General features: G+C 46.9%; 4 protein-coding genes and 1 pseudogene across 4 annotated transcripts in view; 2 read left to right on the plus strand and 3 right to left on the minus strand.

The window, feature by feature from the left end:
• The first annotated feature begins 32,881 nt into the window (after window positions 1-32,881).
• On the plus strand, window positions 32,882-33,124 carry LOC124706319 (EC protein I/II). The gene has a single exon (XM_047237978.1). The coding sequence runs from the start codon at window positions 32,882-32,884 to the stop codon at window positions 33,122-33,124; it is 243 nt and encodes an 80-aa protein (XP_047093934.1).
• Window positions 33,125-40,915: 7,791 nt separating this feature from the next.
• On the minus strand, window positions 40,916-45,595 carry LOC124706136 (ubiquitin domain-containing protein DSK2a-like). Its single transcript, XM_047237795.1, has 8 exons — window positions 45,272-45,595; window positions 42,910-43,635; window positions 42,518-42,807; window positions 42,324-42,437; window positions 42,193-42,251; window positions 42,046-42,074; window positions 41,385-41,477; window positions 40,916-41,297 (listed from the first exon to the last, which is right to left on the minus strand). Exons 1-8 carry the CDS (start codon window positions 45,516-45,518, stop codon window positions 41,149-41,151), a joined length of 1,707 nt encoding a protein of 568 aa, XP_047093751.1. The 5' UTR covers window positions 45,519-45,595; the 3' UTR covers window positions 40,916-41,148.
• Window positions 45,596-50,182: 4,587 nt separating this feature from the next.
• LOC124647693 lies at window positions 50,183-52,470 on the plus strand (annotated as a pseudogene).
• A 14,058-nt stretch (window positions 52,471-66,528) lies between these two features.
• Window positions 66,529-71,840, minus strand: part of LOC124647694 (expansin-like A2) — a 21,397-nt gene continuing 16,085 nt past the window's right edge. The window contains exon 6 of the mRNA XM_047187593.1: window positions 66,529-66,613. The gene's annotated coding sequence lies outside the window, so the exon portion shown is untranslated. The remainder of the gene's footprint in view (window positions 66,614-71,840) is intronic.
• Window positions 66,658-67,748, minus strand: LOC124708708 (expansin-like A2). The gene is made up of 2 exons (XM_047240379.1): window positions 67,448-67,748; window positions 66,658-67,346 (listed from the first exon to the last, which is right to left on the minus strand). The coding sequence occupies exons 1-2, from the start codon at window positions 67,587-67,589 to the stop codon at window positions 66,658-66,660; spliced, it is 831 nt and encodes a 276-aa protein (XP_047096335.1). The 5' UTR covers window positions 67,590-67,748.

Genomic DNA, 71,840 nt, shown 5'->3' on the forward strand with positions numbered 1-71,840 from the left:
TGTTGGAATTTGAGAGAGAAGGACTTGAGCATCTTTGTGGTGTTCTTGCCGTTGCATTTGGTGCATCAGTTTGAGTTCTCCACGGTGATTCGTGGTGGTGAAAGCAAGAAGGTTGTTACTCTTGGGTTCTTGGAACCCTAGACGGATTCTAGGCCTTTGTGGCGATTTGTTAGGAGCCTCCAATTAAGTTGTGGAAGTGTGCCCCAACCTTTGTGTAAGGCCCGGTTTCCGCCTCGAAGGAAATCCCTTAGTGGAACCGTGACCTAGGCCTTTGTGGCAAGGGTCACCGGAGATTTAGGTGAGGCGCCTTCGTGGCGTTCGGTGTGTGGTGTGAGTACCGCATCTTGGGGTGAGGCCTTTGAAGGAGATATGCCCTAGAGGCAATAATAAAGTGATTATTATTTATATCTTTATGTTTATGATAAATGTTTATATATCATGCTATAATTGTATTAACCGAAACATTAGTACATGTGTGATATATAGACAACAAAGAAGTCCCTAGTATGCCTCTTAAACTAGCTTGTTGATTAATGGATGATTAGTTTCATAATCATGAACATTGGATGTTATTAATAACAAGGTTATATCATTATATGAATGATGTAATGGACACACCCAATTAAGCGTAGCATAAGATCTCGTCATTAAGTTATTTGCTATAAGCTTTCGATACATAGTTTCCTAGTCCTTATGACCATGAGATCATGTAAATCACTTATACCGGAAAGGTACTTTGATTACATCAAACGCCACTCGCGTAAATGGGTGGTTATAAAGGTGGGATTAAGTATCCGGAAAGTATGAGTTGAGGCATATGGATCAACAGTGGGATTTGTCCATCCCGATGACGGATAGATATACTCCGGGCCCTCTCGGTGGAATGTCGTCTAATGTCTTGCAAGCATATGAATAAGTTCATAAGAGACCACATACCACGGTACGAGTAAAGAGTACTTGTCGGAGACGAGGTTGAACAAGGTATAGAGTGATACCGAAGATCAAACCTCGGACAAGTAAAATATCGCGTGACAAAGGGAATTGGTATCGTATGTGAATGGTTCATTCGATCACTAAAGTCATCGTTGAATATGTGGGAGCCATTATGGATCTCCAGATCCCGCTATTGGTTATTGGTCGGAGTGAGTACTCAACCATGTCCGCATAGTTCACGGACCGTAGGGTGACACACTTAAAGTTGGATGTTGAAATGGTAGAACTTGAATGTGGAATGGAGTTCGAATATTTGTTCGGAGTCCCGGATAAGATCCCGGACATCACGAGGAGTTCCGGAATGGTCCGGAGAATAAGATTCATATATAGGATGTCATTTTATGTGAATTAAAATGATCCGGAAGGTTCTACGGAAGGTTCTAGAAGGTTCTAGAAAAGTCCGGAAGAAATAAGGATGGAAGGTGGAGTCCCAGAGGGACTCCACCCACCTTGGCCGGCCAACCTAAGGGAGGAGGAGTCCCAAGTGGACTCCCCACCATGGTGGCCGGCCACCCCACCAAGGAAAGGGGGGAGTCCCACTCCCCCTAGGTTTGGACACTTGGAAGGTTTTGTTGGGGTCTTATTCGGACTCTTTTGACCTAAACCTTGGGGCCTCCACCTATATAAAGAGGGGGAGAGAGGGGCTGGCCGGCCACTCAAGTCACCACCATGGCCGCACCCCTCAAGGGTGCCCTAGCCGGCGCCCCTCTCCCCAAACCCTAGCGGTCTCTCTCCTCCACCACATCCCGCACGCTTAAGCGAAGCTTCGCCGGATTTCTCCACCACCACCGACACCACGCCGTCGTGCTGTCGGATTCAAGAGGAGCTACTACTTCCGCTGCCCGCTGGAACGGGGAGGTGGACGTCGTCTTCATCAACAACCGAACGTGTGACCGAGTACGGAGGTGCTGCCCGTTCGTGGCGCCGGAACCGATCGTGATCAAGATCTTCTACGCGCTTTTGCAAGCGGCAAGTGAACGTCTACCGCAGCAACAAGAGCCTCATCTTGTAGGCTTTGGAATCTCTTCAAGGGTGAGACTCGATACCCCCTCGTTGCTACCGTCTTCTAGATTGCATCTTGGCTTGGATTGCGTGTTCGCGGTAGGAAATTTTTTAGTTTTCTATGCAACGTTATCCTACAGCCTTTGTGGCGTTGGTGTGCATCGAGAAACCACACCTCAAGGTGAGCCTCTTGTGGGGTTCGGGAGCACTAAGCCACCGCACCTCTCCACCGGAGATTAGCACTCGCAAGAGTGTGAACTTCGGGATAAATCATCGTCTCCCGCGTGCCTCGGTTATCTCTATACTCGAGCTATTTACTTATGCACTTTACCTTGTGATAGCCATCGTGCTTGAAGTTATTTATATCTTGCTATCACATACTTGCTTGCATTGCTTAGAATAAGTTGTTGGTGCACATAGGTGAACCATAGTATATAGGCTTTGGGCTTGACAAAGTAAACGCTAGTTTTATTCCGCATTTGTTAAGCACATCTCATAAAAAATTTAAATCACCTATTCACCCCCCCCCCTCTAGGCGACATCCGTGTCCTTTCACCAATACACAAGGTGTACATTTATCTTCATGGCATCCATACTTGAATCCAACACATGGAATACAAGTAGTACCTATGGAATATTCCTTCATATAAACTCAATGAAAACATTAGTCCATATGGGTTGTCATTAGTTACCAAAACCACACATAGGGGCAATATACCCTTACACTATCCATGGACTCTTCGGTCTTGCCGTAGTACACGACCTTGCCTTCAACAAGCTCCTTCTTCTTATGAGCCGCCTGTCAAACTTGGATATGAGGAATCTCCTGCCCTCCATTAGCGGCCACTTGAAGTGCAGAAAACGCATGTTATGTAGAAAAAAAGGAACATGAAGACAAATAGAAGGAGGGTTGTTCCATATATAAGCCATGTCCTTCTCGTAGAGAGGGAAGAGTTTGTTGCCTTGATTGTGTGTTCCCCCACTACGATGATTGCCCTTGTTTTGTATGATCCTAGTCTTAAACTCCTCATCATTAGTCCAATAGCGTACCAGCGCACACCAACCATCCTTCTTATTCACGCACCATGGTGGACAAATCTAATAAATGAAGACATATCAATTCAATAAAGATAATGCAATATGTGATGAACATAGGACAACAAGGAGAATTTACTTACACTCTGCCAACCAGCGTCGTCCTCGATAGTAAGATTCTCTGCAATCGCTCTATCCTTGTTTTTCCTCTTCCCTTGTTTTTCCTCTTCCCTTTTCCTCGATAATAAGCATGGTGGCAATAAATAAGCATGTTAGGAAACAATAAGGATGGTACCAAATAATAAGCATGGTAGGAAATAATAAGCATGGTGGCAATAAATAAGCATGGTGTTAATATACTAGAAAGACATAAAGACCCTCACCACGAATCATCACTCCTATTCATTATCACTATCAGTATCATGTGAGTAGCATTTTGATATAAAATACATTGCCATCGGAGACACGGTTCCAAACTACACGGTTTGTAATTTAATAAAACTACACAGATCAGATTTGAAATAGGATTCATTTTGTCAATTTACTTGTTCCAAAATCATGCGCATCAACCATTGCCGGAATGGGCAAGCATCAACTAATCTAAAAACAATGTGTTCTATATGATTTGGAACTTGAAATGAAAACTACCAGATCACCATATGAAGCGCATCAACTAGTGGTGAATCTTGAACGAAAATGAATGGTAGGCGGAAACCATACAGTACAGCCACTAGCATCAACCATGGCCGGGACGGCCAAGAAGCAGCCATGGCAGGGAGCCTTACCGGCGGGCAAGCAGCAGCCATGGCGGAGGCATGGATGGGCGGCCGAGGTGGGGATGGGCGCCGAGGCGGCGACGGGTGCCGAGGAGGGGATGGAGGGCCGAGGCAGGGACAGGCGCCGGCGACCTCTCCTCGTCTGCAGGATTCGGAGGCGACGCGGCGCGGCAAACCCTAGCTAGCGGCGGCAGTGCGTTAGGGAGACGAAGGGGCGCGGGGAGCAGGTGGCGGCGCGGGAGCATGGGTGGCGACGCGGGAGCAGGGGTGGAGGCGCGGGCGTGGGCGTGGGAGTTCGGTCTGGTGCGCGAGAAGAGGCTTGGGTGCAGCCGGTCCGGTCCGGGCCGGTTTGACCCAACAATTCCAAGGTATGCCGGCGGTTAAACCGTCGGCATAGCTCTATTTTTTCTTTTTTTTTTATTATATAGTGTAGCATATTTTTAAGGTAATTTTAAGTGTAATATACAAAAATATATTATTATAGATACACATAAATATTTTTTTATGAAACCCTAATTTTGTTGACCTGTGGTCTACCACTTTGACCAGCCTCCACCGGTCGGTAGACTTTTCTCGAGCGTGCGAAACCAAAAAAAAGCAGCACATAAAATAACGGGTGGCACACATGAAATATCTCCACGCGATGCCACAATTTTTTTTGACTTCATTCAGATACTCATCTGGCCAAAATGGGTCCACCGGTTCGTCAACGCAGCAAACCCTAATACAGGAGCGCTTCAGTTGAAACCCTTTGACCGGCCTCCAATGAGAGTTGACCCATGGACTTTACTATTCCTTTGTGTTGTGTTAGGTAATCGGAATATTTAGTACCAATAATTAGCCTATCCTACCCCAGTATTCCCTCCGATAGATGAAACCCTAATTCGGGAGCCCTGTAGATCTACCCCTTTGACCGGCCTCCAATGATAGTTGACCCATGGACTTTTATATTCCTTTGTGTTGTGTTAGGTCACAGCATGGTGGGGTGTTGTCCAATGTTGTACCCCCCGGCTACGTCCGGCTACAAGCACATGCGTTGATGGCACTTAGGCATGTTCCGGATGTATAGGGTGGAACTCCCCGATGGGGTGAACCGGAGAGAATCTTGAGATAGTATGGATCCATCCTTGCAACCACATGTCCCCATGACCTAACCAATCTCAAACTAAGGCACAATGCCACCGCGGAACCGCCACTGGAGTGTAGTCAATACTTTAGACCACGCGGTCAACGGATTAGGGTTTCCTTAGAAAGCGAGCCTCGGAGGGTGGGAATGACCCAAAAAAATTGTGTGAACACATGGTGTGTAGAATATCATGGTGGGGTGTTGATTGGTCCAATTTTGTACCCACGGGTGCGCCCGGCTACAAGCAGATGCGCTGACAGCACTTAGGCATGTTCTGGACGTATAGGGTGGAATTCCCCGGTGGGGTGAACCGGGGGGAATCTTGAGATAGTATGGATCCATCCTTGCCACCACGTGTACCCATAAACTAACCAAGCTCAAACGAAGGCACAATGCCACCGCAGCACCGCCGCTGGGGTGTAGTCAATGCTGTAGACCGCACTGTCAACGGATTAGGGTTTCCTTGTAAATTGAGCCTCGGAGGGTGGGAATGACCCAAAAAAATTGTGTTTGAACACATGGTGTGCACACTAAAATGGTGGGGAGTTGTTTGGTCCAATGTTATACCCCCGGGTGCGTCTGGCTACAAGCACATGCGCTGAAGGCACTTAGGCATGTTCCGGACGTATAGGGTGGAACTCCCCGGTGGGTTGAACCAGAGGAAATATTGAGATAGTATGGATCCATCCTTGCCACCTCAAGTCCCCATGACCTAACCAATCTCAAACGAAGGCACAATGTCACTGCGGCACCGCCGCTGGGGTGTAGTCAATGATGTAGACCGCGCGGTCAATGGATTAGGGTTTCCCTGGAAATCGAGCCTCGGAGGGTGGGAATGACCCAAAAAATTGTGTGTGAACACATGGTGTGTACAGTAGCATGGTGGAGTGTTTTTTGGTCCAATGTTGTACCCCCAGGTGCGTCCGGCTACAAGCACATGCGCTGGCAACACTTAGGAATGTTCCGAACCTATAGGGTGGAACTCCCCGATGGGGTGAACCGGAGGGAATATTGAGATAGTATGGATCCATACTTGCCACCACATGAACCCATGACCTAACCAAGCTCAAACGAAGGCACAATGCCACCGCGACACCGCCGCTGGGGTGTAGTCAATGTTGTAGACCGCGCGGTCAACAGATTAGGGTTTCCTTAGAAATCGAGCTTTGGAGGGTCGGAATGACCCAAAAAAATTGTGTGTACACTAGCATGGTGGGGTGTTGTTTTGTGCAATGTTGTACCCACGGGTGCGTCCGGCTACATGCACATGCGCTGACGGCACTTAGGAATGTTCCGGACATATAGGGTGGAACTCCCCGATGGGGTGAACCAGAGGGAATGTTGAGATAGTATGGATCCATCCTTGCCACCACATGTCCCCATGACCTATCCAAGCTCAAACAAAGGCAATGCCACCGCAGCACCGCCGCTGGGGTGTAGTCAATGTTGTAGATCGCGCGGTCAACGGATTAGGGTTTCCTTAGAAATCGAGCCTCGGAGGGTGGGAATGACCTAAAAAATTGTGTTTGAACACATGGTGTGTACACTAGCATGGTGGGCTGTTGTTTGGTCCAATGTTGTACCCCCGGATACGTCTGCCTACAAGCACATGCGCTGACGGCACTTACGCATGTTCCGGACGTATAGGGTGGATCTCCCCGGTCGGGTGAATCGGAGGGAATATTGAGATAGTATGGATCCATCCTTGCCACCTCAAGACCACATGACCTAACCAAGCTCAAACGAAGGAACAATGCCACTGTGGCACCGCCGCTGGGGTGTAGTCATTGATGTAGACCGCACGGTAAACGGATTAGGGTTTCCCTAGAAATCGAGCCTCTGAGGGTGGGAATGACCCAAAAAATATTGTATGTGAACACATGGTGTGTACACTAGCATGGTGGGGTGTTGTTTGGTCCAATGTTGTACCCTCGGGTGCGTCCGGCTACAAGCACATGCGCTGACAACACTTAGGAATGTTCCGGACGTATAGGGTGGAACTCCCCGATGGGGTGAACCGGAGGGAATCTTGAGATAGTATAGATCCATCCTTGCCACCACATTCCCCATGACCTAACCAAGCTCAAACGAAGGCACAATGCAACTGCGGCACCGCCGCTGGGGTGTAGTCAATGCTGTAGACCGCGCGGTTAACGGATTAGGGTTTCCTTAGAAATCGAGCCTCGGAGGGAGGGAATGACCCAAAAAATTGTGTGTGAACACATGGTGTGTACACTAGCATGGTGGGGTGTTGTTTTGTCCAATTTTGTACCCACGGGAGCGACCGGCTACAAGCACATGCGCTGACGGCACTTAGGCATGTACTGGACGTATAGGGTGGAACTCCCTGGTGGGTTGAACCGGAGGGAATCTTGAGATAGTATGGATCCATCCTTGCCACCACATGTCCCCATGACCTAACCAAGCTCAAACGAAGGCACAATGCCACCGCGGCACCACCGCTGGGGTGTAGTCAATGTTGTAGACCGCGCGGTCAACGGATTAGGGTTTCCCTAGAAATCGAGCCACGGAGGGTGGGAATGACCCAAAAAATTGGTCAATGGTATGTACTCTAGCATGGTGGGGTGTTATTTGGTCCAATGTTGTACCCCCGGGTGCGTCCGGCTGCAAGCACATGCGCTGACGACACTTAGGAATGTTTCGGACGTATAGGGTGGAACTCCCCGATGGGGTGAAACGGAGGGAATCTGGAGATAGTATGGATCCATACTTTCCACCACATGTCCCCATGACCTAACGAAGCTCAAACAAAGGCAAAATGCCACCGTGGCACCGCCGCTGGGGTGTAGTCAATGTTGTAGACCGCGCGGTCAACGAATTAGGGTTTCCCTGGAAATCAAGCCTCGGGGGTGGGAATGACCCAAAAAATTGTGTGTGAACGCATGGTGTGTACACTAGCATGGTGGGGTTTTGTTTGGTCCAATGTTGTACCCTCGGGTGCGTCCGGCTACAAGTACACCCGTTGACGGCACTTAGGCATGTTCTGTACGTATAGGGTGGAACTCCCTGATTGGGTGACCCGGAGGGAATCTTGAGATAGTATGGATCTATCCTTGCCACCACAGGTCCCATGAACGAACCAAGCTCAAAATAAGGCACAATGCCACCACGGCACCGCCGCTCAGGTGTAGTCAATGTTGTAGACCGCGCGGTCAACGGATTAGGGTTTCCTTAGAAATCGAGCCTCGGAGGGTGGGAATGACCCAAAAAATTTGTGTGAACACATGGTGTGTACACTAGCATGGTGGGGTGTTGTTTGGTCCAATGTTGTACCCACGTGTGCGTCCTGCTACAAGCACATGCGCTGACGGCACTTAGGCATGGTCTGGACGTATAGGGTGGAACTCCCCGGTGGGGTGAACCGGAGGGAATATTGAGATAGTATGGATCCATACTTGCCACCACATGTACCCATGACCTAACCAAACTAAAACAAAGTCACAATGCCACCGCATCACCGCCGCTGGGGTGTAGTCAATGTTGTAGACCGCGCGGTCAACAGATTACGGTTTCCTTAGAAATCGAGCCTCGGAGGGAAGGAATGACCCAAAAAATTGTGTGTGAACACATGGTGTATACACTAGCATGTTGCGGTGTTTTTTGGTCCAATGTTTTACCCCCGGGTGTGTCCGGGTACAAGCACATGCGCTGACGGCACTTAAGAATGTTCCGGACGTATAGGGTGGAAATCACCGATGGGGTGAACCGGAGGGAATCTCGAGATAGTATGGATACATACTTGCCACCACATGTCCCCTGACCTATCCAAGCTCAAAAGAAGGCACAATGCCACCGTGGCACCACCGCTGGGGTGTAGTCAATGTTGTAGAATGCATGGTCAGCGGATTAGGGTTTCCCTGGAAATCGAGCCTCGGTGGGTCGAAATGACCCAAAAAATTGTGTGTGAACACATGGTGTGTACACTAGCATGGTGGGGTGTTGTTTTTTCCAATGTTGTACCCCCGGGTGCGTCCGGCGATAAGCACATGCGTTGACCGCACTTAGGAATGTTCTGAACGTATAGGGTGGAACTCCCCGATGGGGTGAACCGGAGGGAATCTTGAGATAGTCTGGATCCATACTTTCCACCTCAAGTCCACATGACCTAACCAAGCTCAAACGAAGGCACAATGCCACCGCGGCACCGCCGGGGGGTGTAGTCAATGTTGTAGACCGCGCGGTCAACGGATTAGGGTTTCCTCAGAAATCGAGCCTTGGAGGGTGGGAATGACCCAAAAAATTGTGTGTGAACACATGGTGTGTACACTAGCATGCATGTTGGGGTGTTGTTTGGTCCAATTTTGTACCCACGGGTGCGTCCGGCTACAAGCACATGCGCTGACGGCACTTTGTTCTGGATGTATAGGGTGGAACTCCTCGGTGGGGTGAACCGGAGGTAATCTTGAGATAGTATGGATCCATACTTGCCACCACATGTACCCATGACATAACGAAACTAAAACAAAGGCACAATGCACCACCGCATCACCGCCGCTGGGGTGTAGTCAATGTTGTAGACCGCGCGGTCAACGGATTAGGGTTTCCTTAGAAATCGAGCCTCGGAGGGTGGGAATGACCCAAAAAATTGTGTGTGAACACATGGTGTATACACTAGCATGGTGCGGTGTTTTTTGGTCCAATGTTGTACCCCCGGATGTGTCTGGCTACAAGCCCATGCGCTGACGGCACTTAGGAATGTTCCGGACGTATAGGGTGGAACTCCTTGATGGGGTGAACCGGAGAGAATCTTGAGATACTATGGATCCATCCTTGCCACCACATGTCCCCATGACCTATCCAAGCTCAAACGAAGGCACAATTCCACCGTGGCACCGCCGCTGGGGTGTAGTCAATGTTGTAGAATGCGCGGTCAACGGATTATGGTTTCTTTGGAAATCGGGCCTCGGAGGGTGGGAATGACCCAAAAAATTGTGTGTGAACACATGGTGTGTACACTAGAATGGTGGGGTGTTGTTTGGTCCAATGTTGTACCCCCGGGTGCGTCCAGCGACAAGCACATGCGTTGACGGCACATAGGAATGTTCTAGAAGTATGGGGTGGAACTCCCCGATGGGGTGAACCGGAGGGAATCTTGAGATAGTCTGGATCCATCCTTGCCACCTCAAGTACACATTACCTAACCAAGCTCAAACGAAGGCACAATGCCACCGTGGCACCGCCGCTGGGTGTAGTCAATGTTGTAGACTGCGCGGTCAATGGATTAGGGTTTCCTTAGAAATCGAGCCTCAGAGGGTGGGAATGACCCAAAAAATTGTGTGTGAACACATGGTGTGTACACTAGCATGCATGGTGGGGTGTTGTTTGGTCCAATTTTGTACCCACGGGTGCGTCCGGCTAGAAGCACATGCGCTGACGGCAATTAGGCATGTTCTGGACGTATAGGGTGGAACTCCTCGGTGGGGTGAACCGGATGGAATCTTGAGATATTATGGATCCATACTAGCCACCACATGTCCCCATGACCTAACCAAGCTCAAATGAAGGCACAATGCCACCGCGGCACCGCCGCTGGGGTGTAGTCAATGATGTAGACCGCGCGGTCAACGGATTAGGATTTCCCTGTAAATCGAGCCTCGGAGGGTGGGAATGACCCAAAAAAAAACTGTGTGTGAACACATGGTGTGTACACTAGCATGGTGGGGTGTTGTTTGGTCCAATGTTGTACCCTCGGGTGCGTCCGGCTACAAGCACATGCGCTAACGACACATAGGAATGTTCCGGATGTATAGGGTGGAACTCCCCGATGGGGTGAACCGGAGGGAATCCTAGATAGTATGGATCCATACTTGCCACCACATGTCCCAATGACCTAACCAATCTCAAAAGAATGCACAATGCCACCGCGGCACCGCCGCTGGAGTGTAGTCAATGTTGTAGACCGCGCGGTCAACGGATTAGGGTTTCCCTGGAAATCGAGCCTCGGACGGTGGCAATGACCCAAAAAATTGTGTGTGAACACATGGTGTGTAGACTAGCATGGTGGGGTGTTGTTTGGTCCAATGTTGTACGTCCGGGTGCGTCCGGCTAGAACCACATGCGCTGACGGCACTTAGGCAAGTTCCGGACGTATAGGGTGGAACTCCCCAATGGGGTGAACCGGAGGGAATCTTGAGATAGTATGGATACATCCTTGCCACCACATGTCCCCTTGACCTAACCAATATCAAACGAAGGCACAATGCCACCGCGGCACCGCCGCTGGGTGTAGTCAATGCTATAGACCGCGTGGTCAACGGATTAGGGTTTCCTTAGAAATCGAGCCTCAGACGGTGGGAATGACCCAAAAAAATTGTGTGTTAACACATGGTGTGTACACTAGCATGGTGGGGTGTTGTTTGGTCCAATGTTGTACCCACGGGTGCGTCCGGCTACAAGCACATGCGCTGACGGCACTTAGGCATGTTCTCGACGTATAGGGTGGAACTCCCCGGTGGGGTGAACCAGAGGGAATATTGAGATAGTATGGATTCATCCTTGCCACCTCAAGTCCCCATGACCTAAAAAACACAAAGGAACATGTAGTACCAATAATTAGCCCATCATACCTCAATATTCCCTCCGGTAGACGAAACCCTAATCCAGGAGCCCTGCTGATCTACCCCTTTGACCGGCCTCCAATGATAGTTGACCCATGGACTTTTCTATTCCTTTGTGTTGTGTTAGGTCATAGGAACATGTAGTACAAATAATTAGCCCATCCTACCACAATATTCCCTCCGGTAGACGAAACCCTAATCCAGGAGCCCTGTAGATCTACCCCTTTGACCGAACTCCAATGATAGTTGACCCATGGACTTTTATATTCCTTTGTGTTGTGTTAGGTCATAGGAACATATAGTAGCAATAATTAGCCCATCCTACCTCTATATTTCCCCGGTAGACGAAACCCTAATGCAGGAGCTCTGCAGATCAACCCCTTTGACCGGCCTCCAATGATATATAGTTGACCAAATGGCCTTTTGTAGGTACTAGGTCACATAAAATGACGTGTACTAGTTAAACCATATCTCTAGATTAACTCTAGTGTTCAGGGTAAAACAGCATATAAAATAATCATGCCTGCAAACATTACTAAGTACATAGAAAATAAAACCAAGCAAAAAGTTCCATTAAGTATCATGCATACAAACATTACTAAGAAAAAACCAAACCCTTGAACTATCCAAAACTATGCAAAAAAAAACTGAGCCTACGCCGACCGTTATACCGTCGACATATCCTTGACGTGGCAGAAGTGGCCCTAACAGCAGTAGCTATGCCAACGGTTATACCATCGGCGTAGCTCTGGGACCAAACGGCGAGCCGACCGCAGACGCGCGTCGAAGCTCGACGGCGGAAGCTGTGGTTGAAAATTATTTTCTTGCTCGTTGGCATAATCATGTTGAATGGATGTTGATTCCGGTGCTAATATCGAGTGCACAGGAAGGCGAGACACCTAGGCCTGGATACGTGTACGCGAGGGGCACTAGTTCCGCGTCCGTATTTCTACTCCTAGGATCAATAGCTTGGTGCTCCGACACGGATACGTATTCACGAGGGGTACTAGTGTCGTGATGTGTATCTAACTTCGGGGGCCGACAGTGACGGTCAGCGTACCTGTAGCTATGCCGACGGTTATACCGTCGGCGTAGCTTTTGGACCAAACGGTGAGCCGACCGCAGACGTAGACGCGCGTCGAAGCCCGACGGCGGAAGTTGTGGCGACGGTGACCGTCAGCGTACATGTAGCTATGCCGACGGTTAAGTGGTGCCGACGGTGACCCTCGGCATATGTGGAGCTATGCCGACAGTGAAGTTGTGTCGACGGTGTTCCTACAGCCATCAGCGTCCGTGGACTACGCCGATGGCCCCGACCTTTGGCCGTCGGCATAGCTCCACATCGTCGGCACAGTGTCGTTTTCCTGTAGTGCAACTCACTAGCGCGTCGTGCATCCCCTCCCCATCCTTCCTCTCTGTTGCAACTTCCAACTTCGTGGCTTGGACGGCAGTGACCGGAGCAGTCTCGAGGGGTCACACCAGAAGCTTCACGAGGTCGACTGAGACGGAGTGGCGGACGAGACCGAGAGGTGGCAGCCCATGGCCGGAGGTGGAGAAGATGAAGATGATTCACTCGGCCGGAGCATCCCGGCTCGATTCCACGGCCCAACCCACCACCGGTGTCCCTTCCCGGACTCACGACGTTGGGATAAGCTTCTCCCCGTCCACCGACATATGGGATCTACGCCGCCGCCTAGACTGGGAGCACCGCGGCCGCTGTTCCTCCTCGTCCCCAGACTAGGATGCTGCTCCGCAAAGCGCCCGGCTCCAAGCGCCTTGGCCTCGTCGCAGGGTGGCATTGGTCGCCGGTGACCAACTCCAGAGCGACTGCGCAAGGACGTACCTTATCTCTTTGCTCGATTTTGCTAGCTGTGTCTATGGATATTGTTACACTACAGATGCAGGATAACAAGCTCAGCAGATACATTAGCTAGCTAAAGATGACCACAATAAGTATTCAACTAAGCCTAGTTTGTTTATGCCCTAGTTAGTTACTCTGTCCAATGCATAATCTTGTCGTAAATTTAGTCCAAAATATACCTAAAATTAAGAAAAAAAATGTTGAAAGTGAAACATATTTTCCTTAATGTTTCCTCGACCAGTTTTTAAATATCGTAGGGTGGCCATAGTGGATAGTATCATATAGTAGTATTATGCACATAATATTTATGTATGATACTACCTCCATAGTGGGTAGTATCTTGAATTAGTATCATAATCTTCTTACATTTCTCAATTTGTAAAATCTTAATGCAAAATTATGTACAAAATTTATTTAGCATTAACTTTTTTCGTAACATGCGTTGATACGGTATCTGTTATCACCAGAATTTGACCGGATCAGAGGTGGGCCGCGATTGAAGATGGGCTTGAAGAATATACATGGAAGAAATACATGAATCGGCCTTATATGCAAAGTTTGGGCTAGTTTGCCCGTGTATCTGTAATATAGTAGGATACGTGTCGATTAGACAGAGTTTGGGCTCGTGCCCGGTTGGGATTATTCCCACGTTAGAGAGTCTACGGACTATAAATATGTATCTAGGGTTTATGGAATAAACAACAATCACGTTCACCACAAACCAATCTAGGCGCATCGCCAACTCCCTTGTCTCGAGGGTTTCTTCCGGGTAAGCATCATGCTGCCTAGATCGCATCTTGCGATCTAGGCAGTACACGTTTATTCGCTGTTCATGCGTTGCTCGTGCTGAAGCCTTGTTGATGGCGAGCAACGTAGTTATCATAGATGTGTTAGGGTTAGCATTGTTCATCGTATCATATGCTGTCGTCGTGCAACCCTTAGACATCTAGCCGCCCTTACACCTATCTTGGGTGTAAGGGCGGCACCCCGCTTGATCATTATTTAGTAGATCCGATCCGTCATGATTAATCCTTGTTCTTCAAGGATTAGTTTAATATCTGCATAGTTAGGCCTTACAAACGGGTTGAAGGATCCAGTGGCGCGTAGGGTGTAGTTTGCTAGCCCTAGACAGGATGTTCCGAGGATCAACTTCGTGTTGGTTTTTAGGCCTTGTCTAGGGTCGGTTTACGATCACCATGCGTGGCCGCTGATACGTCCAATTTGCATCACTATTTTATATCATAATTTGTTGTTATTCATTGATATATTTCATATTGGGACACAATACTTATGTTATTTCATCTATTTTGCATGTTTCATGATTATTTGGAGATCGAGCACCGGAGCCAGGATTCTGCTGGAAAAAGCGCCGTCAGGATGCAATATTTCGGAAGATCAACTGTGGAAGGAAGTTTTACAGAAAATCCTATTTTTCCAGATGACGGAGGAAGCCAGAAGGGGGAGCCAGCTGGACCCAGGGTGGGCCCACACCATAGGGTGGCGCGGCCCATGGCTCGGCCGCGCCACCATGTGGTGTGGAGCCCCCTCGGCCTCTTTCGCCTCCTTTTCTTCGCGAAACCCTTCGTCCCGAAGACCTAAGCCACAGAGGAATCCTCACGAAGGGTTACGGCCCGCCTCGCGGGGCGGAGAACACCAGAGAGAAAAGAGCTCTCCGGCGGGCAGGAATCCGCCGGGGAAATTCCCTCCCGGAGGGGGAAATCGACGCCATCGTCACCGCCATCGAGCTGGACATCATCTCCATCACCATCATCATCATCTCCACCATCATCACCGCCATCTCCACCGCTGGACATCATCACCGCTGTAGCAATTTGGGTTTGATCTTGATTGTTTGATAGGGGAAACTCTATCGATACTGATTTCTACTTGTTGTTTATGCTATTGAGTGAAACCATTGAACCAAGGTCTATGTTCAGATTGTTATTCATCATCATATCACCTCTGATCATGTTCCATATGATGTCTCGTGAGTAGTTCGTTTAGTTCTTGAGGACATGGGTGAAGTCTAAATGCTAGTAGTGAATTATGGTTGAGTAATATTCAATGTTATGATATTTAAGTTGTGGTGTTATTCTTCTAGTGGTGTCGTGTGAACATCGAGTACACGACACTTCACCATTTATGGGCCTAGGGGAATGCATCTTGTACTCGTTTGCTAATTGCGGGGTTGCCGGAGTGACAGAAACCTAAACCCCCGTTGGTATATCGATGCAGGAGGGATAGCAGGATCTCAGAGTTTAAGGCTGTGGTTAGATTTATCTTAATTACTTTCTTGTAGTTGCGGATGCTTGCAAGGGGTATAATCACAAGTATGTATTAGCCCTAGGAAGGGCGGTACATTAGCATAGGTTCACCCACACAACACTTATCAAAACAATGAAGATTAATCAGCTGTATGTAGCGAAAGCACTAGACTAAAATCCCGTGTGTCCTCGAGAACGTTTGGTCATTATAAGTAAACAAACCGGCTTGTCCTTTGTGCTAAAAAGGATTGGGCCACTCGCTGCAATTATTTCTCTCGCATTTTACTTACTTGTACTTTATTCATCTGCTACATCAAAACCCCCTGAATAGTTGTCTGTGAGCATTTACAGTGAATCCTTCATCGAAACTGCTTGTCAACACCTTCTGCTCCTCGTTGGGTTCGACACTCTTATTTATCGAAAGTACTACGATACACCCCCTATACTTGTGGGTCATCAAGACTATTTTCCGGCGCCGTTGCCGGGGAGTGAAGCGCTATTGGTAAGCGGAATTGGTAAGGAAAACCTTTACTTGTTTGTGCTGATTTTATTTACTGCTCGCTGCTATAAGTCATTATGGAGAGATCTTCTCTTCAATTTCTATTTGGGAAATCTACTACTACTGCAACGGTAGTGGATGAGGCGCCAGGTGAGGAAGTAATACCATATAAAATACCTACGAAAATTATTGAACATGTTATGGATAACCGCTATGAAGGGGATGGAACTGTCCATCCTGGTGATCATTTACTATTTTTGCATGAATTATGCGGGTTATTCAAATGTGCAGGTATTGCTATGAATGAAGTTAGGAAGAAGCTATTCTCTATATCGTTGTCTGGTAAAGCGGCGCATTGGTATAAATTGCTGAAGAATGGTGATTCTCTTGATTGGGAGGACATTGTGCCTTTATTTTATTCCAAATTTTATCCTCCAAGTGAAATTCACAAAGATCGGAACCGCATATATAATTTCTGGCCTCATGATGGAGAGAGTATTGCCCAAGCTTGGGGAGACTGAATTCTTTAATGCTCAAATGCCCCATTCATGAGCTTCCTGGTAATGTTATTATTGATAATTTCTATGCAAGACTTTCTTTTCAAGACAAGACCTTGCTGGATACTTCTTGTTCCGGATCATTTACGCGCAATAAAGAAGAGTTTAAAAGGGACCTTCTTGATCGGATCCAAGAAAATACTGAAGGTTGGGAGAACGACAAAGATAGAGAATCGGGTATAATTTATGATTATAAATGCATTGAAGCTTTTATGGATACTCGATACATTTCGTAATATGAGTGCTACATATGGTCTTGATTCTCAAGTTGCTCGCAAACCTTTATAAAGCTTTTGCCTCTCATTATGAATTTCCTAAGAAGAATTTTGATAAGTATCATGAACCGTATAAAGATAAAATTGATTCATCTATTAATAAATGTGTTGTAGTTGAAACTGCTGATCGTGTTATTCCTGAAGCTTATATTGAAAAAACTCCTTTTCCTGCTAAAATGAAAGAGTACTCTGTTATAAATAGTGTGGTTCATAAAAGTGAAAAGAAACCTAGAGAACCTGAAGAACAAATAAAAGTTGAACCTGTTGTTGCCATAGTTAAAGATCTTGTGACTGAAAATGTAGAGGATGGTCATATTATTTTCTGTGAAGATGCTTCTAATATTGTTTCACATCCTAATAAACCCAAACAAGCTAGCGTTCCTATGCTATCTGTTAGAATTTGTGATCATTGCTATTATGGTTTATGTGATATTGGTGCAAGTGTTAGTGTTATTCCTTATGAGCTTTACACGGAGATTATGCACGAAATTGATTCTTGTGAACTTGAAGATATTGATGTGGTTATTCAGCTGGCTAATAGAGAAACTATTTCACCAATTGGTATTGTTCGAGATGTGGAAGTTCTATGTGGTAAGATTAAATATCCTGCTGACTTTTTGGTACTTGGTTCTGCTGCTAGTGATTATTGTCCTATCATTTTTGGTAGACCTTTTCTAAATACTTGTGGAGCTATTATAGATTGCAAGAAAGAGAAAATTTTGACTAAATTTGCTGGTGAATCTTATGAGTTTAACTTCTCTAAATTTACCAAAACTCCTTATAAAGCTAATTTGCCTAGTAATGATTTTAAAATGGAGCAGTGTGCATCTATTGTTCTTGTTCCTAATAATCCTTTGCAGCAACATTTGGAGGATAGCGAGAGCGAAGTTTTTAGGAAAGAAAGAGATGAGCTTGAGGAGATTTTTCTTCGCCAACCTATTCTCAAGCATGATTTACCGGTGGAAGACTTGGGTACAACACCGCCACCAAAAGTTTGAAGAAGAAAGATTATTGCAAATATTGAAGAAACACCGAGGTGCTATTGGCTATACTCTTGATGACTTGAAGGGGATTTCTCCCTCTATTTGCCAACATGCCATTAATATGGAAGATGATGCGAAGCCGGTTGTTGAACCTCGGCGTCGTCTAATTCCCAAGATGAAGGATGTGGTAAGAAATGAGGTATTACGACTTCTTGAAGCTGGTATTATATATCCTATTGCTGATAGTAGATGGGTTAGTCCTGTGCATTGTGTTCCTAAGAAAGGAGGAATGACTGTTGTGCCTAATGATAATGATGAGCTCATACCTCAAAGAGTAGTTGTAGGGTATAGAATGTGCATTGATTATCGAAAAGTTAATAAAGTTACTAAAAAAGATCATTACCCTTTACCATTTATTGATCAAATGCTAGAGAGATTGTCTAAAAATACTCATTTTTGCTTTCTTGATGGTTATTCTGGGTTTTCACAAATTGCTGTTAAAGCTAAAGATCAAGAGAAAACCACTTTTACTTGTCCCTATGGAACTTATGCTTATAGGCGTATGCCTTTTGGTTTATGTAATGCTCCTGCTACTTTTCAAAGATGCATGTCTGCTATTTTTCATGGCTTTTGTGAGAGTATTGTGGAAGTATTCATGGATGATTTTTCTGTCTATGGGAATTCTTTTGATAGTTGCTTGCGAAACCTTGATAAAGTTTTGCGAGAGATGTGAAGAAACTAACCTTGTTCTTAATTGGGAGAAATGCCACTTTATGGTTAATGAAGGAATTGTATTGGGACATAAAATTTCCGAGAGAGGTATCGAAGTTGATAGAGCTAAAGTTGAAGCTATTGAGAAGATGCCCTATCCAAGGGATGTTAAAGGTATTCGTAGTGTTCTTGGTCATGTTGGGTTTTATAGGAGATTTATTAAAGATTTCTCCAAGATTTCAAAGCCTCTTACTAATCTTCTTCAAAAAGATGTACCTTTTGTTTTTGATGACGATTGTAAGGAAGCTTTTGAAACTCTAAAGAAAGCCTTAACAACTGCTCCTATAGTTGAACCTCCTGATTGGAATTTACCTTTTGAAATTATGTGCGATGCTAGTGATTTTGCTGTAGGCGCTGTTCTTGGACAGCGAGTAGATAAAAAATTAAATGTTATTCATTATGCTAGCAAGACTCTTGACGCTGCTCAAAGAAATTATGCTACTACTGAAAAAGAATTGTTAGCTGTAGTCTTTGCTTGTGATAAATTTAGATCTTATATTGTTGATTCAAAAGTTACAATTCATACTGATCATGCTGCAATTAGATACCTTATGACAAAGAAAGATGCTAAGCCGAGGCTTATTAGATGGGTACTTCTTTTGCAAGAATTTGATTTACATATTGTAGATAGGAAAGGTGCTGATAATCCTGTTGCTGATAATTTGTCTAGATTGGAAAATATTGCTTATGATCCTGTTCCTGTTAATGATAGTTTTCCAAATGAACAATTGGCTGTAATAAAGGTGAGCTCGCGAGACGAGTCCTTGGTATGCTGATTATGCTAACTTTATTGTTTCCAAGTACTTGCCTCCAACCTTTTCAGCTCAGGAGAGGAGGAAATTCTTTTATGACTTGAGGCATTATTTCTGGGATGACCCACACTTATATAAAGAAGGAGTGGATGGTATTCTGTGAAGGTGTGTTCCCGAATATGAACAACAAGAGATATTGAGTAAATGTCATGGCAGTGCTTATGGAGGACATCACGCCGGAGATAGAACCGCGCAAAAGGTTCTACAATCAGGTTTTTATTGGCCAACTCTCTTCAAAGATGCAAGGAAGTTTATTTTATCTTGTGATAAATGTCAAAGGGTTGGTAATATCTCCAGACGCAATGAAATGCCTATGAATTATACCCTTGTTATTGAACCGTTTGATTGTTGGGGATTTGACTTCATGGGACCTTTTCCCTCTTCAAAAGGTAACACTCATATACTTGTTGCTGTTGATTATGTTACTAAATGGGTGGAAGCCATACCTACAAAAAGTGCTGATGGTGAGACCTCTTTAAAAATGCTTTTAGATATTATTTTTCCTAGATTTGGAGTACCTAGATATATTATGACTGATGGAGGTTCTCATTTCATTCATGGAGGTTTTAGAAAAACTCTTGCTAAGTATGGTATTAATCATAGAATTGCTTCCGCTTATCACCCTCAAAGTAGTGGTCAAGTAGAACTTTCAAATAGAGAAATTAAATCTATCTTGCAGAAAACCGTTAATAAATCTAGAAAGAATTGGGCTAGTAAACTGAAAGACGCACTATGGGCTTATAGAACTGCTTATAAAAACCCCATGGGAATGTCACCTTATAAAATGGTTTACGGAAAAGCTTGTCATTTACCTTTAGAACTAGAACACAAAGCTTATCGGGCTGTTAGAGAATTAAATAAAGATCCTAAACTTGCCGGTGATAAGAGGTTGTTACAATTAAGTTCTCTAAATGAATGGAGAAGTGAAGCTTATGAAAATGCTAAACTCTTTAAAGAAAAAGTTAAAAATGGCATGATAGAAGGATCATCAAAAGAGAGTTTAATATTGGGGATAAAGTCCTATTGTATCGGTCTCGTCTCAGATTCTTTGCAGGGAAATTACTCTCGAAATGGGAAGGACCATATGTTGTTGAGGAGGTGTATCGTTCGGGAGCAATTAAAATTAGCTCTCTCCAAGGCAATGCTACGCAAGTGGTGAATGGACAAAGACTCAAGCATTATATCTCGAGTGATTCTTATAATGTTGATGTTGATATTATTCGAGTGGAAACACCGGAGGCTTTCATCAAAGGACAAATTGACAGTCCGCCAGAACTCAACTTTGAATAGGTAACAGTACTGGTAATGAAAAGTTCGCGATTTACTTTCCGAACATTATTTATATTGTTTTTGGAAAATATGAAAAATTACGAGTTTGAAACGGAGTGGAAAGGACACACGAGGGCGTGCCACCATAGGCCGGCGCGGCCTGACCTGGGCCCGCGCCGACCTATGGTCTGGCCGCCTCGTTGCCCCTTTCCGACTCTGGTTCGACCTGGTACTTTCCGTTTGTTCTGAAAATTTTTATTATAAAATCCCCCGGACCCCTGGAGGTCCGTATATCGTTCTCTCGACGTGTTTTGTTTCGAGCTGTTTCTGCCAGGATCTGTTTTCAATCTAGGAGCACCATGGCCTCCGACAACAAGGGCAAAGGGCCTTCGAAGGAAGAAGTGAAAAGGGTGTCGTCAAAGCAAGAGCAACAAGGCTGTGGGGAGTAAGCAAGTCTTGGTGGGATCCGTTGATACTCGTCGTTCTTTCTCTCATAACTTGCGGGGACCCTTACCCCCTGCTCTCGGCCTCGACTCTTTCCCTGCGCTGGAAGAAGCTCGCGGACTACCGATGAGTTTTGCGGTCAATACCGGGCTCTAAGAAGAGAAGTGGAGATACTCAGGGAGGAGAATTACCGACTCCGTAGAATGCTGGGATATTACTTGATGCCCGTCACGGGTTCGCCATCGCCGACTTCAGATAACAATGAATCTCTTCGAGACTTAGTGCAGATTTGCCAAGCTGAGAAGCCGAAGCTGAAGGAGATCTGTAAGAAGCGCATGAGGGATTCATCACCACCATCACCAAAGGAGTAATCCATCATCGGTATTGGCATCCCCTTGGTTTGTTCCAAGCTTGGGGGAGTGCTGCGGTATCACATTATCATTACCTTTTACTTTTTACTATCAAGTAGTGTCATATCATGAGTAGGGAAGTTATCGTATGAGATGGGTTGCAGTGTGGAAGTATCTCTCCTTTAGTTTGTCTATGTATCCCTTGGTGTTAGTTATCGTTATGGAATATTAATGAGAAGTCTTATCATTTACATATTGCACACCTTATTTTAGTTTGCAATTTCTACTATATGATTGATCTTGATTTTAGTATTGGTACCACTTTGGGAGCATTGAGTTAATCTATTTGGTTTTGGCAAACTTAGCAATGGTCAATAGCAACAACACTTTGAGTTTTAGAAGAATAGAGGAAACAAATGTAGAAGATGTTATTATCTTTCTTATCAGTTCTTAGCTTAGTATTCTAAAGTTAAAACCGTTTGTGCTTACAAGTAAGATGCATGATTGTGTCTATCACATGTATATTTGTTTGTTTCCCTCAACTCTTATGCTTGCTAATTAACCTTGCTAGCCAAAGACCTGTACTGAGAGGGAATACTTCTCGTGCATCCAAACTTGAACCCAAACCTATGCCATTTGTGTCCACCATATCTACCTACTGCATGGTATTGTATGCCATTCCAAGTAAATACTTCATGTGCTACCTTTAAACAATTCAAAACTTATTACTTCTTATTTGTGTCAATGTTTTATAGCTCATGAGGAAGTATGTGGTGTTTTATCTTTCAGTCTTGTTAGGCAGCCTCCACTAAAGGACTAGTGGCTTCATCCACTTATCCTATAATTTTGCAATAAGAGCTGGCAACGGGGTTCCTAGCCCCAATTAATCAACTTTCATTAATAATTCTCTTCACATGTTTTGCCCTGATTCATCAGTAAGCAACTTAATTTTGCAATAGACACTCCTCCATGGTATGAGATTGTTGGGAGGCACCCGAGGATTCGGTTAGCCATGGCTTGTGTAAGCAAAGGTTGGGGGGAGTGTCATCCTTAAATAAACTAAAATACATGTGTAAACAAAAGAGAAGGGGGATGATCTACCTTGCTGGTAGAGATAACGTCCTTCATGGGAGCCGCTCTTTGGAGGTTTGTTTGGCAAGGGGGTTAGAGTACCCGCTACCAGTCGTTGACAACAACAAACACCTCTCAAAACTTTACTTTTATTCTCTTCATATAATTTCAAAACTGAAAAAGCTCTAGCACATGATTTAATCTCTGCTTCCCTCTGCGAAGGGCCTGTCTTTTACTTTATGTTGAATCAGTAAACCTATTTCCCTCCATCTCAAGCAAGCATTTGAGTTGTTGTGATTAAACTATTATATTGTGATTTGCTTCATCATGTCTTTACTCTTTCTTGTTTAGTACAAGTTTTACCTTGAATGAATATAGCTTTGGAAGTCATCAATGATTAATATGATTGAGTATGCAAGTTTACCATAAGCCTTAATATGAGAGCGTTGCTCAATAGATGAATATAGTCTGTTAAATGTTCTCTGACCAAGAACAAAGTTTGCCATCACCAATTATGATTCCTTATGCACCTTTATTTGTGATTACCTTATACTTGTTTCAAGTTGAGTTATATGAGGAAGTTGTTTACTATAATGTCTTGTGTGAATGAATATGATGCTTCTTGTCCGTATTTTATTTATCGACTCTTCACTCCATAAACATGTGGTCCTGTTTACCGAGTTCAGTTTCGCTTGGGGACAAGCGAGGTATATATCATAATTTGCTGTTATTCATTGATATATTTCATATTGGGACACAATACTTATGTTATTTCATCTATTTTGCATGTTTCATGATTATTTGGAGATCGAGCACCGGAGCCAGGATTCTGCTGGAAAAAGCGCCGTCAGGATGCAATATTTCGGAAGATCAAGCTGTGGAAGGACGTTTTACGAGAAAATCCTATTTTTCCGGATGACGGAGGAAGCCGGAAGGGGAGCCAGCTGGACCCGGGGTGGGCCCACACCATAGGGTGGCGCGGCCCATGGCCTGGCCGCGCCACCATGTGGTGTGGAGCCCCCTCGGCCTCTTTTGCCTCCTTTTCTTCGTGAAACCCTTCGTCCCAAAGACCTAAGCCACAGAGGAATCCTCACGAAGGGTTACAGCCGCCTCTGCGGGGCGGAGAACACCAGAGAGAAAAGAGCTCTCCGGCGGGCAGGGATCCGCCAGGGAAATTCCCTCCCGGAGGGGGAAATCGACGCCATCGTCACCGCCATCGAGCTGGACATCATCTCCATCACCATCATCATCATCTCCACCATCATCACTGCCATCTCCACCGCTGGACATCGTCACCGCTGTAGCAATTTGGGTTTGATCTTGATTGTTTGATAGGGGAAACTCTCCCGATACTGATTTCTACTTGTTGTTTATGCTATTGAGTGAAACCATTGAACCAAGGTCTATGTTCAGATTGTTATTCATCATCATATCACCTCTGATCATGTTCCATATGATGTCTCGTGAGTAGTTCGTTTAGTTCTTGAGGACATGGGTGAAGTCTAAATGCTAGTAGTGAATTATGGTTGAGTAATATTCAATGTTATGATATTTAAGTTGTGGTGTTATTCTTCTAGTGGTGTCGTGTGAACGTCGACTACACGACACTTCACCATTTATGGGCCTAGGGGAATGCATCTTGTACTCGTTTGCTAATTGCGGGGTTGCCGGAGTGACGAAACCTAAACCCCCGTTGGTATATCGATGCGAGGAGGGATCGCAGGATCTCGAGTTTAAGGTTGTGGTTAGATTTATCTTAATTACTTTCTTGTAGTTGCGGATGCTTGCAAGGGGTATAATCACAAGTATGTATTAGCCCTAGGAAGGGCGGTACATTAGCATAGGTTCACCCACACAACACTTATCAAAACAATGAAGATTAATCAGCTGTATGTAGCGAAAGCACTAGACTAAAATCCCGTGTGTCCTCGAGAACGTTTGGTCATTATAAGTAAACAAACCGGCTTGTCCTTTGTGCTAAAAAGGATTGGGCCACTCGCTGCAATTATTTCTCTCGCATTTTACTTACTTGTACTTTATTCATCTGCTACATCAAAACCCCCTGAATACTTGTCTGTGAGCATTTACAGTGAATCCTTCATCGAAACTGCTTGTCAACACCTTCTGCTCCTCGTTGGGTTCGACACTCTTATTTATCGAAAGTACTACGATACACCCCCTATACTTGTGGGTCATCAGCCGCCAGGCTCAATCACGAGTAGGATGTTCCGATTATGCAGTGAAAACCCTAAATCGTAGTAGGTCGTTTTAGCTTTATTTTGATCAAGCAGGACCACCATCTGATCGTACACCTCGTACGGATCATGGGTGGATCGGCTCCTTGAGCCGATTCACAGGACAACCTGAGAGCCGATCGAGGCTCGTATTTAATGTTTACGTGTATGCCATGCAGGAAACTAAGCGAGGCATATCCAACACCTTGCTGACCAGGTATAGGTTGGGTGGCACGCCCTTGCACCAGCATCGGACGTGCGTGCCGAGTCTTTGCGGGCCGTCGCTCGGAGGGACCAGGGCCAGCCGCAGTCCTGGGAGCCTCCCGGCTTTACAGTGTTGCCCGTCGCTGCTCGCCGGTGGGTTTCTGACCGCAACACATTCTGGCACGCCCGGTGGGACAATCTTCGACATCAACTGCATCGCCATCTACATCTGAGATGGCGGAAGGCACTCCAGTCACGTACGAGGATCTGACCGAGGAGCTCAAGAATAAGCATGACGAGGTCAAAGCGATCCTCGAAGCCGACCTCATCGGCTCTTTTCCCAGAACCCGCTCACATGGCATCAGGTGGAAAGGGTTCTCACCTGAAGGCGCGCTCGATGGAGTGGACTTGTCCGCCCCGTCAGAAGAACGCACCAGGTCTCTGCGTCAGGAGATTAACTTCATGGTAGCTCATTCGCTGCACCGCCATTCTGAGAGCCTGGTGAACACTGTGGAGCGTGTCGCTCTTCGCGTGATCCAGGAAATCATGAGGCATCAGTACTCTCCGTCAGGACCAGCTCTGGGGACTCACCAAGGAGAGATGCCACTCCAGTCCCGTCCACCGCTGCCATTCGCGTTGGCAGCACCAGAAGTGCCGAATTCACCGGCATACGCCGTTGACATGGTGGAGTGCACGTACCCGGGGAGGTGCCAGCCAAGATTCTCGGTCAATGTCAACATGGTAGGACTCGGGCACCACCCTGGTAAGGACACAGACGAGGGCAGCTGCTCTCACAGCGAAGACAAGGAGGAAGCCGTTCCACGCAATCGGCCCCGACACTTCCAAAAAGTCCTGGTTACAATCAAGATGAAGGCCGATTCCAGCGGTCGGCCCGTATTATCCTTACCACACGTTCTCCCCGTATTTTGCGTCGACCTCACAGGTGACGGAAAGCTAGGGTATGGGTTTACCTCGGCTGATGAGCTAGAAGAAGTCGACATCGGTCCTGGGGATAAGCCGCGACCAACTTTTATCAGCAAGAAGTTAGATCCACATCTTAGGGATCAGATGATAGCTCTGTTAAAAGAATACCCAGATTGCTTTGCATGGGATTACACAGAGATGCTCGGGTTAGACAGGAGCATCATTGAACATTGGCTCCCCTTAAGAAGGGATTTCGGCTGTTCCAACAACGAGCACGTCGGATGAAGGCCGAAATTCTGGAAGAGGTCAAGAAAGAGATCGAGAAGATGTTGGCCGCCGGGTTCATCGAGGCCATGCGGGTATGCTGAATGGATCTCCGGTATCGTTCTGTAGAGAAGAAGGATGGCCGATGGCGTGTGGCCATCGATTTCCGAGATCTCAACAGAGCCACTCCAAAAGATGAGTATCCGATGCCTGTGGCAGAAACGTTGATCAATGCAGCCGCTGGCCACAAGGTGTTGAGCTTCATGGATGGCAACGCCGGTTATAACCAGATCTTCATGGCTCCAGAAGATATACACAAGACCGCATTCAGAGTACCAGGGGCAGTAGGCTTGTTTGAATATGTAGTCATGACCTTTGGGTTGAAGAACGTTGGTGCAACGTACCAAAGAGCCATGAATTATATATTTCACGATCTGATCGGCAAGTTGGTGGAAATCTACATCGATGACGTGGTAGTCAAGTCTGTCTCCATGGAGGGACACTTGGATGATTTGCGACGCATCCTAGACCGAACTCGGAAGTTCGTACTGAGAATGAATCCAAAGAAGTGTGCTTTTGGTGTGACGGCCGGTCGGTTCCTAGGTTTTCCGGTTCATGAACGGGGAATTGAGATCGGCCCGAAAAGTCGGGAGGCGAGTGCGTACCATGCAGCCGCCCACCACGAAGAAGGAGCTCCAACGTCTTATCGGCAAGATCAACTTCGTCCGACGATTCATCTCTAACCTGTCAGGATGAATCGAGCCGTTCATGGCGCTGGTGAAGATTAAATCCGATGACGAGTTTCACTGGGGGCAGAACAGCAGCAGGCGTTTGACGAGATTAAGCGGTATCTGACAACGCCGCCTGTGCTAGTTCCACCCCAACACGACAGGCCGTTCTATATCTACTTATCAGTAGCTGACACGTCCATCGCTTCGGTGGTGGTGCAACTCTATGGGGGTGTTGAAAAGGTCGTTTTCTACCTCAGCAGAAGGATGTTGGACGCGGAGACAAGGTATCCTGAGGTCGAGAAGCTTTGCCTTTGCCTGTTCTTCACCTGCACCAAGCTTCATCACATCCTTTTGACGGCAGAGATCATCGTCATATGCAATTCAGACGGTGTCAAGCACATGCTGTCGGCCCCTGTTTTGAAAGGCCGGCTTGGTAAGTGGATGTTTGCGTTGACGGAGTTCGATCTTCGGTATCAGCCTGCGAAAGCAGTCAAGGGACAAGCGTTGGCCGATCTTATAGCTGAACGGATTAATACTAATATAGCAGCACTATCGGTACGTGCATGGGCTATGTTCTTCGATGGATCGGCTTGTGACGATGGTTGTGGCATCGGCATTCTGCTCGTGTCGCCTCGGGGGGCAACATATTCTTTCGCCATCAGGCTATCTACCCCTTGCACCAACAATGTTGCTGAGTATGAAGCAGTGCGCAAGGGAATGGAGTTGCTTTTGGAAGCCGGGGCAGAGCAGTGGAGTTTTTTGGAGACTCGAAGTTGGTGATCTCTCAACTCACGGACGAATACAAATGCGAGAGTGAGTCACTTTTTCAATATTGGGTGGAGTGTCGTGAGCTGATGACACATTTTCGGTACATCAATTTCAATTGGGTTCCAAGGTCTCAGAATACCGACGCCAATGATCTCGCACAGATGGCGTCAGGATATAAGGACATGCCAGACGGGTCAGAAGTTCAGGTACAATTCCTGGAACAGGATGATTGGAGAGCCGATATCTTCAATTATTTGAAGGATTCGGCTCGGGGGGCACCTAAAAGGATAAGATACAAGGCTATGAAATATGTCCTTATAGGAGATGACATGTTCTACAGGACGTTGGAAGGGTTACTACTCAAATGCCCGGGACCAATCGAGTCTAATCGGCTCTTACATGAGGTGCATGAAGGCGCTCGTGGAACTCACCAATCGGCTCATAAGATGAAGTGGTTAATTAGGCGATCAGGATTTTATTGGCCTACCGTGCTTGAGGACTGCTTCAAGTACTACAAGGGATGCCAAGCGTGTCAGATGTTCGGAAAAATTCAGATGGTACCCGCATCAGCGATGAACCCCACCATCAAACCTTGGCCATTTCGAGGTTGGGGCATGGATATGATCGGCAAAATCCATCCTCCGTCGAGCAAGAACTACGAGTGGATTCTGGCCATTACAGATTATTTCACCAAATGGGTGGAGGCCGTTCCCATGAAGAAGGTAAAATCGGAAGATGTTATCCAATTTGTCAAAGAACATGTCATTCATAGGTTCGGGATTCCCCAAACCATCACGACCGATGGAGGTTCGGTTTTTGTCTCTAAAGAATTCAGAAAGTTCTGCGATGACATGGGGATTAAGTTGATCCGATCATCTCCATACTATGCTCAAGCCAACGGGCAAGCCGAAGCATCCAATCAAAGCCTGATCAAGCTGATTAAGAGGAATATTGAGGAGAACCCCAGGGTGTGGCATGAGACGTTGTCAGAGGCTTTGTGGGCCTATCGCATGTCATGCCATGGAGCTATAAAGACTTCGCCGTACCAGCTTGTCTATGGGCAGGAGGCCGTATTACCTTGGGAAATTACGGCTGCATCGAGACGTGTCACGTTTCAGAATGACCTGACGCCTGAGGAATATGCAACCCTGATGAGTGACACTATTGAGGATGCAACGGAACTTAGACTTTGGTCATTGGAGAAGATTAAAGAGAACAAAGCCAGGGTAGCTCGGGCATACAATAAGAAGGTGAGACCAAAGGAGTTTCAAGTTGGTGATCTAGTATGGGAAGCCGTGTTGCCACTAGGAACCAGGGATAAAGCATACGGCAAATGGTCTCCTAATTGGCACGGTCCTTACAAAGTCATCCAGGTTCTGAAGGGCAATGCCTACATGCTTGAACAGTTGGATGGTGTGAAGTTTCCAGTGGCCGTCAATGGCCAACATCTCAAGAAGTATTTCCCAAGCATGTGGGAGGATGGGCAGTGAGATATGGAGGCCGATTCTAAATCGGCCAGTAAAAAAAATCACAGCCGATGCGCAGACATCGACTTGAGAAAACATGTGGAGACAACAGTATGCGTACAGCCGATGCACGGGCATCGACTTCAGAATAATAAAAGTCGATGCATTGCCATCGACTCTAGAGGTACAAGCTCAATTAAGCAGGTTAACAGATCGGTTCAAACCAGAAATCATGATATTTGGGATGAGTCTCCTAGTGGTTGCTGAGGAGTTCAATCTGCACGTTTAAGATTGTAGGATGGTTTGGACGTGAGCTAGACCTGTTGGACCGTGTGGATAGGCAACGGCTTGGCCTCAAATCGCGTTTATAGTACAAGCCGATGCCCTGCCATCGGCTCTCGTACGACGACTTCGTTCGACGATCGGCAAAGTTGACAAGAAAGCAAGATTAATTGGGGAATATTTTCTTCATTAATAGTGGGATTTCTTACAAAGAAAGAGCCGATTGCTCGGGGAAGAAAGAACAAAAGCTGACTACTACTACTACTAGTCCCTAATCTAAGGGCCGTTGCTGCCCTCGTCGTCGTCGTCGCTGCCGCCGGCGCAGCTGCTGATAGGCTCCTCATCGCTGCTCCCGTAGCCTTCTACGGGAGCCTCGTCTTCCTCATCGTCGTCATCGCTGTCGTCGTCCCACCAGGCGCGGAGGCGCTTCGCCGGTGGGTATCCTTCGAGGGAGTCGTCGTCGTCCTCTTCCGCCTCTTCCTCGGAGGAGGTGAAGTCGTCCCAGGAGAAGCGGTCGTCCTCGCTCTCCGCCTCCTCCTCCCCGTCGACGAGGAATTGAAGGTCGTCCTCTCCGTCGGTCAAGGATTTGTCATCCTCGGACCAGATGGAGGAATCGTGTTCCTCCTTGTCCCACGTCGTTGGGGCGAGGATGTCGTGCGCCGCCAACGAGCCCCACTCTGGCGTCGGCTCACGGAAGGGAGATGATACGTAGGAGAGGTTTGAGGAGGCAGAAGAGGAGGAGGAGGAAGAAGACATGGCTACGGAGGAATGGGGGTTTTTGCCGATGGCTAGTACGGAGCAGGAGGGTGAAGGGGCGAACTTCTCGACGCGGTTAAATAATGGGATATTGGGGAGAGTTAATGTTACAGCAGTTTCCGAGGAAGTGGTGCCAAAGAATTATCGAATCGCGCATAGAAGTCAAGAAGGCAAGGCATCATGATGAAGGATACTGCAGCGGTTCTGCTCTGCCACGACATGACCCAACGAAGAAAAAGCGGAGTGATTTTGGAATTGTCATTCCCAAAACCAGGGGGGCATGTGTTATCACCAGAATTTGACCGGATCAGAGGAGGGCCGCGATTGAAGATGTGCTTGAAGAATATACATGGAAGAAATACATGAATCGGCCTTATATGCAAAGTTTGGGCTAGTTTGCCCGTGTATCTGTAATATAGTAGGATACGTGTCGATTAGATAGAGTTTGGGCTCGTGCCCGGTTGGGATTATTCCCACGTTAGAGAGTCTACGGACTATAAATATGTATCTAGGGTTTATGGAATAAACAACAATCACGTTCACCACAAACCAATCTAGGCGCATCGCCAACTCCCTTGCCTCGAGGGTTTCTTCCGGGTAAGCATCATGCTGCCTAGATCGCATCTTGCGATCTAGGCGATACACGTTTATTCGCTGTTCATGCGTTGCTCGTGCTTGAAGCCTTGTTGATGGCGAGCAACGTAGTTATCATAGATGTGTTAGGGTTAGCATTGTTCATCGTATCATATGCTGTCGTCGTGCAACCCTTAGACATCTAGCCGCCCTTACACCTATCTTGGGTGTAAGGGCGGCACCCCGCTTGATCATTATTTAGTAGATCCGATCCGTCATGATTGCTCCTTGTTCTTCAAGGATTAGTTTAATATTTGCATAGTTAGGCCTTACAAACGGGTTGAAGGATCCAGTGGCGCGTAGGGTGTAGTTTGCTAGCCCTAGACAGGATGTTCCGAGGATCAACTTCGTGTTGGTTTTTAGGCCTTGTCTAGGATCGGTTTACGATCACCGTGCGTGGCCGTCAGGCTCAATCACGAGTAGGATGTTCCGATCATGCGGTGAAAACCCTAAATCGTAGTAGGTCGTTTTAGCTTTATTTTGATCAAGCAGGACCACCATCTGATCGTACACCTCGTACGGATCATGGGTGGATCGGCTCCTTGAGCCGATTCACGGGACAACCTCGAGAGCCGATCGAGGCTCGTATTTAATGTTTACGTGTATGCCATGCAGGAAACTAAGCGAGGCACATCCAACACCTTCCCGACCAGGTATAGGTCGGGTGGCACGCCCTTGCACCAGCATCGGACGTGCGTGCCGAGTCTTTGCGGGCCGTCGCTCGGAGGGACCAGGGCCAGCCGCAGTCCTGGGAGCCTCCCGGCTCTACAGTGTTGCCCGTCGCTGCTCGCCGGTGGGTTTCTGACCGCAACAGTATCCATCTATGATACTCTAATCTTCTCTCTTCCTTTAATTAGCTACCACATCACATTTTTTTGGAATTAAATGTGCATGATACTAGCTAAAATAGTAGCATTATGGCTAGCCTTATGCTAAAAAGAGATCCTTTGATCTAGGTCTTATGTTAGCCAGCTTAGAGATTTTTTTTCCTAAGGATATCTCCAATGGCACGACGGTCCTGATGCATTGTTCCCTTTTTGGAGACGTTGCTTTTGGAGATTTGTTGTCTTGGTGATAGATGTATTGCTTGCTAGGTCTGAAATGCTGTAGCGGAATTTTTGTTTCTTAGTTTTCTTTTCTCTTTTTAACTATGTGCATTTCATCCGTACTGCCATTAGGGTGTTACGTTGTTGTAGAGTGTGAATATAATTGGTATTTTTGGTATTAATTAATATATTGCCTTTATCGAAAAAAAGTTCTCGAGCATGGTAGCAGCTTATGGATCATCCCCACTACGATATGGTACATGTTACACACTTCCAGTTGGGGTTAGAGCATCTCTAGTGGCTCCTTTATATGATCCTTTGAATGTATATAGATGACCATGAGCTAAAAAAACACTTTCAGTGGCTCATCTAAACGGCCATCTAAATATAGAGGACCATCTACTACCTCTACTCATCCTCCAAATCTAGTGGATGGAGCGAGGATCATCCAAAGTAAAATTCTTCCCCGCGCACGTATCCCCACACACATCTGAGATCAAGAGATCCACTTGATAGTGATTAAATCAAAAATATAATTAAACGGTCACTAAAAAACTTAAAACATCTAAAAGTAAATCTTTACAGATGGTCATCTCTATAAAAATATAGAGATCCTTATTTAGAGGAACCACTAGAGATGCTCTCCGCTGTATCACGTACCAGATGTCCATGCCCTGGCTCCGTTGACGTGCCACATACACACTGAGCCCTCCTGCCCTGCACCACGCGTCCTTCTCCCACCGCCACCTGCCGATCATTCGCACGTCGGAAAGACGTGCCGCCGCTTAATCTCGGTCTTCATATAGGCGCACACCTTGCACGCTGCAGCTTATCCAGCGCCTGTGAACCGAGAACAGGAGAACACAACAGTCTACGTAGGAGTCGGGCACAACGCGCCAGAGGGATTATGGGCTGCGACGAAAAGTGCGGGTGCACCGTCCCGTGCCCCGGCGGCCGGGACTGCAGGTGCACGTCGGCGAGGAGCGGCGCCGCCTCGGCGGAGCACACCACGTGCACGTGCGGCGAGCACTGCGGCTGCAACCCGTGCGCGTGCGGGCGCGAGGGCACGCCGTCCGGGCGGCAGAACCGGAGGGCCACCTGCTCCTGCGGCGCCGCCTGTGACTGCACCTCCTGTGGCTCCACCGCCTGATCGATCCGTCGGCGGGCTCTCCGAGCCATGGACAGATGCACAGTACCAGTCGGAGCTCAGCTACCTATACTTCTGAGTTAGCAATAAATAAGTGCTTAGATCTGTCGGATGTGTGCGCGTGAACTCGTGTTTACTTGCTACTCGCATCGGTATGTAATTAAGAACGAATAAGAAGTCGATTATATGTAGTACGTACATAAGTTTGGTGTTCATCCATGCTACATGCATGCTTTCTTGCTCGATGAAGTAGTCTATGCTACATGCATGCCGTCTTACTCGATGAAGTTAATTAAGCAACGCAGGATACAATTGTTGGTTCGATCGTGGAACCAGGTCTCAAACTAAACTGAACGTTTCTCTGAATGATCAAAGAGCACACACTGACATCGCAAATTTTGATCTGATTGCTCCGAACACGCATGAAGAATCACAATATATAATGAGCAGTGAGCCGAGGCAAAGTATCACTTTCAGTAATGAAACTGCGGAGCGAGTAAAGGCGCAATTGATTCATTTTTTGGTAGATTGGAATTCCGGGTTGCTTTTTACTATGCAAGGGGAATAATCACTTGGTATAGCAAGAAGATAACTTGCATAGATGATAGATCGATGTATAGTTAGCATCTGGCATAGGGTCCTAGATAACCTTGACACGGATGATTTGAAGAACTAGATTATCTTTCTATTCTTGCTTTCGCAGTTACTATTGCTTCAGAAAACATGCAGCAAAGGTGCCTCTTATTTTTTTTCAAAATAACATGATAATATGATTATTTTTCAGTTATTACTGGAAAAAAAACTTGAGTGATTTTTCGGTATACACATGCGAAATGTAGACCGACAACCGTCAACTTGCTTCCATGTTTCGAGCGATTGCTGCATTGGCGTAAAGAAGTCCCATACGTAGAGGGTGAAGTCATTTTACAAAAATATTTAGCAGACTGGCTACGGTAGCACTTCAAATTATGCTTGCAAAACATTTCTAGCTCACAATTATGCAACACATAGTTCTTGGAAATTTTTTATTGCATGTATGGTAAAAACATTCTTCAAAAAAGCTTGTTTACAGAGCAGTTTTTCACGTTTTTGCAAGTGTTGTGTTCCAGTACAAGATTTCTCTAAGATAGTTTCAATAAGAGCATCTCCATCAACGGTCCCGATAGCGATTTGGGGGCCGAGAGCGAAAATGGACTCACACCGGCGCGTCCCAAACGGCACCGGTGATTTTTCGAGCCCAATAGAAGCGCCGGCAACCCCATACCGGCCCCTTGGCCAAGGGCGCGAATCGGGTGCGCCGGCGCCTCGCAGAACGACGGTTTTCGCGGGTGGGGGCGCCTTGTCAGCAAGAGTGATAAACAACGTCCATATTAGATAGATTGATTAGGATGTGTTGTATTGTAGTCCGGCTGTTATGCCTTGACGTACAGGTCTTGTACATCTACTATTCAATATATATATACGTGAAGGACGCCACCGTTTGAGGTTGAGCGATCCATACCCCTACTCATCGATAGCTTGCAACTTTTCATGGTATCAGAGCTAAAACTCTGCCTAGATCCCATCTAAAAAAACCCTAGCCGCCATGTTTACCTCGCCGGCTGCAAGCGTGGCTTCATCAGGTTCGAAGAGCAGTTCGAGGCTCTCCAACCCCACGCTCAACTTCACCTCTTCTTCCAGCTCGTCGTCTTCCTCATCGGCTGGCCCGTTCAATTTTGAGCCGCTCATCACCGTTCGTCTCGGGACGGAAAACTACCTCTACTGCGCGCGCAGGTGGTTCAAGTACTTCGGAGCCATCTTCTTCTTGGATTCGTTGATGGCGGCTTTCCCTGTCCGCCCGAAGAGATCGACAATCCCAAAGCGGCCGAGGACGCAGCGGCTCCTCGTCACATCTACAACCCGGCCTTCATCGCATGGAACCAACAGGATGCTGCAATCCTTTCCGCCATCATGTCTACCTCTACTGAGGCGGTGCAAGGGATGATCCTCTTTGCCTCCACCTCGCAAGAAGCATGGACTTCACTTGCCGCTAGCTTCTCCTCGCAATCTACCGCGAGGTTCATGCAAATCCGCCGTCAGATGCAGGATCTTGAGAAGCTGGATTCGCCGATGTCAGTATATTTCAATAAACTGCAGTCTATGTCAGATACTTTGACCTCCATCGGATATCCACTCCGTCCAGAGGAGTTTGTTTCATATGTGCTGGACGGCCTTGGCGAGGAGTACGAGCCGCTGGTGCAGGTGATCTCAAACCGCACTACACTCATCCCTGTACGTGACCTGTATGCCCAGCTACTTGGTACGGAGCAGCGTCTCGCGCGGAAAACTGAACAACGCTCTCCTGGCCAGGGTGTGTTCCAGAGTGCCAATGTAATCTACCGTGGAGGACAAGGAAAGCCTAGCTACCGTCTTGACTACCGAGTCCCAGACCCGCGCAACAGCAGCAACACTCGACCCAACAACAACTACTCTCCTAGGCCGGCTGGTTCTGGCTCATATAATGGTGGCGGAAGTGGCTCACGTCAGGGTGATTATCGTGGAGGCAGTGACAACCGCAACGGTGGTGACTACCGTGGCGGTGGTAGCAATGGAGGAGCTCGTTCTGGAGGTGGCGGCGGTGGTCGCCCTATCTGTCAGATTTGTGACAAGCCGGGCCATAAAGCCTCTAGTTGCTTCAAGAGGTTCAAGCAGGATTTTCTCGGCAGCGACAACGACGGGCGTTACATGGATCGCCAAGTTACTGCTGCTACTACACATGGCCAGACAAGCTCCTACAATGTCGACTCTGGCTGGTACATGGACACCGGCGCAACCGACCATCTCACGAACCACCTCGACAAACTCACGGTGAAGGAGAACTACAATGGTACTGATCAAGTGCATGCGGCAAATGGTACTGGTATGCAAATTCATCACATTGGCCACTCTAAACTTCCTAATCCATTTAAATCTTTGCATCTTAGGGGTGTCTTACATGTACCTTCGATTACTCGTAGTCTTCTATCTGTTCGTAGGTTCACTATCGATAACAGAGTTTTTATTGAATTTCACCCCAATTTTTTCCTTGTTAAGGACCGGTACACGAGGGCAATTCTTCTTAGTGGTCGGTGTCATGGTGGTCTCTACCGGCTAGATGAGTCTCCATCCAAACAAGTCTTCAGTGGAATAAAGGTGTCACGGGACAAGTGGCACTGTCGCCTAGGACATCCAGCTACACAGATAGTCCAGCATATTTTACACCATCGTCAGCTTCCTTCGTCAAATTTTAGTCATAATGTAATTTGTGATGCTTGCCAACAAGGCAAGAGTCATCAGTTGCCATTTTCCCTTTCGAGTCATTTAGTTTCAGCACCACTTGAAATAATCTACTCTGATGTATGGGGTCCTGCCCAAACCTCTGTTAGTGGACACACATATTATGTCAGTTTTATTGATGGCTACAGTCGCTTTACATGGTTATATCTTCTTAAGCGCAAAAATGATGTATTTGATATTTTCTTGCAATTCCAAAGTCATGTTGAGCGTCTTCTTAGCAAGAAAATTATTCATGTACAAACAGATTGGGGAGGCGAGTATATCAAACTCAACCAGTTCTTTAGCAAGATCGGTATTTCTCATCGAGTCTCATGCCCTCATACACACCAACAAAATGGTACCGCTGAACGCAAGCATCGTCATATTGTAGAAACTGGATTGACTCTCCTCGCACATGCCTCAGTTCCTTTTCGCTTTTGGAGTGATGCTTTTTCCACGGCATGCTTTCTTATCAATAGACTCCCTAGCCGTGTCATCAATATGAAATCTCCTTTAGAGCGCCTTCTTGGTGAGGCACCCGATTATACATTTTTTCGCGTGTTCGGCTATGCATGTTGGCCTCACCTTCGCCCTTACAACACTAGGAAGTTAGAGTTTAGATCCAAGAAATGTGTCTTTTTAGGATATAGTTCCTTGCACAAAGGCTACAAGTGTTTACATGTTCCCACTAATAGAGTCTATATCTCACGTGATGTTGTTTTTGATGAGGGAAATTTTCCTTTTGCTCAGTTGCCCACTCAACCACAAGAATCTACAAATCATTATATTCCCTCGTTTGTCCAATTTGATGATACTGCAAACAGTCCTTTGCTTTTACCTAACCACGGTGCAGGTATAGGTCGAGGCGCTCGACTGGAATTACTCTCCACAGAACATGACAGTGATCATGCCAATCCAGTGCATGCCTCGTCCAGGGAGCCGTCCCATGCTGGGTCGGGCGTGGTCTTGGACCCAGTTGTTCGAGAGCCCACTACACCAAGTGTGGCATCGCCCACTCGCGCATCCGGGCAGATGGAGCCACGCCGCCTTGATATTCCGTCGCCGCCCGCGCAGGATGCGCCACCTTCATCGACCGAGTCACCGGCTCATTCCGTGTCGCCTGCACCTCCAGCACCCAGCCGGATTATGACTCGTCTTCAGCGAGGAATCAAGCAGCCAAAACAGCGCCTAGATGGTACAGTCGCATGGAATACAACATGCATGGCACATGCTGCCGAGCGTGAGTCGTGTGAGCCACGTGATCTTAGAGATGCACTCAGTACTGATCACTGGAAGGCAGCGATGGATGCTGAGTTTGGTGTTTTGATAAAAAATAATACTTGGCAGCTAGTACCTTTCCATCCAGGTATCAATGTTATTGATTCAAAGTGGATTTTTAAAGTTAAGAAAAATGCTGATGGATCTATTGAGCGCTATAAAGCAAGGTTAGTGGCGAAGGGATTTCGGCAACGATATGGACAAGATTACGAGGATACATTTAGTCCAGTTGTCAAACCGACTACTATTCGTCTTCTGTTGTCACTTGCAGTGTCACATGGTTGGCATTTGCGTCAGTTAGACATCCAAAATGCTTTTCTGAACGGAGTTCTTGAGGAGGAAGTTTTTATGCGACAACCCCCAGGTTTTGAGGATAGTCATAATCCACAACATCTCTGCCGTCTTCGTAAGGCCATCTATGGGCTTAAGCAGGCTCCTCGTGCATGGCATGCTCGTCTTAGCTCTGTTCTTGGTTCTATTGGATTTCGGGCTTATACTGCGGATACATCATTATTTATTCTCCGCAGACCTAGCATCATCATGTTTCTCCTGGTTTATGTGGATGATATTATTGTGGTTAGTTCCTCTTCTGTCGCCATTGATAAGTTGATTCTTGAGATGAATTCTGAGTTCGCTGTGAAGGACCTTGGTTCCCTACATTTTTTCCTCGGTATTGAGGTACATCGACAGCCTACAGGAGGTCTTTTACTTACACAGAAGAAGTATGCTATTGAACTTCTTCAACGAGCTGGCATGCTGAAGTGTACCCCCAGCATCTACCCCCATGACAGTACTTGACAAGCTTTCTATACACGAGGGTACACCTCTTTCCGTTGATGATGCCACTCGTTACCGCAGTGTTGTGGGAGGATTACAGTACCTTACGCTTACACGACCTGATCTCTCGTTTGCTGTGAACAAAGTTTGTCAATATCTACATGCTCCTACGGATTGTCATTGGACAGATGTTAAAAGGATTCTTCGTTTTGTCAAGCTCACTGTTTGTCATGGCTTGTCACTTCTACATGTTCCTCAGATACTCTTTTTTCAGCCTTTTCTGATGCGGATTGGGCTGGAAACATTGATGATAGGCGATCCACGGGGGGTTATGCCATCTTCTATGGTGGTAATTTGATCGCCTGGAATGCGCGCAAGCAGGCTACTGTGTCACGCTCCAGCACCGAGTCAGAATATAAGGCTGTTGCTAATGCCACAGCTGAGATCATTTGGGTGCAGTCTCTCCTTAAGGAACTGGGTGTTTCCGAGGACCGATTACCAATTTTGTGGTGTGATAATATTGGAGCTACATATTTATCTTCCAATCCGGTGTTTCATGCTCGTACCAAGCATATTGAGGTTGATTTTCACTTTGTAAGAGAAAGAGTCGCTCGGAAACAACTTCAAATCAAGTTCATCTCTTCAAAGGATCAAGTGGCGGATATATTTACGAAGCCTCTTTCTTTACCAGCATTTGAAGCATGTAGGCGCAATCTCAACATATTAGAAAGGGTTGAGATTGAGGGAGGATGATAAACAACGTGACTACCACGTTGTAACATATCTAGACTAACCATATTAGATAGATTGATTAGGATGTGTTGTATTGTAGCCCGGCTGTTATGCCTTGACGTACAGGTCTTGTACATCTACTATTCAATATATATATACGTGAAGGACGCCACCGTTTGAGGTTGAGCGATCCATACCCCTACTCATCGATAGCTTGCAACTTTTCAAAGAGGACGCGGCGGTTCGTATCGAAAATGACGCTGGAGGTTGGTCTCCAGCGCGGAAACCCGAGGGCGGCGACTGGCCACGCAGCGTCCACCTACCTTACCCACGCGCCTTCAGTGCACGTCTGCCGCCTCCCTTAAAAACCCCAGCAGCGCGCACTTCTCTCTGTTCCCCGCCGTCCAACCCTAGCCGCCGCCATCCAACCACCGCGCAAACCTCCCACGTACCCCGCCGACGATGGCGCACAACGACCAGGCCGGCGGCTGCGGCGGCGGCGTGCTGCACTCGTTGCAGCTTAGTCTCGGTGCCAGTATAGTATAAGTTGCCGCACGGCTGGCACGTCTCCAACGGCGGCTTCGCCGTGCAGCCGCCGCCACCGCCAGGAGCACAGGCGCGGGCCCTCGCTAGGGAACGACAGAGCGTGATGACGCCGGAGGAGAGGAGCTTGCCAGACAACGCTCTTGACAGCCCATCCTCGGCACAGCGTTTCGAACATGACCGCGCCGTCGAGCTCGCGCGGACGGCCAACCGCTCGAGCGGCCGCTTCAACACCATCGGTCGTTGTGCCTGGTGGTTTGGCCGCGACGTCGACAAGACGTTCCGCCAGCGCGTCCACGGCGACAGGCAACGAGACTCGGTGTACTTCCCGCAGGCAGTGTGCATGGCGCTGGCGCCAACACTGCAAGGGCGCCAGAAAGGACCACGGCGTCCGGAAGCTCGCGCACCGGATCGTCGTCTGTCGTCGCGCGCACACTCTCGGCCGCGCCTGCGCCTCCTTCTGAAGGCGTCGTCATCCGCGACGAGGCGAGACGCACGTCCTCTGCTTCCGGCCCGTCAGATGACGGGGTCGGGCTGCCGCCCTGCGTCAAGGAGGAGGACGCTCGCCGGCGAAGAAGACATGGTGGGAGAAGGAGGCCGAGGCGCAGGCGGCCCTCTGTGACGGCGGTGACGACGAGTAGTTCCCCGCCCTACAGTTCATGGTCGGCCGCTCCATCGACAAAGACTACCGGCACATTACGCTGGACCCACGGCAGGTGGCGGTGTGGTCCACCAGGGACCACGGCGCCAACTATGTCAACCTCGCCGGACCATCGGAGCTGCCGGCGTCAAAGGAAGAGAAGGCCGACAAGGACGATAGCTGGTCCTACGAGCCATCCAGCGATGACCTGTACTTCAGATCCTTCGACTCCCAACGTCGCTAGATGTTTTTTTTAGTTTTTTAGTTTGAACTCGTGTTAAATTTTTACAAATTTCGTTCAAAATTCGTATGCATTTTCAAAATTTGAATTTAACTTTCTAAATCTATGGGAACCACCGGTGTTGCAGCATCCTTAAATAGAGAATACTCTGCCGGGCGGGGCGCCTATTTAGGGGCCCCCGGTGGAGATGCTCTAACAAATTGTGTGTGCATATGACGCTGTTGGCGGTGGTCGCGTCCTTGTTATCTGACAAAAGAGTGGTTTGCGCCTGTGGGGGATTGACAGTCAATTAGACATAACTTTTGCGGTAACACCTGATGATCTGATATGTATTTACATCAATCCAAATTGTCAATACAATACTGTAAAAAACAAAGGCATGACAACCATGTACGGGGAAAAAGAGTCAATGGCTGATGAACTTCTGGTATTATTCCGTCCTTTTTACTGTAGACAGACACTGCCTGAGAATATGGGGCTACAGAAACAGTGAGATTACGGGCAGCGTCTGGCTCATTTTATCTACTGGCCAAAATTCCCAAGAAGGCGCTCCACAGCAGCATGTACATTCCCAGAAGTGGCCATCAGCGCTCGGATGTTCTCCGCAGTGTCAAAGAAACCCATTTCCTGGAGCTGACCAAGTTGTGTTGCATAGCGCTCCTCTGGTGGCACTGAATTTCACAAACCAGAACTGTCATCAGCCAACGGAAAGCAATAAGAGCAGCTAAATTCTCAAAGTGGTGGTAGTGTATACAAACCATTGGAGGTATTTGGTACACCTAAGCCACCTCCAGCACCAAGCCCACTGAGCATGCCCATAAGGCTGTCCAGGCCAGCATTTCCCTGCGTGCCTGCATTTGACCAGAAACTACTCAATAAAAGGCATAATAAAATGTAATTATCTAGACAGAGCTTAAGATTCAGTGCACATAGAAAGCAGCACAGCAAAGCATCTAGGCAGTAAATCAGAGACATGACATATTGACCTAAATAGCTGCAGAGATGTCGTCTAACAAAGGCCTAGGGAACTACCATCTGTTGTTCAATTATCAAATCCAAATGAGTGGAACAGTATTCAGTCATAGGCAAAAACCCATTTTCAATTGGATGTACCAAAAAAGGAGCAGACACATATCACATGATACAGAATCATTGACTTTTGGCCAAATAATTCTAAGAACATCAACTTACAATGTTAAGCAGTTCACCGGGTTTTTTTTTTGCAAAAAAACACCGCAGTGGTTTAACGTTACAAATAAACAAATGGTAATAAGAGAACAGAAAAGCAACTCTTGCCACGGCAGATCAACTACAAGCAACATAATGTAACTCTGGAACCATTCACATCAAATCTGGCATATTAACCCATATTAAGGAAGAAAAGATGGTGCTAAGAACATCATAATCAAGGAGAATTACCTGTGCCATTGCCTCCTAGGTTACCATCCCTAAATTAAGAAGAGAAGAAAACATAAGATTCAACAAACACAGAACTTCACAACATAATCTCCATTTCATTAAATTTCACAAAAAGGGTAATGACAATATTGAACTAGTGTTGCTCACCGGCTAGGTTGTTGTTGGCCAAGCTGTGATGACAGTGTCTGCTGGAATGAGAGTAATTGCTACAGAGAACAAATAATTAGTCATCGAAGAATATGGGAACGGCTGTAAACATGAACCGCAGCAGACTATACCTGCAGAGCCTCTGGGGATGTCATCTGGCGAAGAAATTCTGGATTTTGGAACATATCCCTTAACTGAGTATTTGATTCCATCAAGTTACGTGCGTTTGGGTTCATGTTAAGCAACTGTGGACAAGGAAACATTACAGAACGAAAAACCAAGGTCACCTCAAAATCATAAGAGTTAGTCTTGAGAAATATTGTACCTGGTTCATTGACTGTGGGTCAGACATAATGTTCTGCATCATCTGCATCATAGCAGGGTTTTGCAGCATTTGACTCAAATGAGAAGCATCAGGTGGACCACCGAGCAGACTGCTCAAATCTGCTGATCCCAGCCCTCCTAGACCACCAGCAGCACCGGTTCTTGCATTCCCACCAAGACCACTGAGCAGACTGTTCAAATCTAGTGAACCCAGGCCTCCTAGGCCACCTGTTGCACCAGTCCTGGTATTGGCAGCAGGACCTGACCGCGTTGTTCCTTGCGCACCACCAGCTGGATAAACAAAAGTATTATAACGAGTAATTATCAACAGCTGTGTAAATAGAAATACTACCAACAAAACGAGCAAACAAAATATAAATGTCTAGAACTTACCATTGGTGTTCCAGGGGTTTGGAAGTGGATTAGTATTTGGAACAGGGGTTCCTGTTGTGGACTCTTGGCCAGTAGTTGGAGCATTTGTAGCAGGATTGCTGGGTTGGTTAGACCCCTGATTTCCAAGAAGAGCTGCAAACGGGTTAGAGGCTGGGGTGCCTTCCCCACCACCTCCCATTGTGGTTGCATTAAGGAAAGGCTCCTGAACAGTTTCATACATACGCCGGAGCATATTGAAGCCTTCAGGGGATGATTCGATGTTGCTCATAGCTCTGTCTGTGTTCCGCATCATCTCCCTCATGATTTCAGGGTTTCTGGCAGCTTCAAGGGTCTGGCGGAGAACACTTGGGTCATTGAGGACATGGGCAAGATCTGGATTCCGATCGATAATATCACGCATTTGTGGATTATTCATAATCATATTGCGTATTAGATCAGGGTTATTCATGAGATTCTGCATCATTGGCATATTCATTATCTCCCTCATTAGGTTGGGATTCTGGCTCAACTGCTGCTGCATTTGATCTAATTCCGGAAGTCCAGCCCCAAATAAACCTGCTGGTCTGCCACTGGCAGCTCCAGTGGCACCAAGGCCTGGAAATAAGCCACCTGCAGGACCACTGGCAGGAGTAGTTGAAGCTTGGGGGCTAGCTGCAGCAGGTGCTCCTGAAGCAGCCGGTTGGGCAACGCCTCGCACCAAGTGAATGGTGTGATCTGTCTCAACTCCTGGAAAATACAAGTAGCATATTAAATTAAGATGCTTAATAGCACAAAGATCTAAATGGCAGGTCAACATTACCAAAGAAAGAATGCAATTGCACCAACGAATGTGACAAAATCATATACAGAAGTGAGTGATCAGGATGCTGAACATCGCCTTTTGATTTGTTCCCTCGAAAAACAAGTCGCCACGTCTATAAAAATAAATATTTCTTCTAATTGAAAAGCAGTATTCGTACCAGTTTCTCTAGAAAAAAAAAATCACCGCGAAACCCACAACAGTGGGATAGAAGACAACGGAAGCAGCCACAACAAAAAAGCATCAAGAGGTGCGAAACTAGACAGGGAAAGTAAACGCCGCCAACTGCTAGCGTATCAAAGCCACTCTCTGAAAGAGTACTAGTTTCTCTAGAAAATAACGCATACACTCCTTCAGTGTGCAATAAGACATTGCAATTTGTGACTACCACAAATCATCATTCATCTCATAGTTAATTCGTAATACAATTGCTAATAACCAAGCCAATAATTTCATCTACAAACAAAATAAGCCAACTGTCACATGCCTCATACAAGAACTTATCGGTTCTCTCCAAAATAAATAAATAAATCCCGACACGGCACATAATGCTTTTAGTGAATAACATTAGTGATGCAGCAAATTCCTTTGACAGAAATTGCACCATGCAAGGGTATGTAGCATCTGCGCCAAACCGTATACGTTATCGCTAACACACAAGAACATAAACTGAGTAGCATGTGCCTTGTGGTTGTGTGATTCTGTAATATAGTAGTCAGTAAACATGTCAACGTGTCATATAACTAGTGATTCCGGTTGCGACCCAATTTTGTAAAATAAGGAATCTTCCATTTAGGGAACAAAAACACGGTGCGTTTTCATTAGGATTTAACTCTAAACTAAACAGAGGGCTTGTACAGTTACCAAAATACTCTTCAGAGTCAAACAAAACTTATATTGATCGATAAAAATCTAGTCGCATATACGCTCTACAAACTACATTCAACGCACAACGCCAAAATTCACACACAGAAAAATACAGGAAGTTCCTTATAATAATTTGTAAGCTATAAGATATTAATTCTCACTCCACCCACCAGCAAATTCCAGAGACGGCGTAAGATTTGACGTGTACCTACGCAAACATACATGTAGAAGTAACGGAAGCTAAAATTCGCAACGCTTGTAACTATATTCGAGTCGCGACAAGCGAAGCTGCCTTCAGCTCATCTTCTTCCAGGCTCTATATATATGTACAAGTAACGTAAGCTAAGATTCGCAACGCTTGGAACTATATTCGTGTCGCGACAAGCGAAGCTGCCTTCAGCTCAGCTCATCTTATTCTATGCTGCATAAAAAAGCACCCGCGTCAACGGCATCCGTTATCGCTAACACGCTACACTGTATACAACAGCTGCTGATAGCCCCCAACTACCCAGGTATCAGCAGCTGTGAGCAATAACAGGCTGCTGCTGCATCCGGTCCACAACAGCAGGCGGGCGCCCAGCAGCCAACAAACGGGCACGGCGAATCTGCATTCGCGCAGCCAATTCCGCCCCGCCATCCCAAAAATCGCGACCCTATTTTTCCGTAATCAATGTGTGTGTGGGGTAGGGCACGCACCGTAGCTTTCTAGGGTTTGCTCGTCCTTGAGGATCCGGCCCTTGTAGATCAGGCGCTGCTGGGGCGCGGGCACGTCGGAGATCCCGGCGACGACGTCCTTGAAGGCGCCGACCGTGGCGCCCAGGTCCGCGCGCACCGTGAACTTGGTGCCGTTCGCGCACCGGATGTTGAGCGCCGCCAGCGCCCCCGAGGGCGGGGACTCGCCGCCGCCGTCCCCGCTCCCGCCGCCCTCGCCTGCTCCGCCCATGCGCTCGGCCGTGGCCCGATCCGGTGCGGTCGGGGGAAGTCGGCTCCGATTGGGTTCTGCCGTGCGCGCGTGAGCTGCGAGTTTTTTTTTTTTGTTGTTCTGTTGTCTTGCTGGGGGAGAGAAGGAAGAAAGAGATGGGAAGAAGAAGAAGAAAATCGGTGGTGGACGCGATGGATTTATTGACGGCGGAGAGCGGCGGTGGTACGGTTGGCGGACGGAGTGGATTCGTTGCGTACCGTGTGATAGCGCGTGGTGGACCGGGCTGCTAGAGTCGGTGCCTGGAAGGTTCTAGACGTGCGCTACAGGGAGGATTGTGCGAACGGGTCCCTGGAATTTTCAGGCGGATTGTGCGAATCCACAATTCTACGCGACTCTACCTCTCTCGGTTTGAGAAAGCGATATTTTTAAAATAATATTTTTTTCTTTATTTCCATAAATAATACTACTCGCTTTCAAAATTTTCCACAAATAATACGCCGTCGGGGATTACTACCCTATTAGGCTGACCATAGTACTAGTATCTTAGGTAGTATCATGCATCATAGGCCCACAAAAATGCTGATGTGGCATCTAATTAATGAGGAGAGACAAGATTAGAGTAACATAGGTGGATACTGCATCATAGCGCACATTACGAGAAAAGTTAATGCTAAATAAATCTTGTACACACATTTTGTATTGGGATTCTACAAAACAATAAATTTAGAAGATTATGATACTTACTCTATAATACCACTCACTATAATGATAGTATCATAGACAAGTATCATATGCATGATACTACAATATGATACTATGCACTATGACCAGCCTTAGAAGGTATCGGGGTAAAACGCCCCGAGTAGGGAATCTGTGTGGAGCCCACCCCAATTGAAAGTAGTTGGGTTGGAAGTAGTTAGGTTCCTCCACCCCAATTGAAAGTAATCGGGTTCCTCTACCGAAGTTGTGAAAAGAAATCGGGTTTCTCCAAGAATTCATCTACCACAGTTGGAAGAAATTGGGTTCCTCTAGCCTGATTAGTGCAAAAAGCTAAGAACAGCCTCGCGGTGCAGAGAATCAGAAGAACTCGGAGTAGCCTATCCTGGCTACCTCTAATCGGGTTTGTTGTTCCCGATTCCTTCTAATCGGGGTACGTGTTCCCGACAGTGTATTATTCGTGATAAAGATTGAAGCCGAGTATTCTTTCTGGAAATAACGAGAAAAAAATTATTATTTAAAAAGTAATCCGCGCACATTTGCACAAACCTATAGATTAGAAAATAATACGTGATTATAGAAAGTAAGTAAACTGATGATGCAGTATAGTCTCTACATGAGAGTTTTTGTTTTGAGAAACACAGTACAAATGCAGACGCTCACGTACACGCGCGTGCACTCACCCCTATGAAAGCACACACTAAATGAATATTTCATATTTAAAAGACACACAGATGTCAAATCTGAGGTTTGAACTTTGGTAGGTTGGGGGTGTAACCACCCTCCTAACCACCCAACATCAGGTTGGTTCTCGGTACAGTATAGTTTGTTGAGAACCTGTTATTTCTTTATTTCCGGGCTAAAGAGGTTTAGAAAATGTTGTGGCCGGAGTATTTGCAAGATTCACTGATACTTGGTGGAGGTGTGATGACCGAAACAATTGCAGTGACCTGCTGGTACTCGTGGTGGGAGAGAAACCAATTTGTGAACGGAGAGAAGGTCCAGCCGATCAGCGACATTAATATTGGCGCATCGACAAATTTTAGAGCAGAGCGTGAACCTAAACCGAAGAGAAATCAAGTGACACGGAAAAAACCTCCAAGGGAACATGTTAAAGCTAGCTGCGACGTCTCTTGTGACGAAGATCCACTTATGGGAACCGTGGGGGCAGTTATCCGAGATGTAACCCTTAACTTCGTTGTTGCCACTAATGACAAACTTGAATTTGTTTGAGATTCCTTAAACCACTAAAGCTTATGCTCGGAAACACTGCTAGCTTAGACGTTGGAATGTAACTGGATTATAATGAGCTCGAATAGTATGGAGGTGGCAGATACAATGAGGAATGGAGCTCATGCACAGGGCACCGCTGCAACTATCTTTGATGACTATTATACTGAGTTTGTGAAGATTCAGTTCAAACATGAGCCACGAGAAGCAAATGCAGTTACACATGAATTAGCTAATCTTGAAAGAGTATGTGATAAATGGAATAATGTGGTAAATATTGTATTGAGCCTCGTACGCAAGTATATATAGGAGTACAAGATTTAGATGATAATAAGTCTTTTAGGTATAAGGTAGATGGACTACAAATCATGTGACATTTCTAAGTGGCTAATATATCTTTAACAAGCATGGCGAAGGGTTTGAGTTAATAATAATTAATAAAGAGGTCGTAAGTTATCAAGAAAAATAAACTGATACTCTCCATTTAATTATAAATATATCTATATCTTAATTTTTTGAATCACTTGTATTAGAACGGAGGGAGTAGAAGATATTATTTACTTATTGTAGCATATTTTAAACGTGTTTAGGATAATTGGAGGTGATTGGAACACGGACAGTTTTACAAAGCTGATTTTGAATGGGATAATCTCAACACATCCAAAAAAAACTCTTCCCATTTTATCTTTTACTCCCTCTGTTCACTAATAGAAGATGTTTTAGACACTTTTAAAGTAAACTAGATACAAAACAAAAGAAGTAAATCTACACACTAAAAGACTAGATACAGACAAAAGTAAGTGAACCTATAAGAAACCAAAACTGCCTTATAAAACTATACAGAGAGAGTAGATTCAAAGTACCACCGATACATCCAAATTGCATCACTATTTTATATCATAATTTACTGTTATTCATTGATATATTTCATATTTAGAGATGATCCTTTGATTATTGAGAATTAACTGCCGGAGTCGGAATTCTGCTGGAAAATGACCGTCAAGATACCATATTTCTGAAACTTCCTATTTTGCTAGATGTCGGAGGAAGCCAGAAGGGGAGCCTGAGGTGGGCCAGGAGGGGCCCACACCACCCCTAGGCGCGGGCCACCCCCTGGCCGCGCCTAGGCATGGTGTGGTAGCCCTGGCCCACCACTGACATCGTGCCTTCGCGTATTTCATCCCCCGATAACCCTAAACAGAGGGGGTGGCGAACAGGGAAATATTCCGCCACCGTGATGGGGCGGAAAACCACAAAGAGAAAAGCTCTCGGGCAGGCAGAAATCTGCTAGGGAAATTCCTTCCTGGAGGGGGGAAATCGTCGCCATCGTCACCGTCATCAAGCTGGAATTCATCGGGATCATCATCATCATCTCCCTCACCAGCACCATTATCTCCACCATATCCACTCTGTCCCGCTGTAACATTTGGGTTTAATTCTTGTCTAGTTTATAGGGGAAACTTTCCCGGTGTTGATTACTCTTTGTAGTTGATGCTATTGAGTGAAACCATTGGATTAAGGTTTATGTCCAGATTGTTATTCATCATTATATCACCTCTGATTATGATCCATATGATGTCTTGTGAGTAGTTCGTTTAGTTCTTGAGGACATGAGAGAAGTTAAGATGTTAGTAGTGGAACTATGTTGAGTACTATTTAATGGTTTGATATTTAAGTTGCGGTGTTATTCTTCTAGTGGTGTCATGTGAACGTTGACTACATGATACTTCACCTTTATGGGCCTAGGGGAATGCATCGTGTATTTGGCTACTAATTGTGGGGTTGCGGCAGTGACAGAAACCTAAATCCCCGTTAGGAAACCAGTGCATGAGGGAGGAGAAGCAGAAGAAGGAGGAGAAGAAGAAGAAGAAGAAGAAGAAGGAGAAGAAGAAGGAGAAGAAGAAGAGGAGGAAGAAGAGGAGGAAGAAGAGGAGGAGGAAGAGGAGGAGGAAGAAGAGGAGGAGGAAGAGGAAGAAGAAGAGGAAGAAGAAGAAGAAGAAGAAGAAGAAGAAGAAGAAGAAGAAGAAGAAGAAGAAGAAGAAGAAGAAGAAGAGGAAGAAGGAGAGGAAGAAGGAGAGGAAGAAGGAGAGGAAGAGGAAGGAGAGGAAGAGGAAGAAGAAGGAGAGGAAGAAGAGGGAGAAGAAGAGGGAGAGGAAGAAGAAGAAGAAGAAGAAGAAGAAGAAGAAGAAGAAGAAGAAGAAGAAGAAGAAGAAGAAGAAGAAGAAGAAGAGGAAGTGGTACATGAAATTTTTGCGATAGGTTTACGTACCATAAGTTTTTAAAATTGTAAAAGTAGTTTCATAGTTTTTAAATACCCAAACAGCTTAAATACATCAAAACCATTAGATGTACATTTTTTCTAGGTTGGACTGTCTACTTTTTTTTAACTATATGTTTCCTCTTAAAAAAAATTAAGATGATTTACCATGAGTTCATAATATACGGGGCTCCGAGAGCATTTCTTTGGTTTTTACATCCAAGACATATATACATTATATATTTTTTAACACAAAAAATATTTATTACTAATATTTCTCTAGTTTTTTTTAGGGGATCTTATATTTCTCTAGTGAGATAAGATCCATTTTAAAGTTTTGCATGGGGCTCCGGATTTTGCCGGCCCAGCCCTGCAGGGAGACAGGTAACCCGACACCGCGGGGTGAGTACACGACCATTCTCCCCCTTCTCTTCGTGTCAATGGCGCAGGGCGGCACTGTCCGCTTCCACCACTGATCAACATGTCACCGCCCCTCCCGCCATTAGCACATGACTTCCTCACTTCGGTTCCACCTCCCCCGCTGCGGCTATCGCCGAGCCTATATGTCACGGGCACCTCTTTGGCGGCTCCGGCCAACTCCACGTTCGCCCACCACTTCAAGCTTTGCGCCGTCGCCAACTCCCGCAGGTCGCACCGTGCACGCGCGCATGCTTGTGTCTGGGTTCGTCCCCGTAGCCTTCGTGTCGAACTGCATCCTGCAAATGCACGCCCGCTAAGCGGACGCATTCTATGCTCGGAGGGTGTTCGACGCGATACCCGGCAGGGACACCATCTCGTGGAACACCATGCTCATTGCCCACTGCGTACTCGCGTTCTGTGGACATCACGACCACGATATCAATGTTTGATGCTATGCCAAACCCGGATGATATCAATGTTTGATGCTATGCCAAACCCGGATGCCGTGTCATGGAACGCTCTCGTCTCGAGCTATTGTCAGCGCGGCATGTACCGGAGTTCAGTGCCCCTGTTCTTGGAGATGGCTCGTTCTGGTGTTTCTTGCTGTCCTTCTGAAGTCGCGTGGTGTGTTGGAGACTTGGCACTCGATGTTCAAATCCAGGCATTGGTGGTGAAGCGAGGGTTAGGGATCGATGTGCAGACCGGGACTCTGGGAGTGCTCCAGTGGACATGTATGGCATGTGGAGCAGTTTGGAGGACGCATTATTCTTCTTTTCTGCGATGACCGAGAAGAACTGGGTCTCGTGGGGTGCAACTATTGCTGAAAGTGTTCCAAATGATCAGTAGTATACACGTGGATTGGAGCTGTTCATAGAGATACAGTGGACGTTTATACTAAGGCTAATAGTCTGGTGGATGCTAAAAGGGCATTCTTTGGCTTGCTCACCCATACAATGGAGACAGAATGCCATGATGGTTGGTCTTGTGCACGCAGGGCTAGCAAATGAGGGCATGTAACTGTTTCAGTTCATGACCAGGTCATTAGCAGTCAGCTTGTCGGGGATTTCAGTGCTTGTGCAGAGATTAAGGGGTATTTACAGGGGCTGCAAGTCCACTGCTTAGCAATGAAATCAGGTTTCGATGCAGACATCTGTGTGAGAAATGCAATTCTTGATCTGTATGGGAAGTGCAAAGCATAGGTACAAGCATACCTGATCTTCCAGGATATGGAGCAACAAGATTCAGTCTCTTGGAATGCTATTGTTGTTGCTTTTAAGCAAAATGGACACTATGAGGAGACTGTACTTCATTTTAATGAAAGGTTGTGCTTTGGTATGGAACCAGATGATTTCACATATGGCAGTGTGTTTAAGGCTTGTGCAGCTTTATGATCTTTGGAGTTTGGGTTGCTGGTTCATGACAGTTCAGATGCATTTGTAGCTAGCACTGTTGTTGACATGTACTGCAAGTGTGGTATGATGACAGATGCTCAGAAACTTCACGACAGAATTGGGAGGCAAGAACTTGTTTCATGAAATGCCATCATGTCAGGATTTTCACAGAACAAACAGAGTGAGGATGCCCTGAAATTCTTCTCACAGATGTTAGATATGGAACTAAAGCCTAGTCATTTCAGGTATGCGACTGTTCTTGATACTTGTGCTAACCTAGCTACCATGCAACTTTCGTTGCTGTTATTCGGGCTTGCAGCCATGTTGTGCTGCTGGGTGATGGATGCCGTTATTTCCATCCGATGACCACCCGGTGCAAATTGGAACCACAACTGGAGCAGTTTGCTTGCATGGTAGATATACTAGGACAGTCAAAGGGCCCGTGGGAAACTCTGAAGTTTATAGACACCATGCCTTTTGAAGCTGATTCAGTCATTTGGAAGAATCTTTTAAGTGCTTGCAAGATCCATCGAGATGTTGAGGTGGCTGAACTTGCTGCCAATAATGTTGTACTACTAGATCATGAGGATTCTTCAGTTTACATTCTTCTGTCAAATGTATACGCAGAATCAGGGAAAAGGGTTGATGTTTCAACAAGAAGGCTAATGAGGCAGGAAGGCATAAGAAGGAACCTGGCTGTAGCTGGATTGAGGTGCAGAGTGAGATGCATGGTTCTCTTGTAGGATATAACGTCCATCTGAGATCGAGGGAACTGTATGACATGTTGAATTATTTGATTGATGAGATGAAACTGCCTGAAAATGAGCCTGATTTGGCTTCTTTTGCTGACGTTGCTGAAGAGGGGAGTGCATTTAAGCAAGATCAGTTGGAATTGTTGGTGGCAAATATATCCTGCATTGGAGTTCCAATCTACTATTTGACAAAGCTTTGGATTTAAACACCCCACCAGCAGAGACAGTGATACTACAAATGATGCCGACATTACCATAAGGCCTTGTTGATCTAAAGAGTTTATAAAATTGACAAACTTTTGGTATGAAAGGAAGTCAGACTGTATGATATTATATAATAACAGACTTGGCAATTATGATTGTTGCCACCATTTATGCTGGTACAGGCTTTAGAACAGTAAGTGCAAATGTAACCTGTTTTCCTGTCTGCACAATTACAATTTGCTTCCTCTGATGCTACGAGTGGAAAAAAAAATCAGCCTTCTGATTAGATTGAGAGATCTCATTGGTCAAACATTTTCGCCAAAGCTGAATCTGAGGATACTATGTGATATGATTGTACAGCAGATGTTTGAGGATAGTATGGGATTATAACAAGCGATTCAAGTTCAATTGTTCAACTGCTGTCCAGAAGATACAATGGTCCAATGCAAGGATAATGTAACCAAGAGAGGTATTTTTTATCTGGTTTAGTTTGTAGATACTCTTTTTTTTTATCTGAGGGAAGTGTATTCCCTGCAGCTATTATCATTAGTGAGTGTTCAGAGTTTTGCAAATTGAATTGCTATAACAATATTACTATTAGACGTAGGGTACTAAAGAGATTTTGGTTCTAGCTGTTCAGTGTAGTATCATGGGTATTTCTGTAGTTTGTTAGTGCCGGTAGCATAATGCAAGAACCACGTAAAGATCCTAATCTTTAATGACACTTTCAATTCTCAAATATATTTGCGCAAACATGTAGCATGGCTATTCATGTAATCTAGATACAATTGATGCTTTACTTAGCCAGTATCAATGTTCGAAGACCATAATGAAAAAAACACACAGAAAATATTACAGACTGCGGTTACCATTGAACTCATACCTTAGGCCGATCCTCGAGCATCTGACCGACCAAATTAGTCACCTGAAAAGAATCACCGGAATAAGAGGTTGCCAGAGCATCAAGTAAAGAAAAAAGAAGAAATGAAGTATGATTACAATATCCTAAAAAGGAATTAAACCAGAACAGTTACTCAACAAGGACATAGTACATCAGGGTAAACATAATAAGTACATGGTTGCCAAGACCCAAACTTGAAATCACAAATTATTGCTAGTGACCGGCAATGTTTAACAAAAGGTACACTGTAGCGCTGAGCTAGAAACGTTCAAAGGAAGCTTGACATACTAGAAACCAAAAACAAAGAGTGGATTTTCGGAGGACGGGCTACACATAGCCCCTTTTTGTGCAAGACATTCTCGTTCAAGCCAGGTTCTCGATGATCGCTGGTGCCAGGGCACTTCGCCGGTTGCCTCTCCACGCTCGACCTCCCGATGGGGATCCAAACTGAGCCTGGAAGGTTAGCAAACGTTAGCCTTTGTACAGTTTGTTTTGATTTCTCTTCTTTTTGCTCTGTAGCTTTGCTACGTGCTGTGCTCCACCCGTTTTCTTTGCAGTTTTTTTTTCTAATATAGTACAAAGAAACATGTTTTGGTGCGTGTTCGAGAAAAAAAATCAGTATGTAGTCTGTACAATGGATGGGTTGCTGAATAGTGGGTCGGTGCAGCAAATATGATGGCCGCAATGCAGACCGCAGCTCTTATACTAGATGTTAACGTCTTGCTATATCTGTGCCTATAGATGCACGATATGTTCATGGTTCTGGGATACAAGAACTGGAAAGAGGAAATCTAAGCTATTACAAGAGATTAATTCGCCGCCCCCATTCACCGTGATCCACTGGATGAAACTCCTCTGTGTCTTGGGGTTAAAACTTAAAACAGAGGTTAAAACTTAAAACGATGCCGCTCCTCTACTTGGTCCACTCTGGCTGGGCTGCGGAATCCGCTTGGGCTTGGGCTGTCGCTGAGTCAGGCCCAAGTCGTTGCTGGCGATGGTAGTATCAGCAGGGCTGCTGACCGCAATTCCTATTCCCCGCCGAGCAGGCCGCAGCCCATCTGGATGGTTTTTCCTTTTTGTATTTTTTCGTCAGTTCTCGTTCCAGTTTTGTCGGTTTTTTGCTTCTTCTTTGTTCTTTTTTTCTGGTTTGTCTGTTTTCCCTTTTTTTCTGTTTTAAGCATTTTTCAAATTCAAGCAAATTTTAAATTTAAGTATTTTTCAAATTCAGGCAAATTTCAAACTCGAGCAAAATTTTAAATTTGAACATTTTTGTATCTGATATGTTTTTAATTCAATATTTGTGTCAGATTCGCAAAAAGGTTTGTAAATCCGTCAGCCATTGGATTCGAACTTGCGTCCTTTACACTCGTGGGGTGGATTCTGCTACCCACAGTTCCATTCGTGTGCAAGAGTGCAACATGAGAACTATTTTAGTTATTTAGACGGACAGAACAATTTAATGGGCCGGCCCAATAAAAGCGAGCGGAGGCGCGCACTTATTCCCGCACGCGGGTGGGGAATAGGGCAACCCGCTGCTGACACACACTCATCATCGCATCCTAACTCCTAAGTGAGCGATGCGGCGATGTAACACCCATCATCATGGCAACATCAGCTATTTCCATCTCTGTCGTGTCTTTCCTGGCGCATTCCACCACCATTCCACCCTCACCAGTACCGCCGCCATGACCTAACTACAAGGGGATTGGGTTCTTGGGGAATATGTCATTCTCACAGGTTACTGCGGTTTAATTGGTTCCCACACATTCTATACCCGGTTCACAAGCTTCTTGGTTCAGTGCGGGTTTTGTTCATTGGTCAGCCGTTTGGACCCAACCTGTGAACACCCTGAGCCACTGTTACTGCATTAGGCTGTAGGTTTCCTGCTCCAATCTCCGATCGAGTCACTCTCGTTTCTGGTTAGTTGTTGCTGCCTGACTGATCATTGCTTGGCAGGGTGCTTGAACTGCTTCCTATCAAGATTTTCCTCCACTTTACCTGCATCGGCAGAGCCATCAAATTAAATCACTGATAGTTCCCAACTTCCCATCTTCACGTTTGGCCGCGAAAAGAGAACGTGAAAGGAAGTTGGAAATGTGTGGCCCTGGGCCATCCAAGCTGTTAGGCTGAAAAGAACCAGTGAAGGCCAATTCATTTCAGACAGCAAAGTGCAGCAACATTTGTCAAACATCAGAATTAGAATAAATATAGCAGACTACCTATCTACAGTGAAGTTTGAGACATTGAATGCAGGCATGCACAACTAAACTTCAATCACCAACATCTCTACCCGCAGAAAAAATGCGCAGCATCTGATATCCAATCTTATATTATTTCATCTATAAAATCAATAATAGAGGTCAAGGTCAAACAGATTGGTTTTCCTAGCAGAAGCTTTACTTGCATTTGTTTGGGAAACAAACAGAAAACAAGGTTGAACAAATAAAGTTGCAAGCTTACTGCGCTCAAGTCTATTTAGATCCATAAGAACTTCTATCTGGGCAGAAATTCAGCTAGTCATGTTTTTATTTGTCTGTGCACCTTCTTCTATTTCCTGGTTTGTGCATCAATGGTAAAATACCTCTCAGTAAGCTGAGACATTTCTGTGAAGATTTCGGTAACTTTGCTTTCTACACTTCTAATTTTGGAGGGGACATACAGATCTTGTTTTAGGAGTACATAGAATATGATGGTACATGGCCTTTTTACAAAACTGTGAAGTCTTTGGAGACAACAATTGAAATATGTATGATATAATATAAAATTTGGGATATGGCCTCACACTTTGACCTCGATCCCCTAAAACCCACGCATTGGGTGGGAAAGGACATCACCATACTTGACTGGTATAGGGGCATGGTTGGTAACCATTCCAAAGCCCAAAGGAAGAAGATCTTCCCAGCCTCTAACCTTGTTTGCTGGGAATTGTGGAAGGAAAGAAACAGACGAATATTTGAGAAAAAAAGAGATTCCCGTGGCCGCTTTCATCTCTACAATAAAAGACGAGGCAACAACTTGGAGAATGGCTGGCGCGCCCATCCCGCTAGTTGACCAGTCCGGTGGGACACCCTTCGATTCGGGTTGATTACTTTTTCCTGTCTCTTGTCTAGCAGGATGGCCGCTTTTGTGGCCTTCCTTTTTTCTGTTGTACCTTTTTCCACTATTGCAATGAAATAGCAGCTCTACTGCTGTCATTCAAAAAAAAAAAAAAAACGGTTCACTAGAAAAGTGTTACTCACAAAAGATAATTGAGCAAAAACATTTTTGGCAAGGTAGTCAAAATGTTGTTTCTGTGACCAAGATCAATCGATAAAACATTTATTCAATCCTGCCCTGTAGCAAAAATTGTGTGGCGCATTGTACATATGTACATATGTCTTTAATATTATTGCCCTTACTAATATCATGGATTTGTTTAGGAATTGGTTAGCGAGGTTGGAAAAAAAATAAAGTGCAAATATGAGTTGGTGCGCGCTCTACTTTGGGCCATATGAAACATACGGAATGATTATATCTTTAGCAATGCAAAATTAATTTTGTTTATGCAGGTAATCTCGTTGGTCTTACCTACGACCGACATGCGAGGGAGAATGTCTTGACAATTTTCTGGGGGAACTGTTTCATTCATTCGTTCATGGTATTTGTTATACCTGGATCTGAATATCAGTGCATCAAATACTTTGGTGCAAAATCTCTGCGGTGTTGGTACCTTTTTTTTTTCATTTCTGGTGTATTCCCATGCACATAGAGTAGTACCTGTGAGTATTAGTTAGAGCATCTCCAACAAACGCGGCATATATCTGCGCGCTATACCTAGATTGCAGCGCGCTGTAAACAGATAGCACGCACTGCGGTGAAAGTTCCCCCGCCGGAAGCGGCATTTTGCGGCGCGTGCTCGGGCGGAAAAAGTGCTCCTCCGCCGGGCGCGCCATTATGCAGCGCGCGGTGCGGCGCGAACGGCTAGTTGGACCGTTTTCGTTTCAAAATAAATCAAACAAATCAAACAAAATATGAAAATTTAATTGAAAATACGAAATATATTAAAAGTTCAACGATACAGGGCGACATTTTATTTTAAACTACTCTAATCCTACTTCGAATCCCAATCGTAGTCCGACGAGTGGCTGCTCGGAGTAGTCTCCGACACCGGCGTCGAAGTCCACTCGAATGAGGAGGAGGAGAGGATGATGGTGGACGGCCCTGCGCCGTTTTTCTTCTCCTCCTCCTTCCTCGCCGCCTTCTCGGCCCTCGCCGCGGACTCCGCCCGACGCTTCTCGTGGCTCGCCTTTTTCTTCGTCATCGCCACCGCCTTCGCCGCCTCCTTCTGCGCGTAGAACGCATCCGTGGCGCGCCCACTCGAGGCGGAGGCGCTCGTCGCGCTCGGCGATGAGGAGGCGCTGCTCGAGCTCCCGTTGGTCCCGTTGGCGGCGCTGCTGCTCGCGCGTGATGACCGGCGACGGCGGCGCGAGCTGCTCCGCCTGCTCCCGCGTCCAGACGTCGTGGAATTTCATTGTCCGGCGCCAGCGGCCGAGGCGCCAGGCGACGGTGTCGTAGGCCCGCGGTGCCTCGTGCGCGGTGTCGAACGTCCCGAGACGGATTCGCTCCTCGCCGGAGCGGATCTCCGCGTCGAAGCGGCCGCTTGGCCGCGCGCGGACGCCGCGGTAGCCGGAGGCGGAGCGGCGGCGCGGAGGCATCTTGCCGGAGTCGGAGGTGGAGCGTCGGCGTGGAAGGCAGAGCGGTGGAGAGAGAGAGGGGCAGAGGCGGAGCGACACGCGGAAACTTCAGGCGGTTGGCGTGCGCGCGCGTCGCGTTTATAGAGCGTGCGGCAGTCGACGCGGCAAATTTCCCGCGCGGGATAGTGCAAAAGCACGGACGCGGTAATTTTTTTAGCGGACTCATTTTTTTTCGCGCGTCCGCTGGAGATCCGCGCGGCCCCCGCGTGCCGAACTAGCGGTATTTTTCCACGCGTGTCTTTTGCCGCGCCTGTTGGGAACTTGGGATGCTCTTAGGCTGGGTTAAGAACCGGCAAAACCCTGGCCTATAGTTGTGTGCTGTCAGTAAAGCCTTGCTTTGTCTCTGCAAAACAGTCCGTGGTTTTAGCTTCACGCAGGGACAGGGTTACCACTCTCGAGAGCAGAGTGCAGCGACACACATTATAATACTCCAGCTTTCCACCAGTGTCGACGTCAGTGGACGTAGAGAAGGCAATCCGCCACTGACGCCGTGCAAAACCTGGAGCCGAAGGGAGAAAAGGAAGAGAAGCTGGGTCTGGAAAGAAAGACCGTGTCTAAGAGCAGGTTGGGTGCCAACAGGTTGTGTAATCAAGCTCTGTCGGAAAACGGCGGGGATCAACATCAGACCCCCGGACCGCCCCGGTTCATGCGTTGCGCAAGTCAAGATCTATTCTGTGGTAGTAAGAGCATCTCCAGTCGCGTCCCCTAAACCGTTCCCCAAACCGCGCCGGATCGAGCGTTTGGGGGACGTGTTTTGTTCGTGCTGCCTTTGGGGAACGTCGCTCCCCAGTCGCGTCCCCCAAACGTCGCTTCCAAACATTAAAAATAATTTAAATAGATAGAATAAAACTCTTTACTAATATTCAAATCGGTTCAACATAAACAAAATACATATAAAACTTCGAAAAAACATAATTAAATTACATACAAATTATTTTAAACTACTACTTCTTCTTCGATGATGGCCCCGCCTCGTCGTCGTCGTCACGGTAGCGCTTCCTGCTCGTCACCTCTTCCGAAGAGGCGGTGTCGGCCGACGCGTCGGAGTCCTCCTCGTTGTCGCCGGTGCTCGCCGGCCGCGCCTTGGCCTTGGCCTTGGCGGTATTGGCCTTCGCGTCCGCCTCCGCCTTCGCACGGGCCACCGCCGCCTCCTCCGACCCTTCTTCCTCCGCGTCCTCCTCCACGCCCGGCCCATTCCTCCGCGCCGTCAAGTGGCGGGAGGGAATCGTCGTCGCTCGCTGGGCGTCGGAGCTTTCTCCCACCAATGGCGCCATCCGGCGAGGCTTTCCTCGCCTGGAGGTGTCGGACGGGAGCTCGGAGATGTAGCTCATCGTCGCCGGAGGTGTCGGATGCGGCCGGTGAAGATCCAAAAGCGCCGACGTACGGGTCTTATTGAGCGCGGATGAACGGCGGCGCAGAAGTCGAAAAGACCAGCGGTTGCTCTTCCGAGGAATCCCGACTCCATTCCGGCGGTTGCCGCGTCGCCGACGCGGTTGCTAATGCGACGGTTCCGCTTCCCGGCAACTGCACCGTCGCTACGTAAGCGGCGGCTAAGCTTCCGAGCCGCTGACGGGTCGGCCCCGCCACTCCCCGTCTCGCTTTTCGTTGTATCCGGCGTGCCCGGAACGTCCCCTGTGGGACAGGGACGGGCTCGGGGCGCCGGACACCGTATGGGGGCGCGCCGGACAAAAATGGGCTTTGGGGGACGCGGCTGCAACGCATTTTCTGTCCGGCGCGCCCCAAATCCCTTTGGGGGACGGTTTGAGGGACGCGACTGGAGATGATCTAACGCGCACAAGTCAGAGGCATCTTGAATGCACACAAGATTCAGGTAGTGGATCTCGCCTTCATTGCCGCTCCGTGTCAACGAATTGTTTAAGGTTTGATCGAGTGACCAGGTCACCTACGGGCTGCAGCAGAGTGATAGCTCAGCACTGTCTGCGGTCTAGAAGCAAGCACCGGAGTTGCTGCTGCAGTTGGAGGGAAAACGGTTGGGATGATTTCGCTGCCGTGTGCGCGAGCGATATCATGTCAGATCCGGAGGGACAGGTGCTTACGAGGATTGGAGAATCCGAGCGTAGCTCAGTCCTCGCTCGAGTCACTTCCATGCCTTGAGTTCACGCGTATCGTTTTCTCATTTGGACGGAAGGCGAAACACGGAGCCTAGAGATACAAGAAATGCTTAAAAAAACATCTTAGATCATCTCTCGACAGACCTATTTCTGACAGGAAATGTGCTGTTCTTGTCATTTGGGTCAGCCTATGGGTCGGATGAACCTAGCGGCTAGACGAATAATTTATATAGTAAAAACATTATTTTTAATAAAGAGAATATATTAATATCAAAAGAAACTAATTACACCTAGCCTCTCCAACAATGCAATACTCTAATGGTACTACAAACATACACAACTAAAAAAGAAAAAAAACTAAGAAAAGTGAAGATACATGAACGAAAATAAAATAAAATCCTTGCTAGGGTTTGCGTCGACCCAGCCTACTCATCGTCGTCCAACTTGATGTAGACCAGTGGCTCCCATAGCCATGGCTAGTGCAACGCGGGAGTTGAAGCCGAGATGATATATCACACTCCTTCTCCATCGCCGAAGGAGGACCCTTCCTTATTGTCATGGCTCGAAGGAACCTGCATCGTCGGTCGAAAGAGGGGCTCGTCCGAAGGCTAGGAAAGGTGATGCCATTGATAGCGACAAGGGAGGCCAAACACCGATCACTACACCACTGATGTACACGGATGACTAGGCAAAAATGAGTAAGATTGAGTGCACGATATTGTGTTATGAAGCAACTGTGATGGAGCACCTGTCTCTTTTTTGCCCGTTTGCACGAGTAGTATGGACAGAAGTTAAGAAAGCTTTCCTGCTTCACCTTTGCCGAAAGAAGCTGGTCAATGCAAAGCAGTGGGTCTTCGACTTCTTGAAGCGAGAATCCAAAACCAGTGCTACAGTGCTCGCCAATGTCATTTGGCACATCTGGGAGGCTCGCAACGATACACACGGAATAATGGCACGATGGCTATTCCATCCAGAGTGGCAACAAAGGTGTTATCATATGTGGATATGATTCTCACACATATGTGCAAGCCAAAGGAGACACCAAGGGCGACCACGTCTATCCGGCCTCGGTGGGCTGCTCCGCCAGAGGGTGTTATCTGCATCAACGTCGACGTTGCTTTGTTTCCGGGAGAGCGTCGGATGGGCTGCGGGGTGGTGCTCAGGGATCATAATGGGAGTTTCATACTCTCTGTCAGTGAAGGAATTGGTGGCCTGCCCTTGCCGGAGATGGCCGAGGCCTTGGTAGTAAGGAGGGCCCTAACCATATCCAAGGAACATGGTGTCTAGCTCCAGGGCTGTTCTGGTCTCGGACTGCCTCTCTCTGATACAACGCATTGCCTCAAGACAACCTGATCGTTCTACTCTTGGTACGGTAATAGCTGACATCAAATCTCTAGTGTTGGATTTCGAATCATGTACTTTAAATTCGCTCGTCGTGAACTGAATGTAGTGGCACATAAATTGGCTCGATCTGCTGAGCCCCTGGTTTGTAATATTTCAGTAGGTGTGATTCCTGGTTACATCCGGGATGAACTATGTAAATATTTTATTTAATCAATAAAGTGTCATATTCTCTCAAAAAAAAATCAGCCAACGAACAGAAGGACACACAATAAGCGGAGAGAATCTAACAAAGAAGAAACGAAGATGCTCACTAGACTCAAAATCTCATTAGGGCATCTCCAGCGGGGCGACGCATATTTATATCCGTTTGCGTCGAGCACGGACATAAAAAACGTCCGCATGTCCGCATGCGTCTGCCCTTTCTCCAGCAGCAGAGACGCATTTATTTGACCGCATGCGTGATTAGAGAGGAAAGAGAGGGAAAGATTTTTTTTGTGTGGCTAGAAATGAGCGCATGCGTGATTAAAGGAGGAGATAGAGGGCTGCATGCAGCCCAACCGGACACAAACGGATGCGCGGACCGTCCGCACATACGCATTCCTGGCGCATATTTGGTCCACGTTTGCGTCAGGACGGACGCTGCAGACGTTTTGCGTCTAGCCGTTGGAGCGCATTTTTTGTCCACGCAGACGCAAACGAACGTGTCTGTTTGCGTCGCTCCGTTGGAGATGCCCTTAACGCCACCCCAGGGACCACATCACCACCATCCACAATATCACTCACGCATGGCGCTAGCCCTACCATTACACACGCAATGCCTGCCAAGGAGTAAACGGAGCCCAAGCCGCCACCGCCAAATCTTGAAGCGAAGTAAACGGAGCCCAAGCCGCCATCGCTAAATCTGAAGCGAATTTTAGGCTTTCATCAAGGAGCGGGGGAAAAGGTGTCGAGGAGAACCAAAACTAGTAGGGCGACCAAGGATTTCTCCAATCGTGAACTGGTGTTACCAGAACCCTAGTCATCACGAAATCCGACAACCGAGAGCCACTAGTGAGCCATTTAACGTCTCAACGGGAGACCAATTTAGTGTTCCGGTTGGATATCACGACTGCTAGAGCTGGGTCATTTTCTCACATCTGGTTTTCTGATTTTGAAACGTGGGGATGTCGTCTCAAAATCGTCATAAGGCCTGACGACGGTCCCCTGCAATCATGTTGGAATAAACATGATTGGACGAACACTAAAATGTCGTCCAGGTCTCCAGGAGACCAGGGACGCACAAGGCGTGAGCACAGCCAGAAACCCAATGCAACGCAAGCACGAACTGTTTGCGCGCTAAAACGACAAGATGATTTCCGTCTTCTTTCTTCAGCCCAGGGGTCTACGCGGACCCTAGTTTGGTGAGCACATACCTTTCGCGACGTGGCCTACCAAGAACTAATCGATCGAGAACTGAACCAATCCATGCCTTGCGTACGTGCATGGTACAACTGCTATTAGTTATCCAAATAGCGGCGCGCTCTAGTCCATGGACGCGAGGCTAGTGACGTGTCCGAATCAGGAATGATGAGAATCAAATCAATAAACAATTAGAGCATGTATGTGCATCTAATGCACCTGCTTGCTTAGTCAAACAAATTAAACAAACTAAATGGGTTCTACTTAGTTTTTTTTAACGTTTGTCTCTTCAAGTTGCCATGGAGGATAATCTTTTTTTTTTGAAAATTCCTTCAATCTACTAATAATAATCATTAATAACGGTACAAATAGACTCAAAAGTAATAGAAATTATAAATAGGTCTTCAGAACACTTAGCAACGACTACAAAGATGCAGACCAAAGGCGCCCCAATGTCCTCGTCTCTCCATCACCGGAAAACTTGTCGTAGTAGAGCTTGTTATAGTAGATAAACATGAAATCATCGTGCTAAGGCCCTAAAAAATCAGCGCATCAGAGCAGCAAACATCGCCAAAGATGACAGAGACTGACCTGGAACCATACCAACAAACACGAAAACCGACCGGATCCCAGAAGATCAGCTGAGCACATGACTCCACGCACCCTCCGCCGATGCTAGACGCGCCACCTAAATGAGGATAGGACGGAAAGGATCTTATTCTAACTTTAGAAGGTGGCCGCCATCTCACAATCCTGAAGAAGACACTGAAAACAACCTAACAAAGAACAAAAACCCCTCCCACTGGCGAAAGGTTGTGGTCCACCACACCTCCAAGGTCCAAAGGACACCGAAAGCGTAGCTGACCAATGGCATCGTAGGCAAGGGGACAGAACCCTAGATGGGTTACTTGGTCGCCTCCCGGTCGCTTCCTCGAGTCCGTACGTCCGATTTGGCCGATTCTCAAAGGAAATTTATAAAGGCGCCATGCAAAAAAATTACAATTCAGCCTTAATGCGTGGGGACTCGGGTAATCCCGATACCAAGTTTGGAACAAAAAAAAAGCTAATTGTAAGTTCTAGAAAACTTTGAGATAAATCATGCACATAGTGAGTATTTAATTAAGTTATATTTGAGATAAAAACACGTATATTGTAGTGTAGCAGTTGAAGCTGTGTAAGGTGAAGACCTATCGATTTGACATTCTTTTTTCGATAGAATCTCAGAATAATATTAGCGTGCTGCAGCGCTCTCCGTTGTTTGCGAAACTAGTTGAAGTTCATGCTCTAGCATGCAACTATGAGATCAATGTCATGCATATAACAAAGGGTAGTACTTAGTTGATGGCATCTATCCAACATGATCGACACTTGTCAAAACAATCCCCGAACCTCTTGGCCAGAATTGTTCGGTACCAATAACATCTATGAAGTCTCACTTTGCTTCATGGCAAGAGAGTTGCAAGAAGCATGTCGAGCAGGCATTTGATGTGCTTTAATCTCGATTTTCTATTGTTCGGTACCCTTCTCTTACCTGGTCTTAAGATCAAATGTGAGAGGTGATGAATACTTGTAATTGTACAAAACATGATCATCGATGGTGAGTACAACAATTAAGTGATTGATGTGGATCCCTATGATTATCAGAGTCCTCATGTCCATGTTGATGAAGAGGTGACCACGTATTTTGCCGATTTTATCATCATGCACGGCAAAATCCAGGACCGAGATGCTCATCACCAACCGTAAAATGATCTCGAAGAGCATATATGGACAAGTACATGTGCTACGATGCAACCGCGTCCCTCCCGTGTCACCCCTGCACGGCGGCCAGGGGGAACCCTACCGCGCCGTTGCCGCTTCCTCCTCTCCCCTCCCCTCCCTCGCCGCTACCAGGGACGACGTCAGGCAAAGCCTGGCCGGCGGCAGCGACGGGGATCTCTTCATCCTCTCGCGCACGGGGGTCGGGTGCGGGTCGCCTTCCTCGGGCCAGGGTGCGGCCCTATCATCGGGGGCCTCGATGGCGACGCCCGGCCTCGGCTCGGCGGCGGCATGACGGACGACGAGGCGATGGTGACCCATGTCGGCGGCAGAGGGAGGGGTGGGGGCGGGCTGCAGGGGAAACCCTAGGTCCCCTTCTCCTCGCCTCTCGGCGGCCGGTGGTGGAGGGATGGTGTTCGGATACGGCGCCCAGACGTGTGCGGTGTCTCCGGACTACGCGATCTGCTTGGTGTCTCCGGCGGCAACCATAGCCAGCCTGAGATGGTCGCCGGCGTGGGGGGCCAACCTGAATAAAGGCGGCGGTCCTAGGGTCTCTCTTGGGCGAAGATAAAGATCTGCCGGAGGCTTGCCACTGGAGTTTTGAGTTCCGGAAGGCGCCGTTAGCGATTGTAACAGTACTTCTATTGCCTGGAGTTTGTTGGATCGGTGGTATTCGTTCGTGCGCATCCATGCTTTTATTCTAACCGTTTGGTTCTGGAGGGAGCTGCACGAAGCTCTTTTCTATGCTGACACCAAGTGACAGCTGATCCATGGTGAAGTCAGAAAAAGAGAATATCATGAAGACCGGATTGGAGGACTAGCTAATGGAGGTTCAAATCTTTGCGCTGTTGAGGGGTTTGCTTGGTGTTCCGGACTTTGCAGCAGTGGTATAAAAGTGGGGGTGGTAGCACATGTGAAGTTCGGAGTCTTTACCTTTCAGGGTGAAAGCCCAAGTCTAGTCTTAATTGGTTGTGCCTAGTAATATCTTTGTTGAAGGCATTGTTTTGAGAGCGGATACTATCTTCAGGGTGAAAGTCTAAGATCTTTGATCGGGCGACGAACGCCGCTGGTGCATTGTTCCATTTTTTTGAGGCGTCGGTCTTGAAGAGTCTGAATTTCAGACGTTGTCTTGGTAGTGGATATATTACTGTTGTTAGGGCTGAGATATTGTAGCGGAACTTTTATTTCTTAGTTTTCTTTTTCTCTTTTTTGTGTGAATCTGTAATGTTAAGAGCATTCTGTTGTTGCAGAGGCTGAGTGTAATTGGTATCTTTTAATATTAATATATTCCATTTATCAAGAAAACTTATGAAGTTAAACTTTAAATTATATAATTTATTGTATTTTTCTTCACAAAAATATTGTAAAACAGACGTGGCTTGTGCCCGTGTGTTCAAAGCTTTTTTCATATATTAAACTTGCAAAAAATAGGGAAAAAATTGTGACGCCGTTTTGGAGACGGGGCTAAAATCAGGCATCCCCAAACCTGACGACTACGACGGCGTGCATCCGCCATGGCGCTGCGACCGGAGATGCTCTAGCACGTAGTAGTCGTGCAACCAACCTACGACGCCACAGGGACGCACGGCCATCGCGCCGCGAATCACACGAAGCGCGCCTAGTAGCTTTGGCGCCGTCACCATTACCCAGTACATAGAACATGCAACATGCGAAGCGCATCCGAAATCGCTACGCGAAAGCGGAAGCACGGGCACCCGCCGTTGACGACCAATGCCATGCCATGGATCGTCGTGCACACACTAACACAGGTTGGCACGCACCGGTGACCAGCACGTCGTGCGCAGTACACTGGTGCTGCTCACCACGAAGTCTAGAGAACGCAACTACAAGGCAGGTTTGAATCTTCTTCGATCAACTCATTTCATTTTTCTTCGTTCCGTTCATCCGAAATGAAAGATAAAGGGTGAGAGAATTAGTAGGATCAAAAGCTGTACAGAGATCAGTGGGATTGATTTGCGCGCGTCACTTCCACTCGTGGGCGTCGCAGTGCGCGCACCCTTCCAGCGCGACGTCGTCGATCTGCACGCCCGTGTCGTAGACCTTGCCAGCCGTCCACCGCCGCGGGATGACCTCCCCGTCGGCCCACACCCACTTCCCGTCGTACCCGCCGGTGACCACCATCCGGAGCTGCAGCGGCCCCGCCGGCGCCTGCTCCGTGCTCCAAGCCGGCCCGCCGCGCTCCCGCGTCATGGCCCTCCACCCCGACCCTGACCCGGCCGTGGCGACGTCCACGGCCACGATGTCCGTCTGCCCGCCCTGGTACAGGAACCTGACCGCCAGGCCGCCCGGCGCCGCGCGGGCCTCGGCGCGCACCGAAAGGTTGCGCCCGCGCGCGTACTCGCACGGCACCCGCCTGTACTCCACGTCCACGGCGCCCCGCTCCCTGAGCCGCCGCGCGGCGCCGCCCCGTGCCATGGCCGCGAAGGCCGCGCCGTTAAGCACGAGGTCGGCGGTGTGGTTGGTGGTGGTGGCGCGCGCCTGGTCCGTCACGACCACCGTGGCGCCTGCGGCGCTACAGAGCTGGGAGTCCGTGCACCGGACCTGGTAGCACGCGCCGCAGCCGACGCCTCCCCTGTAGAGCGCGGGGCCCGCGGCGGCGAGGAGCCCGCCGTTGAAGGACGACGCCAGGGAGCCGTACCCGCAGGAACCGGCTGCACACGAACGAACGCGCAGTTCAGCAAAGCACAAACAGATGGTGTATTTAATCGAAGCTAAAAACAGATTGTGGGTGCCGATCGATCCCCGTACGTACCGTTGTCCAGCGCGGGGGAGGAGGCGCGGTAGGCCGCCTTGGACCGGCGCACGCAGCTGTCGCACGCCGAAGCCGGAGACAGGCCGGCGAAGAAGAAGAAGAAGACGAGGATCAGGAAACGCTGGATGATGAAGGCCGCCATGGATGGATCGATCGAGCTTGAAGACGTGCGCGCGTTACTATCGAAGGTGTCTGCTTTGGCGAACGAAACTGAAGTGCGGATTCTTGCGAGTAGTAGCACAAGGCTGGAGGTGGGATTTATACCCGAGACGCGGCACGCACGCAGCTTGGACGGTTACGGTTTAGGAATACTTGGTGCCGACTGCCTCGGAAGAAAACGGCCGTGGTCTGCTACCTGGGACGCAGCGGAATGTGTTGGGGGTTGCGAGGAAGGCCGGTGCATGCCCTCGTGGCGTCGCTGGAGTGGAGGAGAAGCACGATAAAGGCACCGACCCTGGCTGGCCGGATTTACGCGTACGTGCCGCGCTGTGGGCGCGCCAGCAAGCGGTACTTGAATGACTAGGATAATAATCTCCACGTCCTATATCTACTATCATCATCCCACAATCCGGCACGTGTAAAAGTTGTGCTCCCTTTCACTACTACACGGTAGGGATTTAGGGGCACTTTGCCCTGCGGCATTTTTGAAAGTGCCCCTAAATACCCCATTTTAGAGGCACTTTTGCCAAAATGCCTCTAATGTCCTACCTATTGGGGCAATTTTGAGAAGTGCCCCAATAGGTATACACCTATTGGGGCAGTTTTGAGAAGTGCCCCAATTGGTATACACCTATTGGGGCAGTTTGGACAAGTGCCCCAATAAGTGTATACCTATTGGGGCAGTTTGGAGAAGTGTCCCAATTGGTATACACCTATTGGGGCAGTTTGACTAGTGCCTCAATTGGTATACACCTATTGGGCAGTTTCATAATGCAAAACTGCTTAGATACTGTCATCAAGACAATGCCTCCAAAACTGCAAAGTTATGCATCTGTGCATGTTAGTACTGTAATGTGACCACTGTGAATTGTTATTAGTACTGTAATATGACTTATACCTTAACTTTGACCAAATCTGTGCATGTTAGTACTGTAATGTCTGTCATGATTGTAGTTTTAGGGGCATTTTGTTTACTAGCTTCTAAAGACATTTAGAGGCACTTTTTCAAACTGTCTCTAAAGACATTTAGAGGCATTTTTTCAAACTGCCTCTAAAGACATTTAGAGGCACTTTGTCAAACTGCCTCTAAAGACATTTAGAGGCACTTTATCAAACTGCCTTTAAAGACATTTAGAGGCACATCTCAAACTGCCCCTAAAGACATTTAGAGGCACTTTTCAAACTGCCCCTAAAGACATTTAGAGGCACTTTTCAAACTGCCCCTAAAGACATTTGAGGCACTTAGTGCCCCAAATACATTTAGGGACACAAGCATCCGGGGCACTTTTCATAGTGCCCCTAAAAGTAATTAGGGGCACTTTGGCTAGCTATTGGGGCACTTTGAAGTGCCCCTAAATATGGACCGTACAGTAGTGTTTATCCCATAAAGAATACACAGTGTATGAACATAATTAAAATTAAACAAATTTAAGATAAAATTTTACGATGGATGAAGTATAAAGGATTGAGCTCTTTTTAATGAGGAAGAGCTAAACCGTGGTGACAAGGATTTGATTCGGGAGGATAAGGACACAAGTGGCGGCTATGTTTGCACGGTATGGAGGGAGACGAGATTACGACCGACTGAAAAGTATTTCGGGCTTATCACGAACAACGGCTGGCTGCGGCGCCAACAATCGCTTCCGTTGTTGCGCCGCCGCGCGCAAGAGGTGTTCCCGATAGTGCTGAATTGCTACTGCTTTTCTTTCGGTGTTTGCACGGTGCCTTTGTAATTTGTCCTTCGTGGCAATTTGGATTCGGTCCGTTTTCATGTTTTTTGGTGTGCTTTTAGGTTAGTTTCTTTCGGTTTATAGTTGTCATCATTTGTGATGGTTGTTGCTCTGCTATGCTGGTTTTTGGGTCTTAGCACGACGACTTCTCATTTATCTACTACAACAAGCTCTACCACGACAAGGTTCACCCGGCTGCAATGATGGAGGGACGAGGACGGGGACACGCCTTCGGCTCGCGTAGTGTATATAGTCGTTGCTAGGTGGTCCCAAGACGGCAAGACCTACTTGTAATTTTTTTCGTCTCCGATCTCCCATCATCCCAAAGATTCGAACCACCATTGCTAGTTCTCAGATCTCGACTTTTATAATATTTTTCGTCTCTGACTTCACCATGAAATGTAAAAGACATCTTTCATGATGACAACAGATAACAGAGCTTCGCGGTGCTTCCTCCTCAAACCAAACGGTCGGAAAAAACATTGATGTGCACGACCGAATCCTATCCGAGCCAGCAAATTCCAGGGTGACGCACCACTGCCTTGAGCAGGCGAACTCCATCCTGCACAGACATCGGCCAAGGCGATGCTGCCACCACCGCATGACCAGGGTGCTGCCCCTTCTACCGTTCGCAGAAGACCATCAGCGTCGTCCCTAGCCGCCACTGACGATCCCTCGCACGATGTAGCCCCGATACCTTCGGAACTAGGCCCGCCGCCACATTGGTCCACGCTAGCGGCAGCGGTGACAGGGGAGGCCCCCGGAGCCTAGGTTGTTTGGCGGCGCTAGGATTTCGCCCCAGTGCCGCTAGGATAATACCATTGTGCATGCCATAAGGAGAATTTTTTAAATTGTTTGAGTAAAAAAATTGCGTTTGCTTACACAAACATGCTCTGATTGTTGGATGTCCCGTTATTTATTTATTTGATTTGATTCGCTTCGATCCTGATCCGGACGCGTCATGAGCCTCGCGTCCATCGGCTAGATGAGTTTTGGATGACTCATAGTAGTAGGACCTTCTAACTTGCATGTACGCAAAACGATTGATCCGGTTCAATCAACTAGTCTTGGTAGGCCACGGTGCGAAAGGTATGTGCTAACCAAACTAGGGTCGCCATAGACACCTGGGTTGACGAAAGAAAACAAATTATCCTGTCGTTTTAGCGAGCAAACGGTTGTTATTTCGTAATAGTACTTGCAATGCATTAACCCACAATGGAAGATCATATGTAGTATAATGCATCTTATGTATGCAAAAATGTGATGTGCAGTGCAATTAAAGATGAGAGATAGGATTGTAGTATCATAGGTAGAAACCGTATTATAGCACGTAGTACTAGAAAATTTATTGTCAAATACATCTTATACATAGATTTGCAGTGAGATTCTACAAATCAATTAATATAAGAAGATTATGATACTAGTACATAATACCATGCATTCTGGATATAGTAACATGTACTAGTATCATACACATGATACTTTTATATGATACTATGCATTGTGACTAGTCTAATGGTCCTGATATCCGGCCAGTTCCGAAGGACCGATAGCTCCATTGATTATCGGAGGTAGAAGTACATAGTAGGACTATAGCTCTTTAGAAACAGGAAAATACAAACAAATACTTGCATTTTGCACAAATGATCTCAAGATTTTTTTTATTAAAAAAAAGCAATCAAGGCCACATCCTTCTTCACTAGGAATCTGCATCACAATGGAGTTAACCTCAATGTCGCCGATGATACCACTTGGCGCGGTGATGCGAGAGCCTGCTACACCTAGGGCCGGCCCATAGGGCGGGCCAGAGGGGCGCTCGCCTCTGGCCCTCAACAGTTAGGACCCTAGTCCAAGATTTGTTTGCACACTTACTACATTTATATTCATACTCTTTAGGCAGTAGAGTTTGATATAATTCCAGAAAATATAGAAGGTTGAAGTTGTAGCTTAACGTGCCTATACCCCGACTCCTTCTCAAATGTGCAGAACAACACCGACCCTCATAATTTTTTTTCTCTAATTATTTCTATTTCTTGCAAACAATACACATGTATACAAGTAGAAATAAATAGTTTCAAACGTCTTGACCAATATTCTGAAGACCATGGATTTGTAAATATTATTTAGTTTGTTATTGCATTACCTTAATATTTATTTTTCTGAATAATAATATTTTTTTAAAGTTTTTGTGCGTGTGACCAAGTGGTGAAGCTTGACTGAGATAGTTAAGGGACCTAGAACACCAATCATGCTGAAACTTTAAGTAAGATACATAAATTTAGCATAAATAGATATCTTTAAGGAATTTTTTAGAGTAGGGGGCCATTGCCCCCTCCCCTAGAAAAGCTTAGCCACTATGAACAAGGGGCCCTTTGTGTTGTTTCGCCCTATGGCCCCCGAAATCTATGGACCGGCCCTAGCTACACCGGAGCCAAGGGGCGTCCACAAGGGAAAATTAGCCTCGGGGTTGAAGACGATGATCGGATGTCGGCTACAAACAACCG

The sequence above is a fragment of the Lolium rigidum genome, chromosome 4 (assembly GCF_022539505.1).
Source record: "Lolium rigidum isolate FL_2022 chromosome 4, APGP_CSIRO_Lrig_0.1, whole genome shotgun sequence".
Lineage (NCBI taxonomy): Eukaryota > Viridiplantae > Streptophyta > Magnoliopsida > Poales > Poaceae > Lolium > Lolium rigidum.

Excerpts from the sequence above, each read along its gene's own strand:
- LOC124706136 (XM_047237795.1), bottom strand. The coding sequence starts at position 45,518 with ATGGGCGGAGCAGGCGAGGGCGGCGGGAGCGGGGACGGCGGCGGCGAG. Across the intron at positions 42,075-42,192 it reads GGCCAACAACAACCTAGCCG|GGATGGTAACCTAGGAGGCA; the intron begins GTGAGCAACACT and ends TTCTTAATTTAG. Across the intron at positions 41,478-42,045 it reads CCTAGGAGGCAATGGCACAG|GCACGCAGGGAAATGCTGGC; the intron begins GTAATTCTCCTT and ends GGTCAAATGCAG.
- LOC124706319 (XM_047237978.1), top strand. The coding sequence starts at position 32,882 with ATGGGCTGCGACGAAAAGTGCGGGTGCACCGTCCCGTGCCCCGGCGGC.
- LOC124708708 (XM_047240379.1), bottom strand. The coding sequence starts at position 67,589 with ATGGCGGCCTTCATCATCCAGCGTTTCCTGATCCTCGTCTTCTTCTTC. Across the intron at positions 67,347-67,447 it reads CTCCCCCGCGCTGGACAACG|CCGGTTCCTGCGGGTACGGC; the intron begins GTACGTACGGGG and ends GTTCGTGTGCAG.